We start from the raw sequence: 60,948 nt of genomic DNA on the forward strand, positions 1-60,948 counted from the left end.
CTGTTTCCCTCTCTCTGTACAGGGAACCAGCTGGGGAGGGAGGCCTCCTGTTTCCCTCTCCCTGTACAGAGAACCAGCTGGGAGGGAGGCCTCCTGTTTCCCTCTCCCTGTACAGAGAACCAGCTGGGAGGGAGGCCTCCTGTTCCCTCTCCCTGTACAGGGAACCAGCTGGGGGGGAGGCCTCCTGTTTCCCTCTCCCTGTACAGGGAACCAGCTGGGAGGGGGGGGGGGGGGGGCTCTGCTCCACCTACCTGTCAGTCTCCCCAGACAATGTATCACTTCATTCCCGGCAGAGCCTGTTTCATATACAGTTATAGACCCCCTTTCAAACAAGGAATAATGTACTCCTGCTGTTGAGGGGATATTAATATGACACAGTACGAGAACCAGCAGCCTTCATGATATCCTGCTTCAGCCACAGGGAGATTGCTGATCTGACTGGAAGACTCCCCTGTGGATAAGTCTGCAGAGTCTGAGACTCAGTGCTCAGATCAAAGGTGGAGGAGTCCCCGTAATGAGGGGAGGAGACGTTACATCACGCCAAGGAAACGGGCAGAGACCCCCGTATGTCTGCTCCTCAAACAGAATGATGCCTGAGCTCCAGCTTCCAGGGGGATGGGTGGCTCCAACAGGCTCCATTTAGGAACCGTTTTCCAATTCCTGGCTGCCAAGCCCTCTCACTGCTGTAAAGGCTCTAGTCTACACCTCCGTTGGGGAGAATTCCACGTGTACATGCCGCCGAGACGCCATACATATCAATGACAATTGTGTCCACCCTACTGACAATGAGGATGGTGACGATAAAGGACGAGGGTGATCAGGTTGACAGTAAAATGCATCATTATCCAACTCCATTAGCCTTCAGAGAGACCCTGGGATACAGTAAAATGCATCATTATCCTACTCCATTAGCCTTCAGAGAGACCCTGGGATACAGTAAAATGCATCATTATCCTACTCCATTAGCCTTCAGAGAGACCCTGGGATACAGTAAAATGCATCATTATCCTACTCCATTAGCCTTCAGAGAGACCCGGGGATACAGTAAAATGCATCATTATCCTACTCCATTAGCCTTCAGAGAGACCCTGGGGATACAGTAAAATGCATCATTATCCTACTCCATTAGCCTTCAGAGAGACCCGGGGATACAGTAAAATGCATCATTATCCTACTCCATTAGCCTTCAGAGAGACCCGGGGATACAGTAAAATGCATCATTATCCTACTCCATTAGCCTTCAGAGAGACCCGGGGATACAGTAAAGCAGTCATAACAGTGGCACACGCTTGAAAACAAAGGTGCTATCTAGAACCTAAGAGAACCCTTTGAAGAACCCATTTCACTTCCAGGTCGAACCCTTTTGGTTCCAGGTAGAAGCCTTTTGGGTTCCATGTAGGACCCTTTTCACAGAGGGTTCTACATGGGACAGCCGAAGAACCCATTTTGGAACCCTTTTTTCCCCGAAGAGAGTAGTAAAGTGTTCCGCCAACATAGAAGTATTCTAGCACAACCGCAGCTCCACATGTTAGGAGAGTCCACCTAGCGAATGTTCTGATGCTGTGATAGGTCTGCTCCAGACATACTGGGACCACTGCTCTGTGGCTCCTGGGGCGCTGAGTGAATCCCTGGTATGAATTATTGAGGCTAAACAGCATGACTGTCGTGACTGCTCGGCTGCTCACTAACTACCGGCATTTAGCAGAGTGGCAGAGTCTCTGGAGGACACTGTGTAAACTAGCCTAGCATACTGTCCCCACGGCTCCATCCCACAGTAAACCATTGGATTATCGTATGTAATATATATTGCGATTACAGCCGATTACAGATTACAGCTCGACCGGCCAGACAGTCTCTTAATCTCATAGCAGAAGACGTTTGCGCCTCCCAATCTTTCCAGCGTTGGCACACTCAGCCGGTGATCTCCATCAGACTACTGCTGTGGTGTAACCTTTCACCATCACATTAACAGACCGTAGAATGATAAGGTTCACTCACAGAGGGAAACTAAGCACAAAAAAAGAGGAGGAGTCTAAACATGTAATAACACTGAAGTATGATGACCCCCCCCATTCCCTACCTACCACCCAGCCCCCTGTGAGCTCACCTCCCTCCAGCTCATCCATGACCACCCCCCCCCCATTCCCTACCTACCACCCAGCCCCCTGTGAGCTCACCTCCCTCCAGCTCGTCCATGACCCCCCCCCCCATTCCCTACCTACCACCCAGCCCCCTGTGAGCTCACCTCCCTCCAGCTTGTCCATGACCCCCCCCCCCCATTCCCTACCTACCACCCAGCCCCCTGTGAGCTCACCTCCCTCCAGCTCGTCCATGACCCCCCCCCATTCCCTACCTACCACCCAGCCCCCTGTGAGCTCACCTCCCTCCAGCTCGTCCATGACCCCCCCCCCATTCCCTACCTACCACCCAGCCCCCTGTGAGCTCACCTCCCTCCAGCTCGTCCATGACCCCCCCCCCCCCCCCATTCCCTACCTACCACCCAGCGCCCTGTGAGCTCACCTTCCTCCAGCTCGTCCATGACCACCCCCCCCCATTCCCTACCTACCACCCAGCGCCCTGTGAGCTCACCTTCCTCCAGCTCGTCCATGACCACCCCCCCCCATTCCCTACCTACCACCCAGCCCCCTGTGAGCTCACCTTCCTCCAGCTCGTCCATGACCCCCCCCCCCCCCCCCATTGCCTACCTACCACCCAGCCCCCCTGTGAGCTCACCTTCCTCCAGCTCGTCCATGACCCCCCCCCCCCCCCCATTGCCTACCTACCACCCAGCCCCCCTGTGAGCTCACCTTCCTCCAGCTCGTCCATGGTGGTGATCTTGCGCATTCCGTCGATGGAGAAGATGAAGCGGACCCCCTGGGGAAGGTTGATGTGGTCGGAGAGCGAGCGCGTCAGGTCGGCCAAGAGGGCGTCGAAGGTGCGGAAGCGTTCCACGGCCACGGCGTACACGATGCCCTTGAAGTAGCGGTCTCCGTTGCGGTAGAACCGCACCTTCTTGGCCTTCTTCTCGTTGGTGAGGGCCTGCAGGGTGCGCGTGCGGTAGAAGCTGCAGTGGGCGCTGTGGGTGGGGCTGGGCAGCCCGTTCATGCGCCCGCCCCGCGGGTTACGGGGCTTGTCTCGCTCGTCGAAATGGCCAAAGTCCAGCTCCATGGCAACAGAGGTCCGGGAGGGTCCGTGGTAGACGGGTGCTGAAGGTGGAGAGCTCTGGGGAGTCTAGCATTGAGAGGAATAAAACAACGAAGTTATAAGGACGTTAAATACAGTACACAAAAGGTGAATCGGTAAATATATTTCCATGGATGAACTCATACTCTCAATGACGGAATACCAAAGTGGGAAATAATGCCCTGAACATTCCACCATCTAGCCATTGTGAAATTCCCTCTCATACAATGGGCGTGCTACGGGCGTGCTGGGGTTCACATGCAGTAAACCCAGCCAGCCCTCCCCCCGTCCCTCCAGAGGGTGTCTGGTTTCGGCAGGATGAAGAGAGGCCGGGCCAGCCCAATCAATTACAGCCCTCACTATCGATTAGCCCACCCCCCTTACAAACACACACAGAGGTGTGTTAACCTCCCGCCCCTCGTGTACGTGTGTGTGTGTGCGTGCGCGCGCATGCGTGTGTGTGAAGCAACTGGAGAACGTTCTGCCATGACGGAGCTGCAACAGAGACACAAGCCTCATTTGGGAAGTTTCCGAGTTGAAGAGGGCATCAATATTTCATGTCCAGTGAACAGAATCACTCTGCAGTAATACTCAGTAGCACATGCCCTGACAACCCTTTAGTGACCCTAGAACTAAGACCATTAGCTTCTGAACATACATATCAGTACGGACTAAACATTTACATCAGTTGTACACGTCTTATGTAGAGCTAGAGCTGTGCCAGGCAAGACTGCCAGTGTCCTGGCCTACATTCAGCCCGGGACCTTGGGAGATGGGAACGGAAGCGTGGCTAGCAAGAGGATCTTATTAAGAAGCCCCAGTGGATGGGTGATATTTTGGTGAAAAGGTCTCTCATCGGAGTGAGCTGCGGTGCGTGGTCTGACCAGGATGTTTTCACAGGAACCCGAGACAACTTTTCCTCGGGGCTCCAGGAAACGTTCGTAAGTGTGATCCTGGTTTCTGTGCGTTGCCTTTTACTACGGCCGTCGAAGGAAGTCAAATTTGATTGGTCACCGACACATATTTAGCGGATGTTTCCGCGGGCGTAGAGCTAAAGCGCTTGTGTTCCTAGCTCCAACAGCGCAGTCGTATCTGTCAGTGACGTAGTATCTAAAAGTGATTCGCAACAATACAGCCCCGGTGTCATGCTAATGCTTTACGCCGTGCTTTTTTTTTGGGGGGGGGGGATTTTGCAAGTGTCGCATATCTTACAAGAAAAGTGTTTCACCTCATGGGTCTTTTTAAAGACAGATAAGGCAGAAATATGCCCGGGAGCATCCCGGATTGGTGGATCATCCCAGTCTGAGATATGAGCAGGCAGCCTGGGGAGGATATGTAGCTATTGTAGCATTCTCATCAACCACCTCCGCACCGTCATGCTAAGGGTTCTTGGACAAGAGAGGCTAGAGCTGAGTTGAATGTTTGGAGCGTTAGTCACTGATGTAAAGTAGATGGTGTCCCAGTCTTCTCTGTGGTGCTGAGCACCATGTGCGAGGGCGTATTCGCACTTTTCAACGGTTACTCATCCTCTACACCACAGGGTAAAGGTACAGGCGTCACACACCCACAAGTTGCGTGATCCGATGTGCAACTGAAGGCGGTCTAAAAATAACTGCAAGAGAGAACAGTACTAAGGGAGGTTTTTGTTTTTGGTTATCGGTAGATAGGATAACTAGTGTAAAGGCATGAGCAGGTCTCTTTCAGGGTCTCGCCTCTCTGTTACAATCTGCAGTGCATATAAAGCATTCGGTTAGACGCTGCGAGGGGTAGAGAGCACAGCAAGCAGTGCCAGAACTCTTCACTAACATCTGCTCTTTTTAAACGCAAACAGACCTTTTTATTCCCTCGGCAAAAAGACAGAAGAAAAGAATGCATGATGGGAGGAGCTAGCTGGCTGGCTGACTGGCTGACTGGCTGGCTGACTGGCTGGCTGGTTGGCTAGTCAGAGAAGTGTCTGCTGCTACCCAGTTTGGACTGGAACTTTGCAATAGGCAGTTTGAATAATGAGGAGATCAGCCACTGAATGGGCATAGAGCACCCATTACTGTGCCACTCTGAATGGGCAGAGACCACCCATTATTGTGCCACTCTGAATGGGCATAGAGCACCCATTACTGTGCCACTCTGAATGGGCATAGAGCACCCATTACTGTGCCACTCTGAATGGGCAGAGACCACCCATTACTGTGCCACTCTGAATGGGCAGAGACCACCCATTACTGTGCCACTCTGAATGGGCAGAGACCACCCATTACTGTGCCACTCTGAATGGGCAGAGACCACCCATTACTGTGCCACTCTGAATGGGCAGAGACCACCCATTACTGTGCCACTCTGAATGGGCATAGAGCACCCATTACTGTGCCACTCTGAATGGGCAGAGACCACCCATTACTGTGCCACTCTGAATGGGCAGAGACCACCCATTACTGTGCCACTCTGAATGGGCACTCAGCAGGCACCCTCTCGGCCATGTTCACATCTCACCCCAGTCATGAGTCTCTCCGCCGTGGGAGGAAAGAAGGCATCGGGAAGGTCATCGGTGCCACGCCCTACCCTGGATCATGCTGGGAGTCCTGCCCTGGTCAGACTGGCAGTTTGTCTATTCGCTCCAATAAAACCTTTCCATGGCGGGCATTCATGAGTGGAACGAGCGTTTCGGTGAAAACTAGCCGACTGCAGAGCAGACAAAGAAACACGTCAGAGTCATTCTACTCCAGCGGGGCAGGTTGCGTCGAAACAGCGACGCACAAAACCCCCTTTCTAATGAATCTCATTAGCCATCTCTGTGTGATACAATCAAAATGAATAGAATTCCTCTGTACGAGATGGAAAATGTGTGGTTATGACGACCACACAGTAGAGCTTGATGGTAGCTGCTGCATGCTGCTGCTGTAGACTCACTGCAATACTATAGCGGTATACACGTGGTCTGGCACAGCCACAAACACAAACGCAGACACAGACAAAAAATACTAACACAGACATACACACAAACGCAGACACAAACGCAGACAAAAAATACTAACACAGACATACACACAAACGCAGACACAAACGCAGACACAGACAAAAAAAACAACACAGACATACACACAAACGCAGACACAAACGCAGACACAGACAAAAAAAACAACACAGATACACACACAGACACAAATGCAGACACAGAAAAGAAATACAAAACACAGATACACACACACACAAATGCAGACACAGACGAAAAATACAAAACACAGATACACACACAGACAAAAAATACAAAACACAGATACACACACAGACACAAACGCAGACACAGCAGCCATACTGTACTGTACATGACCTGTGAATGAGGTTAGCTGCAGCGGGATGAACCTCATCCACACCTGCCTAGAATGTGCTGATACCCAAGTCTGGGCTGTCTGGCTGTATTTGTATCAGGCTTACATCTTCTCTGTAAAGACACACAGCAGATAACAGGAAGTAGTGGCTTTGTTTTTAACAATGCAAGTTACCAGGGATTTCTTTCTATTTCAACATCTTCTATCAAAATACAGTAAGTATCAGGTAAAACAGAATCCCCACTCTAGGGACAATATGGGTGTCCTGGGATGCACTGTGTCACCCAATAGGCTATTGTGCTCTGTCTAGCTCCAGGCCTTGTCCTACACAACGCTATGATGCAATTTCCTACATCTTTCAACCTTCGTCAATAGCCCCTCACACTCAGTTGCCCAAAATGGCCTCTTCTAAACAATGCTGATCAATAAACACTTGTCAATAATCCTATCCGCTTTCAGGCCCCTTGTTCACAAACAAAGCATTTGTCAATATCGCCCCCCAGTCTGAGTCACAGGATACGGGCCAGTAGGGTGTTGTGTTGAAGTGGGCAGGAGGTCTGGCGGCTACAGGAGGCAGGAGCAGGTGATGTATGATAAACAGCAGTCATCTTTGACAGCCTGACCTCCTCCCCACAGCCCACTGAGCCCCGTTCTCTGGAGCCCCCACCGAGACCACATCCCCTTCCTGGAGTGGACACAACAGAACAGATGCCAGAGGGAACAAGAAACATAACAGCACCCTCTCCACCCCGCCCCCCACCCCCCACCCCCATCTACTAACACCACATCCCCCTGCCTGATGACATCCCAGGAGAAGCCCTTTTCATGTGACCTTAACTCATCCCATCTAAAAAATATATTGTTCCTGTTGTGAGGCCCCTGGGGCACTTCTATATCCTGTCGAGAATGAGATTTGTCTGCTAAATTCTTAATGTAGTATTAGTATAAGAACGAGGCTGGAGGTGCTGCTCTCTGGAGAAATGTAGCAGAAGCAGGCCTGTGTTTAAGAATAGGGTTAGAGGAGCAGAATCACAACTGATTCACTGGTGACTAACTGACACCCTTCCAGAGCTGCTGCGGTGGCCTGCTTCACTCAGGTACAACGAACTCCACGGACGGATTCTTCAGACTATTGTCTGTGAACACTGATTGATATGTAGACGATCGACGATTCGGTAATTCGCTGATACAGACTGAGTCTCGGATGAAACGCGCAACGGTGTCCCATTCTAACGTAGCACCTATAGTGCACCTCAGTGCACCATGTGGTGGAATCAACTTTTAAACAGCACCCACACCCTGTGTCCTAGTTATATTTAGCTGGACAATTATTGGATTTCTCGGAGTTAGATCTGGGGTTGTCGGTTTGATTATTGGTGGGACTGAAATTCCCTATCTAAAAAACAGTAGCAAAGTAGCTGCCCCTATTCACCATGCCCCTACCCAACCCAGTTTCCAGTATGTACTAAAACACAGACCCACACCTGGGGAGGGAGATGATGTTAGTGCATATCTGACCACTGATCAACCCAGGAGTTGGCACACGTTGTTATGTCAACACATTCAGTCCACCTTGGTCATCATTGTGTAGACTAGAAGCTGCTCCCTGTGACTTCTAAAGCTCGGATCTGTGCCAGGGGGACGGACGGATAGACGGACAGACAGACAGACAGAGTCCAGGCCTTGAAGCAGATTTACCAATTAAAGCCTGGCCACTTCCTGCCAAATCCACACCTAGTGGCTGTGACCAGTGACCACATCTCGATAAGCTCAGACAAAGACAAAGACATGCAGGCAGCCTAACCCCTCAACATCTCTATCACCCAACTCTCTCCACATACAATGCCCACACATGAGTCAGCTGCTGGGTAATGGCAACCCCATTTAGACTCCATGGTTTAACAGGGACATGTTAACCCGTTTCTGCGTAAACAGTGATTGTGTGAGACTGCCAACGCCCCAATGGCAAAGGCCATGAAACTCACTGCTTTTAATGGTGAAATACTGATTGTGATTTATATGTCCTCCTCCCCTAATCCCTCAATAGCCCTGAAACACATATGTGCCCTTCATGGGGATAAACAGAGGACCACATTGTCCCCACCCAGGGATGTGGCTGGGACCACCCCTCCCCCGCCCACCCTCGACCTGCAGAGCACGGAGTCTGACTGGGGTTTTATGACAGCCAGGCCTTGGGATGCATGGGATGGGGATTGGGGTGGGACCGAGGGAGGGACCAGAGTAGGATGGGTTAAGGGCAGTGGTACTCCTCCTGACAGACAAGAGGTAAATCACTGACACTCTCCTCATGACATCACTGGAGACAGCCCATCGTCTCACAGAGACACCCCCATTACTTTCACTACTATTACTACTGTAGTACTACTATATCACTACTACTACTACTGTAGTACTACTCTATCACCACTACTACTGATGTAGTCCTACCCTATCACTACTACAACTGCTGTAATACTAATCTATCACTACTACTACTGATATAGTACTACTCTATCACTACTACTACTGTAGTACTACTACTCTATCACTACTACTACTACTGTAGTATTACTCGATCACTACTACTGTAGTACTACTCTATCACTACTTCTACTACTGCACTACTACTCTATCACTACTACTACTACTGTAGTACTACTCTATCACTACTACTACTGTAGTAATACTATATCACTACTACTACTACTGTAGTACTACTCTATCACTACTACTACTGCTGTAATACTACTCTATCACTACTACTACTACTATAGTACTACTCTATCACTACTACTACGTTGGTACTACTCTATCACTACTACTAGTGATGTAGTACTACTCTATCACTACTACTACTATAGTACTACTCTATCACTACTACTGCTGTAATACTACTATATCACTACTACGACTACTGTAGTACTACTCTATCACTACTACTACTGATGTAGTAATACTATATCACTACTACTACTGCTGTAGAACTATATCACTACTGCTACTGCTACTATAGTACTACTCTATCACTACTACTACTGTAGTACTATTCTATCACTACTACTACTGTAGTACTATTATATCACTACTACTACTGATGTAGTGCAACTCAATCACACCTACTAGTGATGTGGTACTACTCTATCACTACTACTACTACTATAGTACTACTCTATCACTACTACTACTGTACTACTCTATCACTACTACTACTGCTGTGATAATACTATATCACTACTACTACTACTGTAGTACTATATCACTACTACTACTGCTGAAGTACTACTATATCACTACTACTACTGCTGTAGTAATACTATATCACTACTACTACTGCTGTAGTACTACTCTATCACTACTACTACTGTAGTAATACTATATCACTACTACTACTACTGCTGTAGTAATACTGTATCACTACTACTAGTGCTGTAGTACTACTCTATCACTACTACTACTGTAGTAATACTATATCACTACTACTACTGCTGTAGTAATACTGTATCACTACTACTACTGCTGTAGTACTATATCACTACTACTGCTGAATTACTACTATATCACTACTACTACTGCTGTAGTAATTACTATATCACTACTACTACTGCTGAAGTACTACTATATCACTACTACTACTGCTGTAGTAATACTATATCACTACTACTACTGCTGTAGTACTATATCACTACTACTACTGCTGAAGTACTACTATATCACGACTACTACTGCTGTAGTACTACTCTATCACTACTACTACTGTAGTACTACTACTCTATCACTACTACTACTACTGTAGTATTACTATATCACTACTACTGTAGTACTACTCTATCACTACTTCTACTACTGCACTACTACTCTATCACTACTACTACTACTGTAGTACTACTCTATCACTACTACTACTGTTGTAGTACTATTCTATCACTACTACTACTGCTGCAATACTACTCTATCACTACTACTACTGTAGTACTACTCTATCACTACTACTACTTTAGCAATACTCTATCACTACTACTACTGATGTAGTACTATTCTATCACTACTACTACTGCTGTAATACTACTCTATCACTACTACTACTGTAGTACTACTCTATCACTACTACTACTGATGTAGTACTACTCTATCACTACTACTACTGCTGTAGTACTACTCTATCACTACTACTACTGTAGTAATACTATATCACTACTACTACTACTGTAGTACTACTCTATCACTACTACTACTGCTGTAATACTACTCTATCACTACTACTACTACTATAGTACTACTCTATCACTACTACTACATTGGTACTACTCTATCACTACTACTAGTGATGTAGTACTACTCTATCACTACTACTACTATAGTACTACTCTATCACTACTACTGCTGTAGTACTACTATATCACTACTATGCCTACTGTAGTACTACTCTATCACTACTACTACTGATGTAGTAATACTATATCACTACTACTACTGCTGTAGAACTATATCACTACTGCTACTGCTACTATAGTACTACTCTATCACTACTACTACTGTAGTACTATTATATCACTACTACTACTGCTGTAGTACTACTATATCACTACTACTACTGATGTAGTACAACTCAATCACATTTACTAGTGATGTAGTACTACTCTATCACTACTACTACTACTATAGTACTACTCTATCACTACTACTACTTTACTACTCTATCACTACTACTACTACTGTGATAATACTATATCACTACTACTACTGTATTACTACTCTATCACTACTTCTACTACTGCAGTGCTACTCTATCACTACTAATACCGTAGTAATAGTATATCACTACTACTACTGCTGTAGTACTATATCACTACTACTACTGCTGTAGTACTATATCACTACTACTACTGCTGAAGTACTACTATATCACTACTACTACTACTACTTTAGTATTACTCTATCACTACTACTACTGATGTATTACTACTCTATCACTACTACTACTACTATAGTACTATTCTATCACTACTACTACTACTGTACTACTCTATCAATACTACTACTGCTGTGATCATACTATATCACTACTACTACTACTGTAGTACTATATCACTACTACTACTGCTGAAGTACTACTATATCACTACTACTACTGCTGAAGTACTACTATATCACTACTACTACTGCTGTAGTAATACTATATCACTACTACTACTGCTGTAGTACTACTCTATCACTACTACTACTGTAGTAATACTATATCACTACTACTACTACTGCTGTAGTAATACTGTATCACTACTACTAGTGCTGTAGTACTACTCTATCACTACTACTACTGTAGTAATACATAATCACTACTACTACTGCAGTAATACTGTATCACTACTACTACTGCTGTAGTACTATATCACTACTACTGCTGAATTACTACTATATCTCTACTACTACTGCTGTAGTAATTACTATATCACTACTACTACTGCTGAAGTACTACTAAATCACTACTACTACTGCTGTAGTAATACTATATCACTACTACTACTGCTGTAGTACTATATCACTACTACTACTGCTGAAGTACTACTATATCACGACTACTACTGCTGTAGTACTATATCACTACTACTACTGCTGAAGTACTACTATATCACTACTACTGCTGTAGTAATACTATATCACTACTACTACTGCTGTAGTACTACTCTATCACTACTACTACTGTAGTAATACTATATCACTACTACTACTACTGCTGTAGTAATACTGTATCACTACTACTAGTGCTGTAGTACTACTCTATCACTACTACTACTGTAGTAATACTATATCACTACTACTACTGCAGTAATACTGTATCTCTACTACTACTGCTGTAGTACTATATCACTACTACTGCTGAATTACTACTATATCTCTACTACTACTGCTGTAGTAATTACTATATCACTACTACTACTGCTGAAGTACTACTAAATCACTACTACTACTACTGTAGTAATACTATATCACTACTACTACTGCTGTAGTACTATATCACTACTACTACTGCTGAAGTACTACTATATCACGACTACTACTGCTGTAGTACTATATCACTACTACTACTGCTGAAGTACTACTATATCACTACTACTGCTGTAGTAATACTCTATCACTACTACTAGTGTTGTAGTACTACTCTCTCACTACTACTACTGTAGTAATACTATATCACTACTACTTCTGCTGTAGTACTACTATATAATTACTACTACTGCTGTAGTAATACTATATCACTACTACTACTACAGTAGTGCTACACTACACTACTATTAGTAATACTGCATTCAAACATGAGCACACTAATATAATGTATCAATACTAGTGTTATTACTAGACTAATGACTCGCCCCAGTGCATTCCCACCACCAGAGCAGAAATTACAGGAGTGGCCCCGAACTATTGAAATATTTAAATTGCCATCCCCATAATGTCCAGACCCCTACTCATAGGGCAACCCCAACAGTTCATGTCATTCAAACCCTAAATATATATATTTTGATTAATGTGTCAAATAATACATGCTCTCACCAGGCGTACCTAACACAGGACAGTGCGCACACTGAAGCAGATAGACAGCAAGGCTGTTATATTGTGTGATAGTGACATGTCTAACTGCACCACAGAGATGTGAGCCTGAGTCTGTGCCACCACCATTCCCACCACTACAGCCGCCCATAGAAGAAAAAAAACCTGATCATTCTACCTGCCCGCCAGCGTTCTGTATCCCCATCACAGCTGATCTGTGTAACACTAAGCCAGTCTTAGCTGGTTTTAAGTCACATTCAAAAAAAGAAAAAAGTTTCTCTGTACTCCCTCTCTCATTTGTGTAACAAGAAAACCCATCAGTAGTGCCCATGATCTTAGAACAGTGCAGTGGTCGCAGTACCCTGCATACAGATGAGCTGTGTTAGTTGTGTACTAACGGGTACGCGCACATCTACAACCACCTGCTCAGCTAACTGCCTAAATAGCTTACAATTCGAACAATCCTCAGAAGTGTTCAATAATCAAAACAACAGATCAACACACCGTCAGAAACAAAAGTAATATACCAAAATAATATTTTTTGGCCATTTAACTATGTTTAACCCAAATATATAGTATCCCACTAACGGTACTCACCCGCGCTGGAGTGTATGGAGTGAAGTGGGTGGGTGTGGATGCTGCAGGAAAGCGGCACGAGCTCTTTTTGCCTTTGTCTGCCTCGCTCTAGTCCATGAGCTGTGCATACCTGACCGGCTGCACTGCTGGGTCCTAAAGCCGACCGTTGCTGAATCCGCCCTAGCAAGGCAATGGCACAGACCGGTATGTTAGGGTATTTCTCACAAAAGGATGACGTAAACCTTTTCAAAGCTGCAAAATGTTTACTTTCGGACTATTACTGTGTCATGATTAATACTTGTTCTAATTCAGATATCCATGTAGGCTATAATGCTGCCTAATGAAATCATAAACACTCATCTGAAGAAAGAAAAACTGCATTTAATCCCTGTGTTTTGAGAAAATCATGCCTCCATTTCATTCCTCTATTTTACCACTTCTATTGTAAGGTAATGTAGTGCTGATAATCCCTAACAACAGATTGAACTGGGTGGGTGTTGCGCCTCTCTTCACACCATACATGTTACAGCATATTTCCAGAGGCAGAAACAGCAGGATAATAAATTGATACATTTGCAGTTGAGTGTGTGTGTGTGTGTGTGTGTGTGTGTGTGTGTGTGTGTGTGTGTGTGTGTGTGTGTGTGTGTGTGTGTGTGCGTGCGTGCGTGCATGCGTGCGTGCGTGTGTGTGTGTGTGTGTGTGTGTGTGCATGTGTGTGTGTGCGTGAGCTGGCTTCAGAAGGTAAAAGCCCATTATGTACACCACTGCCAGAGATAGAGGAGAGAGGATAGCTCTAAGAGCTGATGTCCTTCCAGATAAGAGGCTATGACATGACAAAGCAGGACTGCAGTCACCCACCCTCTGTATATGGGATGCATCTGCCGTGTGTATCGGGTGGAAGTGAAGGTGTCTATGAGCACCTGTGTTTGCGGCTGTGTGTTTGTATTAGCTCGTCATGCAATCCAGTCTTGTGCGTAGTGAACTGAGACAAAGTCATCAGAGTGCATCTCTTTGAGACTAATCAGTAAGGACGTTGTGATTCTGGGCCCCTATGGGGAGTATGGATAAAAGCCTAAACACCTCTATACATCTGTCCAATCTGCTTTCCTTCTGTGGAGTTCTTTTGTTTGTTGAAAAAAACAGGCCCTTTAAATCAAATCTGTGTCTTGGCCCAGTCAACAACACACACCATCACCCTGTGCTGACAGGGTATCAAATACACACCAACACCTCTTTATAAGGCTCCTGTCACCATCAATAACAATACAGCTCTCCATCAGATAAATAATCCATTGGACTCTGTCCAAGTGAGTCTCTATAGTATTTGATCTAGCGGATGTCATACTGAATTTACAGGCTGTACATGGCTATGTAAAATGTACCATAAAATTAGAGTATGGTGTAATGTAGTGTTGATGTTAGTGGCATCCTCTGACATGGCAGTGCAGGCATAAAGTGTAGACAAAGTGCAACCCGGTCTCGGAGTGTTTCGTATCATTCTGTACGTAAATCTGAGACAAGCCATTTAGTTTGATACGTTACATTTTGTATGGTATGTATTTTATTTGTAGATGTCTATTTCCCATTTGTATGATAGGTTACGAATTATAATCTGTATTATACATTACAATTTTGAAAACGTACACATTGGGTTAAGTTTAGAAGTTAAGTTCAAGGGTTAAGGTTAGGGTTTGGGCTAGAGGAAGTGTTTGCTTAAAGGGTTAAGGTTATGGTTAGGTGAAGGGTTAGCTAAAAGGGTTAAGGTTAGAGTGAGGGGAAGCGTTAGCTATCATGCTAAGTAGTTGCAAAGTAGCAAGTAGCTGAAAAGTTGCTAAAATGCTAAAGTTTTCAGTGATAAGTTTCAAACTTGCAACCTACATCTTTAGAACGCTATTCCAGTGCACTTGATCCCTGCTTCTCCTATGACCCATCAACAGGCCAAAGTGTGTCAGGGAAGAAAAAATCGTGTCAGAGTAGAATGATAAAAAAAAAAGAACACAAAAACACCTACCCAGCCAGGTATGAAAACTGAAACAGTGGGTGGTGACTTCGGAGACCATGTGGACCGCTGGAGCAAAGTGAACGTTGATTTTCTCCATCTGCGAAACTATTTCAGTCCAATATGGGTTTCCAATATATTTCAAAGAAACTGCCACCAACAACCTTTATAAAGAAATAGTTTCGCATTGATCCTGTAGTTCACAATAAGAAATGACCTGTGCCCATTTTCATACCACAGAAACCCCCAAGCTCTGTCTCTGTAACAAGAGAGAGCTATACTACAGTTTAATGTTTCATGCTCTCTGGTAGAGTTGGTGCCCAGAACATGGGAAGGGTGGAGGGCCGTTCTTGTCATTTTTCATTTGTTTCTCTATCCATTGTGTTTCTTTGGTCGATACAGAGAATGGTTTGTATATGCACTGCTCAAAAAAATAAAGGGAACACTAAAATAACACATCCTAGATCTGAATGAATCAAATATTCTTCTTAAATACTTTTTTCTTTACATAGTTGAATGTGCTGACAACAAAATCACACAAAAATTATCAATGGAAATCAAATGTATCAACCCATGGAGGTCTGGATTTGGAGTCACACTCAAAATTAAAGTGGAAAACCACACTACAGGGTGATCCAACTTTGATGTAATGTCCTTAAAACAAGTCAAAATGAGGCTCAGTAGTGTGTGTGGCCTCCACGTGCCTGAATGACCTCCCTACAACACCTGGGCATGCTCCTGATGAGGTGGCGGATGGTCTCCTGAGGGATCTCCTCCCAGACCTGGACTAAAGCATCCGCCAACTCCTTGATAGTCTGTAGTGCAATGTGGCGTTAGTGGATGGAGTGAGACATGATGTCCCAGATGTGGTCAATTGGATTCAGGTCTGGGGAACGGGTGGGCCAGTCCATAGCATCAATGCCTTCCTCTTGCAGGAACTGCTGAAACACTCAAGCCACATGAGGTCTAGCATTGTCTTGCATTAGGAGGAACCCAGGGCCAACCGCACCAGCATATGGTCTCACAAGGGGTCTGAGGATTTCATCTCGGTACCTAATGGTAGTCAGGCTACCTCTGGCGAGCACCTCTGGGCTGTGCGGCCCCCAAAGAAATGCCACCTCACACCATGACTGATCCACCGCCAAACCGGTCATGCTGGAGGATGTTGCAGGCAGCAGAACGTTCTCCACGGCGTCTCCAGGCTGTCACGTCTGTCACATGTGCTCAGTGTGAACCTGCTTTCATCTTGGCGAATTTGCTAATCTTGGTGTTCTCTGGCAAATGCCAAACGTCCTGCACTGTGTTGGGCTGTAAGCACAACCCCCACCTGTGGACATTGGGCCCTCATACCACCCTCAGGGAGTCTGTTTCTGACACATGCACATTTGTGGCCTGCTGGAGGTCATTTTGCAGGGCTCTGGCAGTGCTCCTCCTGCTCCTTCTTGCACAAAGGAGGAGGTAGCAGTCCTGCTGCTAGGTTGTTGTACTGACCTGTCTCCTGGTAGCGCCTCCATGCTCTGGACACTACGCTGACAGACACAGCAAACCTTCTTGCCACAGCTCGCATTGATGTGCCATCCTGGATGAGCTGCACTACCTGAGCCACTTGTGTGGGTTGTAGACTCCGTCTCATGCTACCACTAGAGTGAAAGCATCGCCAGCATTCAAAAGTGACCAAAACATCAGCCAGGAAGCATAGGAACTGAGAAGTGGTCTGTGGTTATCACCTGCAGAACAACTCCTTTATTGGGGGTGTCTTGCTAATTGCCTATAATTTCCACCTGTTGTCTATTCCATTTGCACAACAGCATGTGAAATTTATTGTCAATCAGTGTTGCTTCCTAAAAGGATCACAGAAGTGTGATTGACTTGGAGTTACATTGTGTTGTTTGTGTTCCCTTTATTTTTTTGAGCAGTGTATATCCCATGGAGTTCAAAAGCCTGAAAATAGAGCACCTAACTTCTTCTCTACAAATCTTCATCCTATTTAACTCCGTGAAATGACATAACCACAGTTGGTTGTTTCAGAGGGATAATACAAGGATAAGACTGGTCGCCTTAGAAAGCTAACATTGGTCCTTTCTAGAGGGGTCACTGTGGTTTTGACTGCCCCCCTCCCCTCAGGCGTAAAATACACTTTCGGACTCAGCTGTTGCTGCATTCTGGAGCCTCTCCTGTGCATGTCACACATAACTCTAATTCAGTCTGACCGCTGCCTCCTCAGCACCTCCCTCAGCTGTCTGAGAGAGGCTGCCTCCTCCCTGCAGAGCGCCGGGCCACAGACAGGAGGGGCAGTGGGAAGAGGGGCAGATTTGGACATTAGCCACTCAATGGGGTGCTGTGTCACATAATGCTTCAGGCAAACTGAACACGTGCCGTGCCTCGTTCAAAAGCTGTTGTGGATTAGTCTTATTTGGGCTTCACTTCAAAATTATTTTGACATATGTTTACCAACGCAGAGGACCCCAAAATCAGACGAAGCTGTTTGTGTTTTCCTTTTGACTCCTAGCTTTTTGTACACATTATCAATGTCAATTATCAATATGTTCAAACAACGAACATATTCTTTACAGTGAACTAAATGTTATTTTGTCAGTAGGAATAGTAAACACCTTGAAAAACACCAAGTAGAAGGGAGCATCTCTGCAGATGGAGGTACTGCTCCTGTGACAGGGGTGAGTGGGATATGACTGAGACTGAGAAACTCACAGCTGGTGTTTTTGGGAAACATGATAAAAAAGCAGGAGGGCCTGTAATGGGGAGGGGCATGGTATCTTTGTGAGGGGAGCTGCTATGACGACGAATGAACGAGGATGTAAACAGACGATGGGTCATGGAGGCAGATGTCCAACAGGCTGGCAGAAAGAGGCACTGCCCAGGCTGGAAAAGCTATAGGAGACAGGTGGACGAGGGGGGTCCTGGCTGCTTAGACCTCATAGTGAATGTGAGACCCAGTAGGGTATTCCTTACATCAGGATCCACATATGCCCGCAGAAACTCGCCCACTATTATTCTGTAAGACAGGGGAAATAGTCGATACTAGACTATATCCAATAATATAGTTGTTGCGTCTCGTCGTCCACTATGCTGTCAATGACACCATACACATGAAAATGTTTATTTTGCTTTCAGCCGTGATCAAATAAGGATCATATCCTGGAAATGGATTCCATAATTCAGTTTGTGCTAAATTTCATTTTATTACCCTGGTGGTGTGTGTTTCTAGAAAACCACCAGCTGCTTCCGTCTATTATGTCACAAAGAATCCGATCATACAAAAAGTTAATTATGCATATTATTACATACAGTACCAGCCAAAAGTTTGGACACACTTACTCATTATTTTCTACATTGTAGAATACTAGTGAAGACTATCAAAACTATGGAATAACACATATGGAATCATGTAGTAAGAAAACAAGTGTTAAACAAATCAAAATATGTTTTATATTTTAGATTCTTCAAAGTAGCCATCCTTTAACTGGATGACACTTTGGATGCACACTCTTGGCATTTTCTCAACCAGCTTCATGAGGTAGTCACCTGGAATGCATTTCTATTTAATGATGTGCCTTGTTAAAAGTTCATTTGTAGAATTTCTTTCCATATTAATGCATTTGAGCCAATCAGTTGTGTTGTGACAAGGTAGTGGTGGTATACAGAATATACAGTAGAAGTCGGAAGTTTACATACACCTTAGCCAAATACATTTAAACTCATTTTTTCCCAATTCCTGATATTTAATCATAGTAAAAAATTCTCTGTCTTAGATCAGTTAGGATCACCACTTTATTTTAAGAATGTGAAATGTCAGAATAATAGTAGAGAGAATGATTTATTCAGCTTTTATTTCTTTCATCACATTCTCAGTGGGTCAGAAGTTTACATACACTCAATTAGTATTTGGTAGCATTGCCTTTAAATTGTTTAACTAAATTGTCAAACATTTCAGGTAGCCTTCCAAAAGCTTTCCACAATAAGTTGGGTGCATAATGGCTCATTCCTCCTGACAGAGCTGGAGTAACTGAGTCAGGTTTGTAGGCCTCCTTGCTCGCACACACTTTTTCAGTTCTGCCCACAAATGTTCTATAGGTTTGAGGTCAGGGCTTTGTGATGGCCACTCCAATACCTTGACTTTGTTGACCTTAAGGCATTTTGTCACAACTTTAGAAGTATGCTTGCGGTCATTGTCCTTTTGGAAGACCCATTTGCAACCAAGCTTTGACTGATGTCTTGAGATGTTGCTGCAATATTTCCACATAATTTTCCTTCCTCATGAAGTCATCAATCTTGTGAAGTGCACCAGTCCCTCCTGCAGCAAAGCACCCCCACAACATGATGCATCCACCCCCGTGCTTCATGGTTGGGATGGTGTTCTTCGGCTTGCAAGCCTCCCCTTTTTTCTTCGAAACATAAAGATGGTCATAATGGCCAAACAGTTCTATTTTTGTCCATATTATGACAAGAACAGCTCAAATAAGCAAAGAGAAACGATGGTCCATTATTACTTTAAGACAGGAAGGTCACTCGATATGGAAGATTTCAAGAACTTTGAAAGTTTCTTACAGTGCAATCTCAAAAACCATCAAGCGATGAAACCAGGATGAAACTGGTTCTCATAAGGACTGCCACAGGAAAGGAAGACCCAGAGGTACCTCTGCTGCATAAGATAAGTTCATTAGAGTTACCAGCCTCAGAAATTGCAGCCCAAATAAATGCTTCACAGAGTTCAAGTAACAGACACATCTCAACATCAACTGTTCAGAGGAGACTGTGGGAATCAGGCCTTCATGGTCGAATTGCTGCAAAGAAACCACTACTAAAGGACACCAATAAGAAGAAGAGACTTGCTTGGGCCAAGAAACACGAGTAATGGACATTAGACCGGTGGAAATCTGTCCTTCGGTCTGATGAGTCCAAATGTGAGATTTTTGGTTCCAACCGGCGTGTCTTTGTGAGACGCAGAGTAGGTGAACGGAGGATCTCTGCATGTGTGGTTCCCACTGTGAAGCATGGAGGAGGAGGTGTGATGCTGTGGGGGTGCTTTGCTGGTGACACTGTCTGTGATTTATTTAGAATTCAAGGCACACTTAATCAGCATGGCTACCACAGCATTCTGCGGCAATACACCATCCCATTTTCAACATGACAATGAACCAACACACCTCCAGTCGGTGTAAGGGCTTATTCACCAAGAAGGAGAGTGATGGAATGCTGCATCAGATGACCTGGCCTCCACAATCACCCAACCTCAGCCCAAATTAGTTTTTTGGGGATGAGTTGGTCTGCAGAGTGAAGGAAAAGTAGCCAACAAGTGCTCAGCATATGTGGGAACTCCTTCAAGACTGTTGGAAAAGCATTCCAGGTGAAGCTGGAGAGAATGCCAAGAGTGTGCAATGCTGTCATCAAGGCAAAGGGTGGCTATTTGAAGAGTACAAAATATAAAACATATTTGGATTTTTTTAACACTTTTTTGTTTGCTACATTATTCCATATGTGTAATTCCATAGTTTTGATGTCTTCACTATTATTCTACAATGTAGAAAATAGCTCAAATAAATCAAACCCCTTGAATGAGTAGGTGTGTCCAAACGTTTGACTGGTACTGTATATACAGAACATATTTATTTTCATAAATGCTAAGTGATGTAAATTTCAGCTGTGATGTATTTAACTGTTGGTTAGACGGCTGCATTTTGAGATAGCTTAGATATGGTCTCTGATCACTCCTCTTTCACAGAGGGTTTAGAAAGAGTGCCTGCATGCGTATCAGGCTGATATGATCATGGTCTCCAGGCTAGAACAGTGTAAAGTCTGACAGTCAGTCAGTCAGTCCTTCAACCATGGACATTTTAATAGAATTACCCATCATGCAACACAGCTTTCAGTCAGAATACGCTGTTAATGAATCTCATCATGATAAAAGTCATCAGCAAGATCGCTTTGATGTGACTTTTATGGATGTCGATTAAGGCAGCCCCCCGCACCTCTCTGATTCAGAGGGGTTGGGTTAAACGCGGAAGACACATTTCAGTTGAATCCATTCAGTTGTACAACTGACTAGGTATCCTCTTTTCCTTTTCCCTTCATTGATTGTATTTCAGCATCTCATTCATACTTTATCTTAAAGACATGCTCCGGAACTTTGGCGACTACTAATTCTCCCACTTTGGGCTGGATGTGCCAATGTTCATACATGCATAATCTCTGAGCAGAGTTACTGTTTTACCTCACTTATCCACAAAATCCCTAGTTTGAAAGCGGCTCTTTCTCTGGAAGCTGTGCATGCGCCATTTTCCCTACATTTTCCCTGGCGTGGGCGAGAGAGCAATGACTTGGTGCACATATTTGCACGAATGTGACTCAGTACGCAATTTACGGGGACCACTTTTGCCTCGCGAGAGCTACTTTCACAACTGCTGGCTAAAAAGTATACAAATGTACCGGAGAATCTATTTAAATTCATTGTGGATCGAGTGGATGAGCTAACGTGACTCTGGGGAACTGATTAGTGCTTTTTATCGCAGCAGCAGTCTGAATGGATCCATCAGTCTGTCTCTTCCTGTTTTGCCCAGCTCAGTCAGCACTCTGCTGGAGCCCTCAGTGACATCATCAGTAAGAGGCTGAGCAGCAGGACACATGACAGGGCATTCTCACACCAACCCGACCTGCAGCCCTGAATCAAACAGACAGGCAAGTCAAAAGGGCTAGAAGGTCCAGAGGGGTTGAAGTTTGTTGCCACAGAGAAATTAAGATTGGGTGGAAAGGGAGAATGTGGTAGTGATGACAGTGTCATTATTAGGATGACGTGTGTCTAATGCTCTGAAGAGCCATAATCGGGTTTACAGTACATCCAGAGGCCCAGGGTTAGGTTATGAGCTCAGACACACACACTGCCAGGACATCATGGTGAACACTAGAGGACTAGAGGATAATGTCATGTGTGTGTGTGTGGAAGTATCTCTCCCTCAAAGATACTTATCACATCATCATCACATCTGGTGAATCACAGCTGCTCCACGTGTGTGTGATATCACAGCTTCGTAAGGTGATAGACAGTCAGTGCCTGTACAGTCAGTGTGGCGGAGTGCTTTGTCTCTCCCACTGCCAGTTGAGACTGAGGCTGGCGTACAGCCAGACTAGAGTCCGGTATGACCCCTCTAACTGAATGCAGGAGATAAAGAGTTAGAGTGGGGTCATGGCGGGTTCAGTCGGCCTCCCGCTACGAAAGACTGCTGCCCTCCTTCTCCCTGTGCCTTTGCATGACTCCTCCTCCATCTCCTGGTTATTGTATCAAACATCCCTTCAATGGGCAACTTGAAAAAACAAGCACTTCAGTAATGCTACATAAAGCAAGCCCTCCTTTCATTCATTTAGTTTCATGTATGTTTAAATGTTTGTTCTCACGCAGTAGTGCTGAAGACTCTCAGAACCTCACCTGTGTGCTCCACTTCTCTTTATCTGGCTGAAGACAAGACTGAGCTCCTGGTTGTAAATGCTCTTTAGTGTGGTTCTACTGCAACTCGCCATTGCTATGGTAGACCGAGCCGTTCTGCCGTTCCTAAACTGGGGTCTTTTTTTTATGCTTGTTACACTGTATGAAAACAAAGATGGCGTGTCTAGTAGTGAAAGCGGAGAGTGTTATAGAGACTGTGCAGGCATGCGGGCTCGGAACATTGTCGTCATATTTATCGTATGGCTTGGATTCAATTAAATTGGAGGTTAGTGGATGGGTGGGTATGGAGGAAGGGGTGGCATGGGAGTGGCGATCTAAAGAAAAAGACATGACCTGGATTTCCTTTATCCGCTCTCCCATCACTATGGTTACCACAGCCAGTTACCTTTTGTGCAGATTAACAAGTAGCCTTGTCTCCTTAGCCAATGTTCTAATGAGGTGGTTTGGAGAGGGATGACAGCACACGCTGCATGCTCACAGTGGAGGGGGAGGGCCATCAAAAGGGAATGGGCGTGGGACAGCCTCAGACTGTAACCCTCTGCTGGCAGTTTGGCAGTGCCACACACACAGACAGCGGTGGCATTAGTTAGTTTGTAGCACTTATTTTATTTTATAAGATAGGTAAATAAAGAGAAGAAAAGCAAAGCTCCCACATACTTAAATTAGGTGAAGAAAGTCTTTGTTTTGCAGCTGCATTTCCCACACTTAGTATTTGATCTCAGCCCAACATGTGATTATACAGCCCTCAGGTCAACCATGCTACTTTGATGTCCAGTGTGAACACTTTCCTAATATCCCCCCCAAAACTGAAAGGGAATATCAAAGCATATCTTATTTTGTGTGCCAGACAAAAGGATAGCGAGAGTTCAATCCCTCGTGGACCACTACACTGCTAGAAATACTAACCAAAAGAGACCTGGATCTAGCCTGGGTACCAGTCTGTTTGTGCTTACATTCCACTCCTTGCCACTCCGTGTCATGCCAAACATTTGACATGGAGTACAAGGAGTGGAATGTTAGCACAAAACAGGTCTGTATTTCAGGCTAACCTGGATCATATTAGATCCACAACTATTGGCGCAAAAGAATATACACCTGTGGTATTGTGTGTGCAGAAGGCAGCTGGAGCAAACACCACGGAGCATCTCCTTGACATGAAAGGCCAGACAAAAGAGTCAAAACAGTACCCAGTTATTATGGTGACACAGGGTTGGCACCCTATTGTTAGACTGTGCCCATGTGCCTCCCTAATCTTAACTTTCCATGGAAACATTTCGGGAAGATGGGGTTATGCTGGGGTCGTCAGACGTATTATGTTTTACAATCTGTTAATCTCTTATATTCTGAACTTGTTTTAATGAACCCTAAAGATATGATCTGTGATTTAAACATTGAAGAGCCATTAGATGACCCAGATGAGGGATTGCACAACCAATGAAACCCTCAGTAACTCAGCTGGCGACAACTGGTTTAGCTGAATGGAAAAAGTGTATTCAAACTGAGTGGGAAAAAAAGGAACTGGCGGAGCATAAAGGCTTTGCCACAGAATAATCTATATTGTGTGGATAGTGGATTCTCACATTGTCATTTCTCTTTGATGAATAGCTGTGCCCTAAAGGTATCAGAGAAGACAAGACACTAAACACAAAACACAGGACATCGGACAAAAAGCATCCCAGGTGAGTTCAAACTCACCTTGGATCAAACAGGTGAGGACTAAGGACTCCACCCAGCCACGCCTTGCCTCTGACCAGACCTACCACACAATGAAATGGTTTCACATGAAGGGGAAGAGCAAAGATGGATAGATGTACATGTTAAAGATCCTCAGGGCATGGCTAGTTGGAAATGAGGGTAAAAAGAGAAGGACAGATATTGTGTAGGGAGTAGGGACATATCCCTCTCAACCAGTGATCGCAATCCCAGAAAGACAAAAGGACGAGACCTTTAACACTATCTGTCTCATCTTGACATCTTTAAAGCAAAGTTATCCATCATACTTGAGGATCAATAGCAGTAGCCCAATAGACCTGCTTAATTGTTTTACCCCAGACAAGATTTCTACTGGTGGGAACTCAGCAGATGATCACAAGGGCCAGACATCCATTGTGATGTCATAAACGTGAGACCAAAGTGCCATCTTGTGGACAATCGAAAAATGCACATTGAGCTCGTCTTTTTTTTCCCATTACAGGTTACTGCCGTAAGGAGAGAAGTCCAAAAATGATCCGTTTAATCTGTTAATGATCCACTACCAGATAATAATAATATTAACTGCAACATCTGTATACTATTGCCCTTCCTTTCACGGGGATTGTATTTCAGCGATTACATGTTTGGGTCATTGCCATACCTTTGCATCTACTGAACAAAAATCGTGTGGCAGAAATTGGGTAGCTGTGGGCTAGGGGAGTCGATGTATTTGCATAAATTCCTCAGACAATCTATAAACGTCTGCATCTTTTCACCCTTATTAGTAAATCTTCAGCCAAGGTGAGGTTATTATATCTAGAGCCTGTCAGAGAATCTGTGCTAGTGCCTTCTGGCCTGTAGGTTCATAACCACACTCCACATCAGCCTCAGGGCAGGAGGAGGACTGAAAACCTACTAGCACAGCTGGCTGGATTAAACTGAACATATGTCTCCAGGGTGTAGGATCCTATCTATCCATCCAACTGAAGGAGAAAGAAAAACAACATAGAACTGCTAACTGCTTTCATTACTGCCACTTAATGAGTGAGTGGTGTAGCCTAGTGCGCAGGTAAAATCTTTGACAACTACAAAGCATTTCTACACTGACCTAAAGCCCTGGTGCTATTTATATGGGCATGACTTTCACAGCAATAACTGTCAAAGCAAGCTCCCCCTGAGAATACCTGACAGCAGCCATCGCTTATTTGATTATTCTGAGGCCACGGGCGACAAATGAGCTCAGGGTGGCTAGTCACTCAGGCTCCTTAGGTTTTAATTCTCCTCTATTTTATTAATCTGGAAAAGATGTGCCATGTCTTTAACGGTCGTCAGATTTTCCGACTACCTGCTCTGGCACCGGGTGATGACGTCAGCATTTCTCCAGGGAAAGAGAGCAGGACAAGCAATTATGGGGGAAAAGACGAGAAAACGCAGCAGCAAATAGAGCCATCGGATTCAACTGGGGTGGTTGGCTGTGAAGATACTGTTCCTCCATCACCACTGAACAAACACAGATAGTCTCTACGTGGATAATCTGACAGAGCAAACGCAGTGAGTCTCTACGTGGATAATCTGACAGAGCAAACGCAGTGAATCTCTACGTGGATAATCTGACAGAACAAACACAGTGAGTCTCTATGTGGATAATCTGACAGAACAAACACAGTGAGTCTCTACGTGGATAATCTGACAGAACAAACACAGTGAGTCTCTACGTGCGTAATCTGACAGGGCAAATGCAGTGAGTCTCTACGTGGATAATCTGACAGAACAAACACAGTGAGTCTCTACGTGGATAATCTGACAGAACAAACACAGTGAGACTCTACATGGATAATCTGACAGAACAAACACAGTGAGTCTCTACGTGGATAATCTGACAGAACAAACACAGTTAGTCTCTATATGGATCATCTGACAGAACAAACACAGTGAGGCTTTATGTGGATGATCTGACAGAACAAACACAGTGAGACTCTACGTGGATAATCTGACAGAACAAACACAGTTAGTCTCTATGTAGATAATCTGACAGAACAAACACAGTGAGACTCTACATGGATAATCTGACAGAACAAACACAGTGAGACTCTACGGGGATAATCTGACAGAACAAACACAGTGAGACTCTACATGGATAATCTGACAGAACAAACACAGTGAGACTCTACATGGATAATCTGACAGAACAAACACAGTGAGACTCTACGGGGATAATCTGACAGAACAAACACAGTGAGACTCTACATGGATAATCTGACAGAACAAACACAGTGAGACTTTATGTGGATAATCTGACAGAACAAACACAGTGAGACTCTACGTAGATAATCTTACAGAACAAACACAGTGAGACTCTACGGGGATAATCTGACAGAACAAACACAGTTAGACTCTACGTGGATAATCTGACAGAACAAACACAGTTAGTCTCTACGTGGATAATCTGACAGAACAAACAGTGAGACTCTACGCGGATAATCTGACAGAACAAACACAGTTAGTCTCTACGTGGATAATCTGACAGAACAAACACAGTGAGACTACGTGGATAATCTGACAGAACAAACACAGTTAGTCTCTACGTGGATAATCTGACAGAACAAAGACAGTGAGACTCTACGTGGATAATCTGACAGAACAAACACAGTTAGACTCTACGTGGATAATCTGACAGAACAAACACAGTTAGTCTCTACGTGGATAATCTGACAGAACAAACACAGTTAGTCTCTATGTAGATAATCTGACACAACAAACACAGCGAGACTCTACGTGGATAATCTGACAGAACAAACACAGTGAGTCTCTACGTGGATAATCTGACGGAGAGGCTACGGTGGAGCATGGCTCATGAGCAGCAGCTGTCGTCAGGCAGAAAACACGTGTCACATTGTATCAAATTAAGAAAGACATATACTGCAGATCATTTAATCAAAGTGAACAATGTCACTCACAGGAGAGAATTGAGAGATGTGAAGCAAAAGTAGGAAAGCAATAGGCCTACCAACAAAGTGAAATCAGGTCGGTAAGGGGCAAATGGTGGTCAGAGAAAGACAAATAGAATGCACACATGGTTAAAGGAAGCAGAATAATCTGCATGTACAAAAGGAATAGACAGCATAATCCTACACAGATATTGAGTGAGAGACCTACAGTACATTCAAGGCACATACATTGTGTAAAAGAATCTTAGTAAAATCCAGGCTGAATTGTAAATCAAATGTCATATAAATATGGTATTTTTGTTCTTAATTACATCCTGTTATGGTAACATAGATGAGCCAACATCTCAGACAGACAGATCGCTAACAGTGTTCTAGCCTGCCTTGAGTCTGACCCTTAGTGATCATATTGGCAGGTAGTCTAGCTGTTAAGAGCGTTGGGACAATAACCGAAAGGTCACTGGTTCATATCCCTGAGCTGACTAGGTGACAAAATATGCTGCTGTGCAGTTGAGCAAGGCACTTAACCCTAATTGTGCCTGTAAATCACTCTGGATGAGAGTGTCTGCTAAATGACTCCAATGTAAATCAGGCAGGCTGTCATGTCAGGCCCTTCACTGTGGTGGCTCCTGTTATGCAGGAGATGCTACAGGTGGGGGGTGGGGACTATGAGGTGGGATGAGGGCTCTCAACACAAGAGGGCAACCATCCAGGAACTCATTCTCTGCCTCAATTAGCTTTCATGTACTCAAGAGCACTGAGGCTGGGTCCATTATCTTCCCACCACAGCTCAGGCACCAGACTGATCTGCGAGTAGCCTAATACAGGAATATTTTAATGTTAATCTCCTGCCGGAGCTTTAATTTAGCATTTCATTAAAACATGATAAGAGAAAGTGCACTTGAAAAAGCAAAAATGCCTCAGCAAGTTAACCCTGTAGGCTACACACACTAAATAATACAGAAATGCTCTCCTAACTGATTCAGTGTGCTGTGTGAAATAATGGCTCTGTAATAGCAATATATATATATATAAACAACACTACTAAAGGATCCACCGCCGCAGGTCTTAAATGTTAGATGCGGAGATAGTATATGCCAAAATAGTCAAAGGTAATATCAAGATCGTAAGTATGGCACAATTTTCTGATAATTGTTCAGCACTGCCACTGCTTCAATGATCCAGAATTTGCTGACAATTCTGCTTAGCTGGCACTTGAAAGTAGGTTGCATCCTACTACTGAGAAAGGTGAGAATAACTTTACAATATCATCTGTTTATCTAAACAGTACCCCAGCTATAACAAGACAGGTACTAAGGACATAACAGAACGTTTTCATTTGGTTTAGGAGATCACAAGATAGACGAATATTTTCCAAACATTGTTCGAACGTTTTTAGTCAAGAATGATGTTGTTCTTTTCAGGAACATGTCTCTGGAGGTCTGAAATTAGCATAAGTGCCAAAGAAAATGCTTAAATGTAAAATGATTTTACAAGTGTAAACATTTATAGCATATAAATCACAAAACAATTAGACTAATTTGATCAGCACAAAAGTGATGAGAGAGGCAGCACGACGCCTCCGAGTGGGCGCCTGCGATGGTCCTCCGAGTGGGCGCCTGCGATGGTCCGAATGATGATGCTACACGGCGGCCAGTTCAACTTGATCTGGAAACATCTCCGTATGACCAGCGTTCTCCATATCCGAGGGCAATGGAGCAATTTTGTGTTTGATTCGGTAAAGCATCACGATCAACATGGCAATCAAAAATAACAGTAAACATACAAAAAGTCCAAGGTACGTCGACAAACTTGGTAGCCTTGGGTCTTGACGTCCTATTTCCGCGACAGTTGTTGTCCAGATGTGTTCGTCACTGGAGTTTATTAACATTTTGGAAAATCCATCGGGGCTTGGAGTAAGAAAGTTCCTCCAGATTATTTGGCCATTCATCATGGTGAATATTATAGTGCTGTCATCAAGCTGTAGACTCCGGGTTTCATGTGAACAAATGGTTATGTCCAGTCGCGCAATGCCCAATGTATGCCCCGATTACATTTGAATGTACAATTATCCACATCATTCAAACGGTTTGGTGAGTACAGTCCGTTGGCCAGTCCGAGGTCGGGTTTCGAGGATACACCGTAGTAGTTTATTGGTTTTGAGGTGTGTGTAATACGGACGCGGGCGCGCGGTTTTCTGTCACGCCTGAGTGAGCTCTTCGCGTTTTCTTTATTTGGACGATCGGTACGTCACTCGATCAGAGCAAATGTATGACACAAATGTTACCAAAAGTCCCCGCCTTATTTAAAGGGATTTAACAATGATTTTTAAAATGTTCTAAAGGTGAAAATAAGTACATCTATTTTCTCGTTATTTTGCGCACTGTCGTGACCGCGTTTTTTGTTGCCTCCTCCGGCGACATTTAAACAATTCATGAACGGATGAGTCTTGTGTCAAGAATTGAAGCACTGACCTTGCATTATGTATTTAAAAAAAATAGCTCGGTCATATAGACTCGGATTTCTCATACAATACCCTGAACGTTGAAACAATGACTGGAGGCATTGGTTTTGGGAGCATAAGGGTTGTAATGTATTACATTGTTTCCATCCATATGGTTTTCTTCTTCATATGAGCTTACAATCATGTTTCATGCGCAGTGTCCTATTTATGCTGCTACCTTGTTCTTTATTTTACTCTTATTATTATCTATCCAGATGCCTTCATGTACATACAGTATCTACCTCAAGTATCTTATACCTTTGCACATTGATCTGGTACTGGTACTCCCCGTATATAGCTCCACATTGATCTGGTACTGGTACTCCCGGTATATAGCTCCACATTGATCTGGTACTGGTACTCCCGGTATATAGCTCCATTCGCATGTATTTTATTTTATTCCTCTTGTGTAAGTTACTATTTTATTTGTAATATTATTTAAACTCTGCATTGATGGGAAAGGTTCATAAACAAGCAAAGTCTATACCAGTTGTATTTGGCTCATGTGATTAATAAAATAACATTTGATTTGATTTTAATTTGATCCTCTGATGGTGGTGATGGTGTGTGTGCGTGTGTGTGTGAGATGGTTTGGGATGAGTTGAACCGTAGAGTGAAGGAAAAGCAGCCAACAAGTGCTCAGCATATGTGGGAACTCCTTCAAGACTGTTGGAAAAGCATTCCAGGTGAAGCTGGTTGAGAAAATGCCAGGAGTGTGCAAAGCTTCCATTCAGCCACAAGAGAATTAGTGAGGTCGGGCACTGATTTTGGGCGATTAGGCTCGCAGTCGGCGTTCCAATTCATCCCGAAGGTATTGGATGGGGTTGAGATCAGGGCTCTGTGCAGGCTAGTCATGTTCTTCCACACCAATCTTGTCAAACCATTTCTGTATGGACCTTGCTTTGTGCACTGGGACATTGTCATGTTGAAACAGGAAAGGGCCTTCCCTAAACTGTTGCCACAAAGTTGGAAGCACAGAATTGTCTAGAATGTCATTGTATGCTGTAGCGTTAAGATTTCCCTTTACTAGAACTATTATTATTCCTCCTCCACCAAACCTTACAGTTTGCACTATGAATTCGGGCAGGTAGTGTTCTCCTGGCATCCGCTAAACCCATATTTGTCCATTGGACTGCCAGATGGTGAAGCGTGATTCATTACTCCCATAGAACGCGTTTCCACTCCAGAGTCCAATTGTCGTAAGCTTTACATCACTCCAGTCGACGCTTGACATTGTGCATGGGGATCTTAGGCTTGTGTGCAGCCACTTCGCGGCTTAGCCTTTGCTGCTCCTAGACGTTTCCACTTCACAATAACCACACTTACAGTTGACCGGGGCAGCTCTAGCAGGGCAGAATTTTGACTAACTGAATTTTTGGAAAGGTGGCATCCTTTGATGATGCCACATTTAAAGTCACTGAGCTATTCAGTATGGGCCATTCTACTGACAATGTTTGTCTATGGAGATTGCGTGGCCGTATGCTCGATTTTATACACTTGTCACTAACGAGTGTGCCTGAAATAGCCGATTCCGCTAATTTGAAGGAGTGTCCACATTCTTTTGTTTATATAGTGTATGATTAAACAGGGACTCAAGTGGGGCAGATATAGTAGTTAAAATGTCTGAGATTTATAATCCACCACTCTGGATCCACTGTGTGAACACAAGTTCAGACCTGCATATTGAAGTCACCAGCCACCTATGCAGACCGGGTCTTGACTTACAGATAGGCACTGTCCAGAAGAGTACCAGATGTCTGGTGATGATATTTGTACGTCTGTGGTTGTTCCATGGTTCTCCTATGTGTGTCTCGCTCGCTTTTTCTTTCCCTCTCTCGTCTCTCGTCTCTCTCCCTCTCCCGCTCTCTCAATAATTCATCAGCCATAGAGACAAAGCCCACCTCTCATCATCATCCAAATGCCTTTTATGCTCCTGCTCTGACATATTCAGTAATGGCCAAGACTAGGTTTATAGGCCGTCATTGTAAATAAGAATTTGTTCTTAACTGACTTGCCTAGTTAAATAAAGGTTAAATAAATAAATCCAATATACAGTATTTACACTGCAAAGTTACCATAAGAGCCAGAACATGTTTCAATGAAAGGACAAATCCACTCCAGGGCCAAAGTCCACCCTTGATGTGATTCAATATAACCTAATGTATGTACAGTGTGCAGTGATGGATTGTATATCGTAGAATAGTTTATCAAATCTATTAGGTTCATTGTGCTCCAGTTAACAGCCAATGCCATATCAGTTGACCAGACGGGGGAGCACGGGATCTAAGTAAAGCGCATTGTGCGCACAGACAGACGCGAGGAGGAGAGAGCACTTCAATCAGGGTTTTCATCCCAACTCGCTACAGTCGATTCTGAACTTTCGGATTGAGGGTGCTGGAGGACGCTGTCACAGCTTTTCTTCTCTGCTCTATTTCAACACGCGTGGATCGAAGTAAACTTAATATGAAAACATGTCTGTAAATGAAGTGTACGTTTTCAGACCATTCAAGTTGATTGCTTTACTTTGTGTCTTTCTGGCATTGTGCCTGGACATTGTAGCGTTATTGAGTCCCGCCTGGGTAACCGCAGAGCGGTTTTCTTTGTCGCTATGGGAATCATGCACCGAAAAAGACTCTGGCTGGAGATGCCTTTCCACCCTCAAATCTGGTAAGAAGCTATTTTTTTCCTACTAAAATTATTCTTACTTTTGATGTAAATGATGCCTTTCAAGTGTTTTTCTATCCAGATGAAAAGGGATCCCCAAAATGAGTTATAAATCCTTGACTCCCAAAAATAATGTAGAAGTATTTTGGCAGCGAATGACGGGGGACTATCACTATAGGAACCCAAAAATGGTGATATTGGCATTTTTTTCATGCTTTCACCCCTGCTCTTAAGGCTCATTATCTATTACAAACTCTATAAAACATGGCCTGTTTGGTGCTGTTTTTTCCCTTTCACAACCTTGTTGAAGTTCTATAGCATACACATACACTCTATAAGACTGGTCCAGATGGATACAGAATGATGCGTAAAGCAATCGGATTATAGTGAGAGAAATACCTGGAATTTACGGTGAATTTCTACTGTATGTAGGTCATGGATGAAGAGCTCAACAATGGACCAATTGTTAATGTACTGTAATTAGCTTGTACTGTAATTAGCTCCGGCTCCGTTGATACATGTCTACTGCAACACTTGCTTTCCAGGGACAATATTTTGTAGCCTGGTTTCATCTCGGGTAAACTATTCCGCTCTTTGCCACTTGCCACTATTACATTCCACTCATTGCCACTCCTGTCATGAGTGGAATATGTTAGCTAAGAAGACTGGTATCCAGACTAAATATTTTTGCTCCCGCCCTGCCAATCAGTGCATACCACTTCTGTGAGTGATTATCGTGATACAAGTAGATGTTTAGGCCTATCTGAGGCTATTCTCTTTGAGTGTCGCCACAGTTTGTTGCGGTTGTAATGTGAAGTTCTCTTTCTCAGCAGAGTGTTGTATTGCTGAGCAATTAGTCCCCATGACGTGCCATCTGGGAGCTCCACTGACCTCTGCAGAGCTTTCTGACTGGGCACAGACGTCAGTTCAACGTCTAGTTTTGATTTAGCCTACATTTGGTTGAGTTATCATTTAACACTAGAAGAAGAAAAACAATCATAATGTCATTGGAGTTAGGTTACATTGATGACTTATTGCAAATCCAATCAGTTGTCATGGTTGATTTAATGTCATCACATAGAGTTTTTGGGTTGAAATGACGTGGAAACCACGTTGATTCAGCCAGTTTTTGCCCATTGGATTGTGATGCAGAGCAGTGTTCCACCTATTGTTGCATTCCTCTGGTGGAGAGGGCAGTCTTGCTCTGGTATCTCTTTTTGAGAGTCTCTTTCCACTCTCACTCTATTTACATGGGGATAGAGGGGCTGCGGTTATGGCCTGAAAGCATCATCATAGATACATTTCACGGTTTGGGGGGGGGGGGGGGTGTTCTCACGCATTCCGACATAGGCCTAAGCCATATATTTAGGGTCAGTGGCAACCCCTCATTCAGGGCAGGTGGTTGGTAATCTTCTCTAGTTGCGCCGTAATTGGCTCAGTGTGCTGTCACTCATGGGGACACTAGTCTCTGCAAAATCTACAAGGAAAGCTTAAAAGTTCAAGCCCCCTTGGATACTGCCATAGATTTACATTAGAAGTGCCCATCCAAGAAGGATCAAGGTCATTGGCCACATATAAAATAATGTCAAATCAAGTTATATCTACCTTAGCCTTTATTTAACTTATTGTGTCAATATCATACTTGCAAAATCTTGTCAACAGTAGCAAGCTAGACAAGCAGTCACCATCATGAATCACGTCGACAATCTGCTGGCAAATCCTTTTCAATCCTTGTCATATGAAGAGAAAATATAGATAAAATGTATCAGTGCTCATCGGCCATTGGACATAAACATTACCGAACAAGTTGGAAATCGCAAATTCAACAATGAGTGGTTTGGAAGGAATCAGTGGCTAACTCTAAGCATTGCAAAGCAATCACTATTTTGCTTCCCCTGCTATTCAGTGGAGTGGGTGTGTGGTCCAAGTTTGGGTTTACGGGTCTCTTTTCCAAGCTTAAAAGGATAAACATTCACATGCAACACCATGGATCAGAAAATGTTGAATACATTGGCCATGCTGTCAATCCAGGATGACTACTGAGTCATGTTTAAAACAACTGGAAACTTGGAACTGGGAAATATCAGACTTCGGTGAGTTCAAGACAACTGGGAACTCTGGAAAAAACAGTCTCCGACTGGGAAAATTAGTTTTGAACGGTCATCCAACGGCCTCTTTCTAGAGCTCCGAGCTGAAGATCACTGATGTCATGATTCGACCTTGTTGTTTTTTTTATGTTACCACGGTAACCCTACATGAAACACAGTCATTATTTTAAGTGCTACTAAAATCCCCTAAGGGAAAACTGAATGGTGGAAAAATGATTTAAACCATTTCCCTATTTGACCTCTAGGTTTTATGGGTATTATGACATCTCCACTGTGGAGCTCTAATGTTGGTCTCTTGGAACATTACTTGCTGCTTCCTTAGTTTCATCCCTCTCTACTGTTTCTCAGTAGCTGTTTTGGCTGAGCCTCCCAGCCTAGTAGAATGTGCTGTAAGGGAAAGCCTCAGTGAGGATGCTACTGCCACTGCAGCCAACTTTACTACTGCCTCCAGGCTCCAGCACAGAGCAGAGCGGACACCATATGGGTCCTGTGACCCTCTATCCTCTGATAGGACCCTCGATCTCAGTTCAGTGCCCTCCCCTGTGGTGCCCAGCCAGCCACACCCTTTCCAAGCTTGATGGTCTGTCTCTGTCAGACTAAATGAAGAAAAAAACAGTAGGGGAGGTTCTCTTCTGCACTGTTCAACCAATACAGTAAATGTGGAAGAGTTAAGATGGAGTGTCGCCTGGTTAATATTCCGGATGGAAACAACTTCAGAGAGCTAGATATTAGATAGCGTTATCTAGCGGCAATGGAAGCTCCGACAAAGCTGACGCCAACAAAATTGGTATGTGGTGTCTTGCAACTTTGTGGCAAGAACTTCATCTCGAAGACAGACAGGCACTATCTATAGTCAACCGCTATATGTTTCACTGGAGACTGTAAACAAGTGGCATCACAGCCTCTCAAACTTTTCTCCTGAAAACCGGATGTTTCTGTTTTGTAACAACCCTGCGGAGCGTGCTGTCAGACAAACACCTGTCACATAATGAGCTGCTCTGATAGAGCTCTTTCCCTCTGTTGTTGTGGTGTAATGTGGAGAAGGAGGGGGGGGGGCTGAATGTGAGGCGGTCCCTAAGAGATGACCCTGTCCCTGGGCAGAGAGAGAGAATGCCTGCCTGCCTGGCGGAGCTCATTAGGACCAGGGCGTCTGGGTGCAGGGGCATGGTGGGGTTAACACTACAGGAGACAAAGGAGACAGTGACCTGGGACCTGGGGGCAGAGAAAGACATGACAGAGCGGAGCTCATTAACTGCCTCCAGTGGAGCTTCTCTCTGTTCTCTGAGGCGAGCCAGCCAACCGAGACGCAACAGACCTGCGGGAGAACTGAACAGTCAGCTGGATTTTGGAAGGCTGCATCATGGCTATGTCTGCACAGCCAGAACCTGGACAGAGGAGAGGCAGAGACAGATTGGATGGATGGATGAGATTGAAGAAAGGGTTTTGCACATGGTCAAGTGAGCATGTTTGAAGTAGCTCTGTGGATCGCGCTCCCTTCACTGTCTAAATTAAAACACTAGAGAGAACTGTGAATGTTGGGGAATTTTAAACTCTTTCTTGACCACAAATACACACACACACACGTGTTTTGAGTTGTAACAAGAGCAGTAGGCTATTTGTTTCCTGCTTGTCTCTCATCACTGGTCTGAGTTTATGGGGGATCCATTCAATTCCACCATACAGTCATACACTACATGTTTGGAACATCTCATTCCAAAATCATGGGCATTTATGTGGAGTTTGTCCCCCCTTTGCTGCTACAACCGCCTCCACTCTTCTGGAAAGGCTTTCCACTAGATGTTGGAACATTGCTGCGGGGACTTTCTTCCAATTAGCCAAAGAAGCATTAGAGAGGTCGGGCACTGATGTTGGGTGATTAGGTCTGGATCGCAATGAGCATTCCAATTGATATCAAAGGTGTTCGCTGGCATTGAGGTCGGGGCTCTGTGCAGGCCAGTCAAGTTCTTCCACACTGATTTTGACAAACCATTTCTGAATGGACCTCGCTTTGTGCATGGGGGCATTGTCATGCTGAAACAGGAAAGAGTCTTCCCCAAACTGTTGCCACAAAGTTGGAAGCACAGAATCGTCTCGAATATTATTGTATGCTGTAGCGTTAAGAGTTCCCTTCACTGGAACTAAGGGGCCTAGCCCGAACCATGAAAAACAGCCCCAGACCATCCACCAAACTTTACAGTTGTCACTATGTATTGGGGCAGGTAACGTTCTCCTGGCTTTGGCCAAACCCAGATTCGTCCGTCGGACTGCCAGATGGTTAAGAGTGATTCATCACTCCAGAGAAGGCGATTCCACTGCTCCAGAGTTCGATGGTGGCGAGCTTTACACCACTCCAGCCTACGTATGCAATTGTGCAGGGTAATCTTAGGCTTGTGTGCTGCTGCTCTGCCATGGAAACCCATTTCATGAAGCTCCCGACAAACAGTTCTAGTGCTGACGTTGCTTCCTAAGGCAGTTTGGAACTCGGTAGTGAGTGTTGCAGCCGAGGACAGATGATTTTTATGCGCTACGTGCTTCAGCACTCAGCAATCCCGCTCTGTTAGCTTGTGTGGCCTACCACTTCGCGGCTAAACCATTGTTGCTCCGAGACGTTTCCACTTCACAATAACAGCACTTACAGTTGACCGTGGCAGCTCTAGCAGGGCAGAAATGTCATGAACTGAGTTGTTGGAAAGGTGGCATCCTATGACGGTGCCACGTTGAAAGTCACTGAGCTCTTCAGGAAGGCCATTCTACTGCCAAAGTGTATCTATGGCGATGGCTGTGTGCTCGACTTTATAAACCTGCCAGCAATGGGTGTGGCTGAAATAGCAGAATCCACAAATTTGAAGGGGTGTCCACATACTTTTGTATACATAGATTGTATTTCACTGAGTGATTTAGAACAGGAGTACCCTATGAATCAATGTTGGTGATGGTCATTTGTAACATGTGTCTCCTCCTGCAGACTGGCAGATAGCCACCCTCGTGTTGCTGCTGGCCGGTGCAGCGGTGACTCTGGTGGCCTTCCTGGTGGCCCTCATCTCCCTGTGCCGGGGGACACACAGACTGCACTACCGCACAGTAGCCGTGATCATGTTCGCTGCAGGTGAGTCCACCAAACTTGAACTATCACAAACCCAACACCATACAGGGTCATACTGCGCCACACACAATCACATACAAATCAAATCACATTTTAACCATCATATGCTTGGTAAACAACAGGTGTAGACTAACAGTGCAATGCTTACTTGTGGTTCCCAGCAATGCAGAAAGAAAATAGAGATATAATAGAAAAGTAATAACGTAATAATTAAAAGAATAATGAATACACAACGAGTAACGATTACTTGGCTATATACACAAGGTACCAGTACTGAGTCTATGTGCAGGTGTATGAGGTAACTGAGGGTAGATATGTACATATAACATGGAATACAGTGAATAGTCAACAGGATAGATAATAAACAGTAGCAGCAGCGTATGTGATGAGTCAAAAGAAATAGCAATTTGATTAATTATTTAAGCAGTCTTATGGCTTGCGGTAGAAGCTGTTTAGGGTCCTGTTGGTTCTAGACTTGGTTCATCGGTACCACTTGCCGTAGGGTAGCAGAGAGAACAGTCTATGACTTGGGTGGCTTGAGTCTTTGACCATTTTTAGGGCACCGCCTGGTATAGAGGTTCTGGATGGCAGGGAGCTCGGCCCCAGTGATGAGCTACCCTCTTTAGCGCTTAGCGGTTGGATGCCAAGCAGTTGCCATGCCAAGAGGTGATACAGCCAGTCAAGATGCTTTCAATGGTCCCACTGTAGAACTTTTTGAGGATCTGTGGGCCTATGCCAAATCTTTTCAGCCTCCTGAAGAGGTGTGTACACTCTTCACGACTGTATTGGTGTGTGTATCACAACTCAGGATATGCCCCAGATGCAGGCACAGGAGGTGGATAGTTTGATTCTCAGAATATTTAATATAACAAATGGGCAGGCGAAAGGCAGGTCGAGGGCAAGCAGAGGTTTGTGAACCAGGTCAGAGTCAGGCAGGTACAGGACGGCAGTCAGGCAGTCAGGCTCAGGGTCAGGGTCAGGACAGGCAGAAAGGTCAGAACCGGGAAGACTAGAAGACAAAACCTTGAGGACAGGAGAAACGGGAAACCCCTATAGGCTCTCTCATCGTTGTCCGTGATCAGGCCTACCACCGTCTCGTCGTCGTCAGCAAACTTAATGATGGCGTTGGAATCATGCGCAGCCACGCAGTCATGAATGAACAAAGAGTACAGGAGGGGAGTAAGCACGCACCCCTGAGGGGCCCCTGTGTTGAGGGTCAGCTTGGCGGATGTGTTGTCACCTACCCTCACCACCTGGTGGCGGCTCGTCAGGAAGTCCATCATCCAGTTGTAGAGGGAGGTGTTCAGTCTCAGGGTCCTTAGCCTAGTGATGAGCTTGAAGGGGACTATGGTGTTGAACGCTGAGCTGTAGTCAATGAACAGCATTCTCACGTAGGCACAACATGGAGATACAGTCTAAATTCTTTCCCCATACCGCATTGGTCTCCATACAGACAGAATTCACCATTTGAGGTCATAGTCAAGTTGTTTGCACAAAGCTAAATAGACACTGACTGAGACTGTGAGGGTGGAGAAGGAGAGGGCGGGGGGGTGAGAGGGGAGTTGTGGGTGAGAACTCTTTTTGTGGTGCTTTGAGACCCAGAAAGCAGGCTGATGCGTGCCAAGAAAAAGCAGCCGCAGAATTTTCACAGTTACCAATGAAGAGAGGAATGTATTCCCTCATGGATAATATCCATGAAGAAAGAGATGAATTCTCCCACAGCTCTCTCTGCTCAGTCTGCTCCACCTCTCTCTGCCCCCACTCTCTGCTCACTCTCTTCCCTCTCTCTGCCCTCTATTTCTCTCTCTCCCCCTCTCAATGGTCTCGCTTTCATTTTCTGCTCTCTCTCTCTTTCCCCCTTTCTCTCTGCTCTCTCCTTCACTAGGCCTCTCCTTCTCAGGCTCAGTCAAAACACAATTACGAGGCCATGCCCGAATAACAGTGCTGTGGAGCATTTAACTCTGAAAACTAACGAATTGTTCAAAACAAACTAATTTCACAATACTTTTTTATTTCTCTTCTGCGAACTGTAGCAAATCAACGGCTGCATATTACTACCAATGCATCACCATATAAAGCATCCACAGAGAGGACAAGCACAGTAAGCCATACTGAATAAGGAAGAAATATTAAAACCAACATCGCTTTTTGCTGTTTGTTCTTGTAATGTAAACGAGTGTGTGTGTGTGTGTGCATTTCTCTGTGTGTGTGTGTGTGTGTGCATGTTTGTATGTGTGAGGTCAGGAATAGAGCAGTGTGCAGTCAGTCAGTCAGTCTTGTGGTTTGAAAACAATGGTGGAGCAGTGACAACAGCCTTTGCCTGGTTTGTACGCAGTCCCACATTCCCCAACATTCCCCAATTTGTTTCTTATTTAACAGACAGGCACCCTGTTATTACATTTATATAGAATGAAAACAAGCACCTTTGCTCCCACTCCCTGCACTTTCCCAGGCCTGAACACATACGGTGCATTTGGAAAGTATTCAGACCCCTTCACTTTATCCACATTTTGTTACGTTACCGCCTTATTCTAACATGGATTAAGTTGTTTTTTCCCCTCATCAATCTACACACAATACCCCATAATGACATCACAATACCCCATAATGACATCACAATACCCCATAATGACATCACAATACCCCATAATGACATCACAATACCCCATAATGGCATTACAATACCCCATAATGACATCACAATACCCCATAATGACATCACAATACCCTATAATGACATCACAATACCCCATAATGACAAAGCAAAAACAGGTTTTAGACAGTTTTGCACATTTATTAAAAATAAAAAACGGAAGTATCACACTTACGTAAGTATTCAGACCCTTTGCTCAGTACTTTGTTGAAGCACCTTTGGCAGGGATTACAGCCTCGAGTCTTCTTGGGTATGATGCTACAAGCTTGGCACACCTGTATTTGGGGAATTCCTCCAGCCGTGACGCTTGGCATTCAGGCCAAAGAGTTCAATCTTGGTTTCATCAAACCAGGGACTCTCATGGTCTGAGATTCCTTATGTGCCAAGCAGGCTGTCATGTGCCTTTTACTGAGGAGTGGCTTCCGTCTGGCCAGTCTACCAAAAGGCCTGATTGGTGGAGGGCTGCAGAAATAGTTGTCCTTCTGGAACGTTCTCCCATCTCCACAGAGGAACTCTGGAGCTCGGTCAGAGTGACCAGTGCTCAGTTTGGCTGGGCATCCAGCTCTAGGAAGAGTCTTGGTGGTTCCTAACTTGTTCCATTTAATGATGGAGGCCACTGTGTTCTTGGGGACCTTCAATGCTGCAGACATTTTTTGCTTCCCTTCCCCAGATCTGTGCCTCGACACAATCCTGTCTCAGAGCTCTACGGACAATTCCTTCGACCTCATGTCTTGGTTTTTGCTCTGACATGCACTGCCAACTGTGGGGCTTGATATAGACAAGTGAGGGCCTTCTAAAAAATGTCCAATCAATTGAATTTACCACAGGTGGACTGTAATCAAGTTGTAGAAACATCTCAAGGATGATCAATGGAAACAGGATGCACCTGAGCTCAATTTCGAGTCTAATAGCAAAGGGTCTGAATACTTATGTAAATAAGGTATTTGTGACTGATCTGCTCGATTTGGTCTTATGTAGCCAAATTTGAAATGGTGTGTTTTACATTGAATAAAAGTAGAGACTCAGAGCAAGAAAATTGTATATCATACGCTACAGTTGAGGAAAATGGCCTTTGAATGTTTTGGTACACCTACTGGAGAGCTAACTAGCTAACGTTGGCAAGCTTGCTAGCTACTGCCAGACACAAATGAGAGAACAGCTCACTCTGACCATGTGCTGCTGGCAACAATTCACTTTTTTTGCCAACGTTTACTGACACCGGCCATATGCAACAGGTGTTGAGCGTTCGTAAATTCGTCAGTTATTCTGTGCTCTGGCAGACTCAGACGAGAGTGCTCTGAAATCAGAGTAGGTAGCCAGAGCGAATTTCCCAGCTATGTCTATCAACAGCTGTCGCAGTGGCATCATGAACATTCTATTGAAATGGATACTTGCACAGTGGAGTCTTTTGTTAAGACATGTAGGTAGCTAGCTAGCTAATCAATGAACCATAATCTCAACTCATGACGTTACTACCCTCAATTAATCTGCAGGTAGCTAACCAACCAGGTTTAATATTAGCTAGCTAATATTAGGCTATAACTAGCAAAGCAAATGGCTCTGAGATACGAATAATATTGCTACACAGATCTTACACATAACGTTAACTTAACATTAGCTAGCTAGCGAGCCAGCCGGCTAACATTAGCTAGCTAGCTAACAGTACACTTTAACTTGAAATGAAAATGACTTTACAAAACTAGAAACGTGTAATATCTGAAAATGTAGCTAGCTAGACTATCTTACCCATATACATGGTTGGACACTTCTCCCTCCCTCTGTCACGGAAGCCATGTTTGCCCTTAGTTTGAAGATGTAATCCGGAGACAGGTGTTTTCTCCATCTCCTTAGCTATCATAATCTAATTCCACTGATTTCAAAACTCGGTCCTCCAGAAATTGGAGAGCAACACTTATGCAGTTCTACTACGCAATATATATATATTTTTAAAGCAGCGTTAGACAGGATTACCTCCACATTCTTACCAGCTCAAATAGACAGAAGCGTGCCACATGGCAGACCAATCCAAACTCATCTCTTGGCATGTCCAGCCCACTCATTATCTCAGTCAATCATTGCTAGCGGGAAGGTTGCTGACTTTTTCTGTGGCTAAACCAACTAGGCTCGTATTTAAAGATGGCATACAAGTTTGTTATTAAGGCACATGAAAGTTCACATGTTCCAGAAGGCATTTCTGCCAAAAAAACACATTTTGATTTTAAAAAACAAGTTTACGTTCAAATGGCTCTCCTGTGAAGTAGTGACCCGCAACATACTCCTAGTTTCCTGAAACAAGTCACATTTCAATGTTGTCACTTTGTCATTATGGGGTATTGTGTGTAATATATATATATATATATATATTATATTTTTTCACCTTTATTTAACCAGGTAGGCTAGTTGAGAACAAGTTCTCATTTGCAACTGCAACCTGGCCAAGATAAAGCATAGCAGTTCGACACATACAACAACACAGAGTTACACATGGAATAAACAAAACATACAGTCAATAATACAGTAGAAAAAAAGAAAACAAAAAGTCTATATACAGTGAGTGCAAATGAGGTAAGATAACAGAGTTAAGGCAATAAATAGGCATGGTGGCGAAGTAATTACAATATAGCAATTAAACACTGGAATGGTAGATGTGCAGAAGATGAATGTGCAAGTAGAGATATTGGGGTGCAATGGAGCAAGATAAATAAATAAATACAGTATGGGGATGAGGTAGTTGGATGGGCTGTTTACAGATGGGCTATGTACAGGTGCAGTGATCTGTGAGCTTCTCAGACAGCTGATGCTTAAAGTTAGTGAGGGAGATATGAGTCTCCAGCTTCAGTGATTTTTGCAGTTCGTTCCAGTCATTGGCAGCAGAGAACTGGGAGGAAAGGCGGCCAAAGGAGTATTTGGCTTTGGGGTCGACCAGTGAGATATACCTGCTGGAGCGCGTGCTACGAGTGGGTGCTGCTATGGTGACCAGCGAGCTGAGATAAGGCGGGGCTTTACCTAGCAGAGACTTGTAGATGACCTGGAGCCAGTGGGTTTGGCGATGAGTGGGTAGTATATGGGGCTTTGGTGACAAAACGGATGGCACTGTGACAGACTGCATCCAATTTGTTGAGTAGAGTGTTGGAGGCTATTTTATAAATGACATCGCCAGAGTCGAGAATCAAGGGTATGTTTGACAGCATGAGTGAAGGATACTTTGTTTTGCGAAATAGGAAGCCGATTCTAGATTTCATTTTGGATTGGAGATGGTTAATGTGAGTCTGGAAGGAGAGTTTACAGTCTAACCAGACACCTAGGTATGGTGTGAAATAATAATGTAGAACAAGGCTCTAACGTAACAAAATGTAGGTAAAAGTGAATGGGTCTGAATACTTTCCAAATGCACTGTATCTTTCTGCTTGGAAATGTTCTGCTTGAAGTCCATTGAGAGACAGGTGTCAGGATGTATACAAACAACCATTGGTTTTATCAGCTAGTTACTTAGCCAGTTGCTCTTATAAAAAGCCAAAACAGCCTAGAAGTCTCCTATACTGTAGCACCAGTATGTGGAGGGATAGATTGTGGTAGATGTCTGAGGCTTTCACCATTTGGCATTTGCTGAGAAATATGGGAGATGTTTTCTTCCCCTCTCTGTAAATGCTTCCAGGCCTGTTAAGGATAAAGGTCTCCTTATGCAGGAGAGCCTTCAGTCACAGGATGGAGGGGGGCAGGGGGGGCTGTGTAAATGCCCCCAGTCAGAGAGAAAGGCTGAGAGTCATTGTTGTGCCTGTCTGCTGGCCAGAAGTACGGCCCCAGCCCAGCCGCCTTAGCCTGGCCTCTGTGAACAGTCACGTTCCTGAGCTTATGTCTCACGCCTCTTCACCTCCAGGTGGAGTCTCAGTAAATTTCACAATGTCCCCTCTCTGTGTCAGTCGACATATATGCACACTCACACGTGCACACACACACTCACACACACTCACACGTGCACATACACACAGGTTTTAATAGGGAAAGGGAACAGTAGTTAACTTTATGTCTAGAGAGCCCACCGTGTGGTATTTCCTCTCCCCCTCTTTCAACTTGACGCCTTACTGTTTGACCATAAAAGTAGGAGGAAGCCTCACCGCACATACGTGAGTACACACACACACAACACACACACAGACGGACCAACACTCACTCTGATTCATTGGCCAACACAGTGACTGCTTTCCTGCTCTTAAATATATTCATTAGGAATGTGTTGACTCGGAATGTGATGTGACGGATGAGGTTACACAATGTGAATCCTAAAGTTAATAGTTATGTCTGTGTTGGTCTTCTAACAAAGTTCAATCGAGTGACATTGGTGACTATGAACAGGACACTCGCGGATGTGTGTGTGGAGTCTAACAACTGTGTGGCAACGAGTGCGTCAAACCTTTCTTACTCCACATACAAGGTACACAGAGAGATGGTAACACGGGATAACACAATGAAAGTTCTGTCGCTATAGGGATATTTTAGTGTGACCCAATGTGTTTTCTATTCTAAGCTCTGCTACCACAGTTCCGACCACAGTCCAGTGGAACACAACGTCACAGGTTATAAAAGCACACTTTTTACTTTTCTTTGGAAGTTCAGGGTTATAGGCTTTGGCCACTTGACAGTATAAGCCCACAACGAGTTTGAATTATAATAGGCTTTTTACTTACAGACTTCAGTTCAGAATTGTTCAATACAATAATCCTATATTTAGGCTGTGGTCAGTAAAGGCTAGTGAAGCTCTGACACAACCATATGGTAGAGTGTTTCTCAGTGGCAACCTAAGGAGGATGCATTAGAACTTCATTAGAGAACCAGAGATTGGATACAGGATGCAGTAGTATGTTTGTTTACTGTGTAGTGGAGCATGGGCGGGTGGGTTTGTTGTTGGCTGCTGTCTGCAGTAATTAGCAGCTGTTGGGTCTCTGAAGGAGGGGCACAGAGAGTGTGAGGGGAACCCAGGAGGAGGAACAGGGTTTGTAGAGTGTAGAGGACATTGAGGGGAGGGGGTGTGATAGGACCCCCTGGGTAGCGGCTGGTTGGGGGTATCTATCACCCCTCTCCGAGCCTGGCTGTTGTCCCAACTCTGACTCGCACGTGGCTCCAGTTTCCCATCAGCATTCTTGGCATCACTAGCTCTCTACCTGCACACAGGTAGTCATTCATTCATACAACAAGGCTAGCTGGTTCCCTTTTACCAGAATACATCTCAAATAGTAGGGCCCTATAAAATTTGTTTTTATCAAGTACATTTTTATTTGTCATATGCGTCGAATACAACCTTATAGTGAAATGCTTACTTACAAGTCCTTAACCAACAATGCAGTTTTAAGAAAGATACCTAAAAAAAAGAAAGAAATAAAGTAACAAATAATTAAAGAGTAGCAGTAAAATAACAAAAGCGAGGCTACATACAGGGGGTACCGGTACAGGGTTAATGTGCGTGGGCACTGGTTAGCTGGTGTAATTGAGGTGATATTACATGTGGGTAGAATTATTTAAGTGACTATGCATAGATAATAACACAGTAGCAGCAGTGTAAAAGAGGGGGGGGGGGACAATGCAACTAGTCTGGGTAGCCATTTGATTAGATGTTCAGCAGTCTTATGGCTTGGGGGTAGAAGCTGTTTAGAAGCCACTTGGACCTAGACTTGGCACTCCGGTACCGCATGCCGTGCGGAAGCAGAGAGAACAGTCTATGACAAGGGTGGCTGGAGTCTTTAACAATTTTTTGGGCCTTCCTCTGACACCGCCTGGTATAGAGGTCCTGGATGGCAGGAAGCTTGGTCCCAGTGATGTACTGGGTCGTACGCACAACCCTCTGTAGTGGCTTGCGGTCAGAGGCAAAGCAGCTGCCATACCAGGCAGTGATGCAACCAGTCAGGATGCTCTCGATGGTGCAGCTGTAGAACCTTTTGAGGATCTGAGGACCCATGCCAAATGTTTTCAGTCTCCTGACGGGGAATAGGTTTTGTCGTGCCCTCTTCACGACTGTCTTGGTGTGCTTTGACCATTAGTTTGATGGTGATGATGATGATGATGATGATATTACAATTTGTTTTGGTATAAAAACACCACAATTGGGTGTTCTATGTCCACAACAATGCTTAAACCACATCAGAAGACCACTTTTGAGGTCTGGATAAAATCTAAGAAATGTTGATTTTGGGGTGTAGTTACCCTTTAATGCCAATGTGCACCAGCAAGAGACTGTTGTTACTTTAGTGGTGTTTCTGTAGCACTCATGTGATTGCAGAGTTTGCAAAACAAATGGCCACTGGATTTATGCAAATAATCATGATATCATTCTGCCAGGTAGGCATAGGCTACTTTGTAGTTAACATTTCATTGAGAAGGTTTTTGTGAATGCCTTTCCATCTTGCAGAAGACAGTTGTCATTACATTAGCGTCATCGCTAACAGCTACACGAAGTGGTAGACAAACACGCACTCACAGGCAGGGGCATTCTTGTGTCATTGCCTCTTCATAAAGTTGAAGGAAAATATATCTCATTGATGCATTTTTTTCATGTCTTATGATAATCATGGGCATATTAAGGCATGTTGTAATAATGTCAATACATTTAGTTGATTTCCTACTTCCCTAAAAAAATATGTATATTGTTGAATTCCGTTTTAGTGTCCGTGATTCCGTTGGCAACGTGGATTTTATAGGGCCCTAAATTAGTGTACAGAGATAGAAGACATGTGTTGTCTAACTATAAAATGTTCACATGTTTATATCTTTCTGTGGATTTATTATCTAGATTTTTTCCCTTTCTTTCAGTGGTCCTTCAGGCCTGTGCACTGGTCCTCTACCCAATCAAGTTCATTGATGGGACCGTCCTGCAGACCTACCATGAGTTCAACTGGGGCTACGGACTGGGCTGGGGAGCCACCATCTTCATGCTAGGGGGAGGCATCCTCTTCTGCCTCCGGACGGACATGTATGAGGACGCTATGTACTGAGCCCTCATCTCTCTCCTTCTCCTACTCTCTCTATCTCTCTCTTGCTCTTTCTGTCACACACACACACACACGCACACGCACGCACACACACACAAATAAATATTCACACCCATACTCTGGTACAACAACACACACACACGCCCACACACACACACGCATACACACGCACACGCGCACACACACACGCACGCACACACACACACACAAATAAATATTCACACCCATACTCTGGTACAACAACACACACAAATAAATATTCACACCCATACTCTGGTACAACAACACACACACACACGTACACACACACGCACACACACACACACGCACACACACACACACGCGCGCACATACACACACGCGCACACACACACACGCGCACACACACGCGCACACGCACGCACACACAAATAAATATTCACACCAATACTCTGGTACAACCACACACACACACATAAATATTCACATCATACTCTGGTACAACAACACACACACACACACATAAATATTCACATCATACTCTGGTACAACAACACACACACACAAAAATAAATATTCAGACCCATACTCTGGTACAACAACACACACACACACACATAAACATACACACACATGCACACACACCGCCTTCCTCTGCCAACATAGACACCTACATATATCTCACAGACACCACTCTACGCTGTTATTTATAGACAGAGTGTGAGGACTTGATCTAAGAAAGGGCTCCTGGCTCTGGCTGATCATCAGGAGAGATGAAGTGGGAGGAACAGCTGTGTGGAGAGAGTGTCTGTCTGTCCTCAGTGGGCTCCCAGAGACCCCCACCACAGTCAGACAGATGGCGAAGCTGTTAAAACACAGAGATGGTTTTGGACAGAGATGGGCCACTCGACCTATGAACTTTTCTACAGCACATCCCATGGATCTCCATTCGTAGAGGAACAAGAAAGATTATCTGAGCCCTCCCCTCTGAGCTGAGGTGTTTATTTAAGGGATTGGTATACATTCCGTTTATTGGGTGTATTTTTTTGTTTGTTTAGAATTTCATGGTGACAAATCAAATTAGGGCTGTATTGATGTTATCATTTATCTTGCTATCCGATCTCCCACAGGAAGATATATTTTACGTGTTGCTGTTTGATAATTGCAGTTTCTGAACACTGATAACTTAACATGGGAGATCAGAGGTGAGTCCCTAGCTACGTGTCTCCATAGCTGAAACATAGCTGGTTTTGCCAGCTCCTTACATTTGAAGTGTAAAATAAACAGTACTGTTATATATGCGAAAATGAACATGTGTTTCTCATTTGTTTTGAATTAATACAGCAGTCTTCAGCTTTTGCATAGCTCTGGCTCTGGCTTATGTCAACTGAGCTTTTACAAATTGAATTGGAGGTCTTTATCCAGTCTTTGGATCTGTTCACATTTTTTCATAATGAAGAACACAAAACATTTGAACAACATACATAACAGAGAGTCTTTGAATAGTTGCACACATTTAGTTTGTCGAGTAGAATCTGTCTAACACCCCTACCATAAGACCTCGGGCCCAGAAATAGCCAATCAAAGCCATGGCAGGAATGTACCACTGAGCAGGGGAGGAGGGGGGTAAATGATAGGTGCCGTGCTTTGGAGGAAATGGCATGGCAGGGAGCCACTTGCAAAATTTCTTACTGTGCCATTCTCTCACATCCCAGGACACAAGGGCCTCGCAGGCCAGAATGAAACAGCCGCAGCAACCCAATTATAGTTGCCATTACCCGTGTGGCTGCTTGTGGATCTACGGCTAAATGGGTCGTGGGAATGAGACTCCTGGGCTGGAGCGTAATGAGGTTCGGAGGTATTGGCTGGCAGGATATTGATGGTCTCTCAGGGCTTTACCAGACTCTAATAGTGCTACATCCTGTCCAGTAGATGAAAGTGGGGCCAAACACCAGAGGCAAAATAATTCAGGACCTCCCATGTATTACACACTTATGGTGCCATTAGAGAGATGAAGTATCATTATTAGCTATTTTGTCAGCTCTCCTCGTAATGGGCACGTAACTATCAACCACGTCCAAAGGCTGTGCCATTCATTTCACTTGTGAAATATTCATTTGACAGGCTATGGGTAAACATATGGGTATAACGATACATTCAAGTCAAAGTATTCTCCTAGAGTCAGTCCACCCTTTCCCACAATGCATTCCTTTGCACACCTGTAACTCCCTTTCCATACCCCCCCCCCCCCCCCCCCCCCCCTGGATATTCTACAGAAGCTCACTGTTACGTAATCAAGTTGTCGTTTCAGGGGCTGTTGTAAATGACTTGTTTATTAGCTCCTCAAAACAAACCCCCAGTGGTCTTGTTCCCCCTCTGTGACTCTGGACTGTTTCCCCCTGCAGGCTGTGTTTTTAAGACAGAGAGGAGAAGGGAACGCACTGACTGGGATGTTGTTTCAGTTGAGCCCATCTCATCTGGTTTCAATCCCATGGATACTGAGGACTGTGATCAAATTAGCCTTGATATACATTTTTTTTTTTCAAGAAACCAAAAAACGATGTTGGCATACCCAGCGAGGGAGGTCTTGAGCCTCTCTCCCTTTTTGTCATGCTCTCAGTAATGAGACTCATGTTGTGTCTGCGGGCCCCAGCAGGGTTGCTATGTAGCTGTGTGACTGTGTGTTCAGCAACGCAGGACCCAGAGGAGGTGTCCAGGCACGCCAGTGCTCAGCTGTTCCTCCCGAACCACTGACTCTCAGGTGTCAGGTGGAGAGTCTGACCGCCTGGTGCTGCTTGCCCACTCCTCTGTCCCTGCCCAGCAGAGCGCACACTGCAGCAGCTGGGGCTCTCTAACTGGACTAGGGAGATTCTCAACACCATCTAACTTCAAGCTGTTTTGTATTTCAGCTGCACCAGTGAGAAAAGGGCCCCATGTTATTGTGCGTGGGTGCTCTTGTAAAACACTTCTGCCACGGTGTCGGCCTCTTGTCCCCAAGCTGTCAACAGCTTCTCACAGGAGTCTGGAGGGCGTTAGGTCAAAATGGATGCTTAGCTTCTCTGGTCGTTTACTGGAGTGTCTGTGCTAGGGTCAAAGTTGATCATTTTCTTATTTTAGAAATGACGTTCCAAAAAAATCGATAGACTGCAGCTTGTTGGTTAGTGGTGCATGGTCACGTGGTGTGTGGAGTATTGGGTACGTAGGGCCTATACTTTACATAGGGGGAGCTTCTATAGAATGACAGGTGTGCAGCTGTGTTATGCCAAGGGCGTATCCTAGGTTGTAACGGGAGGAGTCTAATCTGTGGCTCATGTCATGATGCACTGACATGTGGAGTTTGGTGACAAAGGAGTACCACGTATTTATTTCATCATGCACACATGCACTTATTAATACACAGTAAAAGTTTGCACAGACACTTATTATTTCAAATGAGAAAAAAAATCAACAATCAACTTTATGGAGCTAAAGAATCATGTTCACTGACACAATTGTTTTGTTTACTTTTACAATCCCTTACAATCATTATGGAAGAGCATCCGACAGCATTGAGGTCATTGGAGAATTTAGTCTGACCACACCTGCACTATAAACATGCCTCCCTCTCGCCTCCTAGTGGACAAACCTAACACTGAGCTACTGTTGGGAAATGGCATGGCCTCACTTGCCTGCTGAAGGAAGTGTTTGTGATGATGTGTGGTTGTTTGTAGATGCTGTCTCCTCAGTAGGGCCTTTGTCTTGAGGGTGTCTCCTCTTTGGCAGGATGTTTCTACAGCTGCAGCTACAGGTCCTGCTGCTCACCTCTGAAGGTGTGGAAGGTGACACCATACAGGCTCCACAGTCAGCACCTCCTGACTGGTCCTGACACCATCACACCTGGCCCTTCTCTGCCCTCCCCCTTCTTCCCCCTCCCCAGACTTACACCAGCTCAGCTCTAGGTCAACATTCACACTGCTAAATAAACAAAGTAGGAAATAGTATCCCAGGACTACAACAAAACCAGTTAGAAGTGCAACTGGTTGGAAAAACAGATGTAATTGCCCATATGTTCAATAATAATAATAAGGTCATGTCCAGACATAAAATGGAGTTGATGGTCCTTTATTTGCAAGTGTTGTGTGGTTCACACATACATACCCTGCCCAACTTCCGAAAACATCTGAAACCCTCCCTCTTCAAACTCTCTTAAATAACCCCCCCCCCCCTTCTTTAGCTCTGAAATCTCCCCCCTCCCCTTCTTTAGCTCTGAAATCCCCCCCCCCCCCCCCTCTTTAGCTCTGAAATCCCTCCCCCTTCTTTAGCTCTGAAATCCCCCCCCCCCTTCTTTAGCTCTGAAATCTCCCCCCTCCCCTTCTTTAGCTCTGAAATCTCCCCCCTCCCCTTCTTTAGCTCTGAAATCCCCCCCCCCCTTCTTTAGCTCTGAAATCTCCCCCCTCCCCTTCTTTAGCTCTGAAATCTCCCCCCTCCCCTTCTTTAGCTCTGAAATCCCCCCCCCCCCTTCTTTAGCTCTGACTCTACTGATAGCTACTTGTGATATCTGGTTGTCCCACCTAGCTACCTGTAAGTCACACTTGACAAGAGCATCTGCTAAATGATTCAAATCTAAATGTGATGTTCACTGGTTCACCTCATGGATCCACCATGAGGTATTGTATTACACATTACAATGTAATCAACTCACAACTACGCCGGCCACTCCTGCCTTAACACTACAGATGTGAGTCCAAATGCTGATATGCAGGAAGTGATATAGCTATACAAACAAAAAACTCCCACATGCAAACTATATACAGTACATATAACTCCCCAGTGAGTCCTCTAAAAGAGTGAGCAGCCAGGGTGAGCAGCCTGACCCCAGGGCGCAGTAACCAGCCGGCCCTGCTCTACAGTGTGTCTGCAGGGACAGATTCCAGTTACTGAGCATGGGGGACAGAGGTAGGCAGGGGATACAATCACAGGCTTGGGCAGTGAAACCATTAACAAGGCCAGGGCCGGCCCTGGGCATAAGTAATAAGCGGTCGATTAGTGACTCCTGACCTAAAAACAGATAAAGACAAAAACACATTAAAAAAAATGTGCTGAGAGTAAGTAGAATACATAAGGTGCCATTTTGGAAATTGGTTGTGCATAATCAGTTTCTCTCTTGTTATGTCAGTCACTTACATTCACTCAATTAGCCTATGTCAGCAAAATAAAGAATGGATTGGTAAATTAGTCTAACCAGCTATCTAAACCTTGTAGTAATCAAACCAAATTACCCAGGGGCCCTGACCTCCAGGGGCCCCCATTGATTTTGTTAGTCACTCTCACTCAGATATCATATTAGCATGGCAAAATGCATAGAATTACAGGAAATTCATTTGTCAACTTAAAAAAAAAAATCTCGCCTTGTGCCCTCAAAACGCTTGTGCCTGCCCTGACCAAGGGCCGCTGTCAGCACTGTTAATTAATATAGCATGATAACTGAGTAAATAAAAATATATGTAAATATATGTAAAGAGGTTAGTCAAATTCCAAACAAATTGTTGATAAAAGTAAAGACTACCTCTGGTTGGCACCTTCCTCCCGAGGCGAGGGATCCACAGCAACTCCACCACATGGCCCAGGAATAGGTGGAACAGAACAGGTAGGACACCTCAAGTGGCATGTGGACACTACCTAAACCCACCAGCAGCCTGAGTGGACCAGAGAGCTCCCTAGCTGTCCCAGCCCTATGTCAGAGCCTGAGAGGTGTTCTGTAGCTCAGCACCTGCTCAGTCCAGAGCAGGACCTTCCCCCCTGACCCTGTACTTCCACACAGCCCCTCCTAAATTAAATATTAACTAGAGGAACAAACAACCCCCCCCCTCCCCTCTGCCAAGCATCTGCTCTCCACGCATCATGCTGGCCGGGTGCTCTGTGCTTACACCCCATGGAGGCTGGACCTATTCAAGTGTATTGCCTTATTAATTATCAGTGAATTGCAATTAGTTACACATGATTCATCAATGCTGAATGCCTAGTGAACTCAGCTGTGTGAGTCAGGGCTTTGGCTCCCAAACTGATTGTTGGACTCAATCATTTGATTCCTCTGATGTTATATAATAACTACACAACAGCCACCTTCCATCTAGGTATTTGCCGGCACTCGTCATGCGCTATTACAAAACACAAAAGCGAGATCAAAATCTGACAATTGTGTGTGTGTGTGTGCGTGTGTGTCCACGTGTATGTGTCTATGAGTGTGCGAGCCAGTCTGTCACTCTGACACATCCCTGAGGCGCTAGCGCTGCTTTCCTCAGCAGTCTTGTCACATCAGTGCCTCTGTTCCCTGAGCTATTGAACCGAACTGTGTGTGAGTGTGAGTGAGTGTGAGTGTGTGTGTAGCTGTCCTCTGTCTCTGGCGGTTTGTGCATAATTAGTAGAGAAGTGTTCCTGAGTGATAGTAGAACGGCAGGATTGTCTGGCTGTATAACTCCTCTGACTCCTCACTGGGATGAGTCCATTATATAACAGTCAAATTAGACACACAGCATGGAGACTGTTACTATTACTCCTTTCATGTAACCTGATGAGAGTAGACCAGTGTGTGGTCTTTATCATGTGTCCTGGACAGAGAGCCCCAATGCTGTGGGAAGTGCTCAGCTGCTTCTGTGGCCTTGGGCATGTCCGTCGGTGAAACAGTACAGAGGAGAAGTACCAGGACAAACACAAACCAGGTGGTCATTCTCCCAACACCGCAAAGGGTATTTATTTAATCATATTTACACTCCATAGCACAGCCAGAGGGTAATGAGTTACATATCTACTCAAGGCAGCTCAGAAGATTAAATTGAGTTGAAACAGACCAACCCGAAAAGTGACATCGCAGTAAAACAGAACATTTCAAGCAGTTATATTGAAAAATGGCGGAACACTTGCATACCCAATGGTTTTGAGCAGGTGCCGTACACAAATGTTCATTAGCAAAAAAAGACTCCTCTGCACACTAGAAGAAATGCTCCCTAGTGTGTCTATTATAAGAAGATTTTGACCTTTCATTTGGTCTCAATGGGTTGAATGGCACTATAATAAATACTTGGAAGTGTATATTGTATTGTGCACTATTTCTTTGCTGACTATAAATGTTCAGTTACATGAGGTAATTAACTTTTACTATGTGGACAGGGTAGGTGAAAACATTTTTGTGTGCATATCAAAGTGATAACACGTTATATCGCCATCTAGTGGTATTGCATGGCATGTGCTCAATTGAGAGGTGGCAGAGCGGCAGTGTTGCAACTAAAATATACACGGAGTATACCAAACATTAGGAAAACCTTCCTAACATTGCGATCCACCCTCCCCCTTTTGCCCTCAAAACAGCGTCAATTCGTCAGGGCATGGACTCTACAAGGTGTCGAAAGCGTTACACAGGGATGCTGGCCCACATTGACTCCAATGCTTCCCAGAGTTGTGTCAAATTGGCTGGATGTCCTTAGAGTAGTGGACCATTCTTGAAACACACAGGGAAACTGTTGAGCTTGAAAATCCCAGCAGCGTTTCAGTTCTTGACACAAACCGGTGCGCCTGGCACCTACTACCATACCCCGTTCAAAGGCACTTACATTTTCTGTCTTACCCATTCAACCTCTGAATTGCAAACATACAACATTCATGTCTCAATTGTCTCAAGGCTTATAAATCCTTCTTGTATGTTCTTTCAAACAAACTTATGGAGGCATGAATTTGTTTTGCAAAGGAGTGATCATAAAACTATTGCAAATTAATCAGGGGTTATAAAAGAGGCTGACTTGGTGAACAACAAAAAACCCGTATTTATTGTTATAGGTGTTGATTTAATCTAGGCTGAATGTTAGCTTTAGTCTGTGAAGTGTATCAACTGGAGCCTGGTAGGACTGAATCTGTGTCATGGTAAGTCTATTAATGGCTCTGTGCAGGTGTGGGCTAGCCACTGATCTCAGAGATAAGTATATTTTCAGAGTCAATTTCCAGAGGTCCATTTATCCTCCGAAGAAAACCCATTAGAAACATAGAGCCGTGGAGAGCTGCAACACTGAGTGGTTTATTCTACCTGGCCAGGAGACTCATCAAAGGGTGTGTGCAGCCTCTTCATACCCCACTGTGTCTCTGTGGGGTTCTCTCTACAGGATTAAAGAACAGTACGGACCAATAGGGGGTCACCAGAGGTTAAATAACTAATCTGCGCAGAGTCATCAGTAGAATGCTTAAAACATACAGACATCTGCTCTGAGAATATATTATATACTATATAAATCAAATCAAATGTTATTTGTCACGTGCCGAATACAACAGGTGTAGTAGACCTTACAGTGAAATGTTTACTTACGAGCCCCTAACCGACAGTGCAGTTAAAAAATATATGGATAAGAATAAGAGATAAAAGTAGTAAGATATTAAAGAGGAGCAGTAAGAAATAACAATATATACAGGGGGGTGCCGGTACAGAGTCAATGTGCAGGGCCACCGGTTAGTTGAGGTACTATGTACATGTAGGTAGAGTTAGTTAAAGTGACTATGCATAGATGACAACAGAGAGTGGCAGTGGTGTGGAGAGGAGGGGGGGGGGGCAATGTGAATAGTCTGGATTGCAATTTGACTAGATGTTCAGGAGTCTTATGGCTTGGAGATAGAAGCTGTTTAGAAGCCTCTTGGACCTAGACTTGGCTATCCAGTGCCGCTTGCCGTGTGATAGCAGAGAGAGCAGTCTATGACTAGGGGTGACTGGAGTCTTTGACCATTTTCAGGGCCTTCCTCTGACACCGCATGGTAGAGGTCCTGGATGGCAGGAAGCTTGGCCCCAGTGATGTACTGGGCCGTTTGCACTACCCTCTGTAGATTATGGTCTTTAGCTTTGTATGTACAGTTGAAGTCGGAAGTTTACATACAATTTAGCCAAATACATTTAAACTCAGTTTTTCACAATTCCTGACATTTAATCCGAGTAAAAATCCCCTGTTTTAGGTCAGTTAGGATCACCACTTTATTTTAGAATAATAGTAAGAGAGAATAAGTTATTTCAGCCTTTATTTCTTTCATCACATTCCCAGTGGGTCAGAAGCTTACATACACTCAATTAGTATTTGGTAGCATTGTCTTTAAATTGTTTAACTTGAGTCAAACATTTCAGGTAGCCTTCCACAAACTTTCCACAATAAGTTGGGTGAATTTTGGCCGTTTGCTCCTGACAGAGCTGGTGTAACTGAGTCAGGTTTGTAGGCCTCCTTGCTTGTACACGCTTTTCCAGTTCTGCCCACAAATGTTCTACAGGATTGAGGTCAGGGCTTTGTGATGGCCACTCCAATACCTTGACTTTGTTGTTCTTCAGCCATTTTGCCACAACTTTGGAAGTATGCTTGGGGTCATTGTCCATTTGGAAGACCCATTTGCGACCAAGCTTTAACTTCCTGACTGATGTCTTGAGATGTTGCTTCAATATATCCACCTAATTTTCCTCCCTCATGACGCCATCTATTTTGTGAAGTACACCAGTCCATCCTGCAGCAAAGCATCCCCATAACATGATGCTGCCACCCCCATGCTTCACGGTTGAGATGGTGTTCTTCGGCTTGTAAGCCTCCCGGTTTTTCCTCCAAACATAACAATGGTCATTATGGACAAACAGTTCTATTTTTGTTTCATCAGACCAGAGGACATTTCTCCAAAAAGTACGATCTTTGTCCCCATGTGCAGTAGCAAACCGTAGTCTGGCTTTTTATGGCAGTTTTGGAGCAGTGGCTTCTTCCTTGCTGAGCGGCCTTTCAGGTTATGTCAATATAGGACTCGTTTTACTGTGGAAATAGATACTTTTGTACCTTTTTCCTCCAGCATCTTCACAAGGTCCTTTGCTGTTGTTCTGGGATTGATTTGCACTTTTCACACCAAAGTACGTTAATCTTGTTTGTACAGATGAACGTGATACCTTCAGGCATTTGGAAATTGCTCCCAAGGATGAACCAGACTTGTGGAGGTCTACAGTTTTTTTTCTGAGGTCTTGGCTGATTTCTTTTGACTTTCCCATGATGTCAAGCAAGGAGGCACTGAGTTTGAAGGTAGGCCTTGAAATACATCCACAGGTACACCTCCAATTGACTCAAATGATGTCAATTAGACTATCAGAAGCTGCTGAAGCCATGACATCATTTCCAAGCTGTTTCAAGGCACAGTCACCTTAGTGTATGTAAACTTCTGATCCACTGGTATTGTGATACAGTGAATTATAAGTGAAATAATCTGTCTGTAAACAATTGTTGGAAAAATAATTTGTGTCATGCCCAAAGTTAATGTCCTAACCGACTTGCCAAAACTATCATTTGTTATCAAGAAATTTGTGGAGTGGTTGGAAAAACGAGTTAATGACTCCAACCTCAGTTTATGTAAACTTCTGACTTCAACTGTCCATGTTAGTAAGTACTGATGAAAATGTAACACAGTCACCTTGACCACACATTCAGATGCAAAAAAAAAAAAAAAAAGTGTCTCCTTTGAATGGTCTATAAGGCTGTCTCTAAGGCAATATAGCATGAAGGTAGTATCGTCATGATTAGTATGTATAAGCCCAAGCTATGTGAAGGAGGTGTCTATAGGGTCCATAGGATCTTTACAGAAAAATGAATTGGCTCAACAGAAATGGCTGCATAACTTGCCAAATAAAACATTTATTAGACAACTAGGATAACATAAAGCTCAACATGTTACAATTTCATGATCACAATATCACCGTCACAGACGGAGAGCATACAGCAATGTGATAGGTGTAGTCACCATGACACAGGGTATATTTAACAATGTATTTGGGTTCTATCTTAAGGCCAAGCTGAGCCATCCTCTCGGCGGACAGTCCACCAGAGAGAAGGATGATTGTGAAGTCACCCTCTTCCCTGGTTGTTTACACTTGGCAGTGACTGCTCCATGCAGTCTTCCTCTTCCTCTTATCTGTGGCCTCCAAGCACATCTTACCACACAGTTAGAGCATGTCCAAGTTTGACCGCCAAGTCTGATGAATCCTACTGAGCCCAACAGTCTCACTGGCAATGGATTGGACAGGCTCCTTCTATCTATGCCATAGGTATTTAGGCCTGGGGTGGGGTGGGGTGATCCTCACCTTTCCATGGAGCTGCATCTGTAGGGGGACAGAACATCACTAGCTCTACATTATATGTACTCAATTTTACATAGGCTATCTTCTCTACATTTTACAGAGTGGGATGAAATACAACACAAGGCAATATTTTTTTACACAGAAAATCTCATCTTCATCGATAAGCCTATAAGCCTATTGTTGTCCACTTTTGACCTTGTAAAAAAAGGACATGTTCAAATTTACTGAATAAAACAGATGATTCAATTAAAAATATCGCACTGTTAACGATGGATTTAACCAAATTGATATGGGAGCTAAAACATCAACATTTCATTTGGAAGACGCAACATCCGCTGTCATTCAACAAGTAGCCTAAGCACACAATGGAAAACGTCCGGTAGCATCAATTCATAAATGTGTTGGCTAAAAACAAAAAATATTGCAAGGAATGTCACCAAATGCCACTGTCCAACAAAAGCCATTGACGCCATAACAAGCCCCGTTAAAATGGCAGCAGTTCGATCAATACCGTTTCCTTACCTTGGACAGTTCTGTTACCTCGATAAGTGACCTTCGCTTGTTTAAATGTAGTCATTGTCGGTGTCTCGGCATATATACCAGAGGATGACGTATAGAATGAGCAGGATGGCGAAGAGAAACAAAGCAATGAATATGGCTTTGGTGACAGGGGACACCGACTGCATGGCAGGGAGCACGGTTGAGCGGAGCTATGTAGACGGTGGAGCTCTCAGACATCTCTGGTGATCAGGATGCAGGAGGCTTCTCCAGTGCCACAGCGCATCTAATGTCAGACGACTGGCAGTGCCCATCAACTTTTCGCAGCAGTGCCAATATAAAAACAAGGTGCTTGATGTATGGTATTAAAACTGTAACCAATCGTTTGCCTCCAACTTCAATTAGCTAAGCTACAAGGAGGTAGGTAGCCTATATCCATCTTCTCAATATTAATACAATATCAAAAAGATTCAATGCATCACCCCATTAATTACTTTCTATTACTTAGAATCATTTAAAATATGTATTTTTTATTTGTTTGATTCACTTTGGAATATGGCATACTTTGTACAACGTGCACAGTAAATAAATAAAAAATAAAAAAATTAAAATCTGTTACCAAATTTTTCTGTATCTGCACAGTTCTTCCTGTAAATGTGTTTTCGTAACATTTTCAGTGGAAATTATGAAAAGTATTCAGAACCCTAGACTTTTTCCCCATCAGGTTGGATGGGGAGCATCGCTGCACAGCTATTTTCAGGGTTTTGCCGTGGCACTCAAGGACATTCAGAGACTTGTCCCCAAGCCACTCCTGCGTTGTATTGGCTGTGTGCTTAGGATCGTTGTCTCGTTACAATGTGAACCTTCACCCCCAGTCTGAGGTCCTGTGTGCTCTGGAGCAGGTTTTCATCAAGGATCTCTCTGTACTTTTCTCTGTTAATCTTTCCCAGTCCCTACACCATGATGCTGCCACCACCATGCTTCACCGTAGGGATGGTGCCAGGTTTCCTCCAGATGTGAAGCTTGGCATTCAGGCCAAAGAGTTCAATCTCGGTTTCATCAGACCAGAGAATGTTGTTTCTCATGGTCTGAGAGCCCTTTAGGTGCCTTTTGGCAGACTCCAAGTTGACTGTCATGTGCCTTTTACCGAGGAGTGGCTTCCGTCTGGCCACTCTACAATAAAGGCCTGATTGGTGGAGAGCTGCAGAGATAGTTGTTCTTCTGGAACATTCTCCCATCTCCATAGAGGAACTCTGGAGCTCACCTCCATGACCAAGGCCCTTCTCCCCCCATTGATCAGTTTGTCCAGGGCGGCCAGCTCTAGGAAGAGTCTTGGTGGTTCCAAACCTGTTCCATTTAAGAATGATGGAGGCCACTGTGTTCTTTGGGACCTTCAATACTGCAGAAATATTTTGCTACCCTCAGCTCAGTTTCGAGTCTCATAGCAAAGGGTCGAGTTGGCTGGATGTCTTTTGGGTGGTGGACCATTCTTGATACACATGGAAATCTGTTGAGTGGGGAAAAACCCAGCAGAGTTGCAGTTCTTGACACAAACAGGTGCGCCTGGCACCTACTACCATACCCCTATCAAAGGCACTTACATATTTTGTCTTTCCCATTTACCCGCTGAATGGCACAC

The 60,948-nt window shown here is 44.3% G+C and overlaps 2 protein-coding genes across 3 annotated transcripts in view; one reads left to right on the top strand and one right to left on the bottom strand.

Annotated features, from left to right (window-relative positions):
• LOC109872702 (neuronal migration protein doublecortin) overlaps positions 1-13,783 on the bottom strand; it is a 75,343-nt gene extending 61,560 nt beyond the window's left edge. Inside the window, exons 1-2 of one of the 2 annotated variants that reach the window (XM_031808080.1) lie at positions 13,650-13,783; positions 2,808-3,231 (exon numbers count right to left, since the gene is read on the bottom strand). In XM_031808080.1, coding sequence (XP_031663940.1) covers positions 2,808-3,168 — 361 coding nt within the window. In that variant the 5' untranslated portion in view covers positions 3,169-3,231; positions 13,650-13,783. The remainder of the gene's footprint in view (positions 1-2,807; positions 3,232-13,649) is intronic. The other variant, XM_031808079.1, reaches the window with a different exon arrangement.
• An 18,780-nt stretch (positions 13,784-32,563) lies between these two features.
• Positions 32,564-49,021, top strand: LOC109873483 (transmembrane protein 47-like). Its single transcript, XM_020465140.2, has 3 exons — positions 32,564-32,890; positions 37,961-38,101; positions 47,553-49,021. Exons 1-3 carry the CDS (start codon positions 32,695-32,697, stop codon positions 47,732-47,734), a joined length of 519 nt encoding a protein of 172 aa, XP_020320729.1. The 5' UTR covers positions 32,564-32,694; the 3' UTR covers positions 47,735-49,021.
• The last annotated feature ends 11,927 nt before the right edge of the window (positions 49,022-60,948 follow it).

The sequence above is a fragment of the Oncorhynchus kisutch genome, linkage group LG28 (genome assembly GCF_002021735.2).
Source record: "Oncorhynchus kisutch isolate 150728-3 linkage group LG28, Okis_V2, whole genome shotgun sequence".
Lineage (NCBI taxonomy): Eukaryota > Metazoa > Chordata > Actinopteri > Salmoniformes > Salmonidae > Oncorhynchus > Oncorhynchus kisutch.

What these genes read in the sequence shown, in the direction of transcription:
- LOC109873483 (XM_020465140.2), top strand. Translation starts at nt 32,695, where the DNA reads ATGTCTGTAAATGAAGTGTACGTTTTCAGACCATTCAAGTTGATTGCT. An exon ending in CCTTTCCACCCTCAAATCTG is followed by an intron (nt 32,891 to 37,960) that starts GTAAGAAGCTAT and finishes CTCCTCCTGCAG; the next exon opens with ACTGGCAGATAGCCACCCTC. An exon ending in CGTGATCATGTTCGCTGCAG is followed by an intron (nt 38,102 to 47,552) that starts GTGAGTCCACCA and finishes CCTTTCTTTCAG; the next exon opens with TGGTCCTTCAGGCCTGTGCA.